The sequence below is a fragment of the Malus domestica genome, chromosome 05 (assembly GCF_042453785.1).
Source record: "Malus domestica chromosome 05, GDT2T_hap1".
Classification (NCBI taxonomy): Eukaryota; Viridiplantae; Streptophyta; class Magnoliopsida; order Rosales; family Rosaceae; genus Malus; species Malus domestica.
In genome coordinates this window covers 30,457,641-30,529,729 of record NC_091665.1, presented here as the reverse complement: position 1 = coordinate 30,529,729, position 72,089 = coordinate 30,457,641, and the positions used below count along the sequence as shown (strand labels likewise).

General features: G+C 38.2%; 4 protein-coding genes across 5 annotated transcripts; 3 read left to right on the top strand and 1 right to left on the bottom strand.

The window, feature by feature from the left end:
* The first annotated feature begins 28,419 nt into the window (after positions 1–28,419).
* On the top strand, positions 28,420–32,375 carry LOC103428022 (GDSL esterase/lipase LTL1-like). The gene is made up of 5 exons (XM_008366113.4): positions 28,420–28,833; positions 28,932–29,059; positions 30,629–30,871; positions 31,432–31,684; positions 31,985–32,375. The coding sequence occupies exons 1-5, from the start codon at positions 28,584–28,586 to the stop codon at positions 32,215–32,217; spliced, it is 1,107 nt and encodes a 368-aa protein (XP_008364335.1). The 5' UTR covers positions 28,420–28,583; the 3' UTR covers positions 32,218–32,375.
* A 9,647-nt stretch (positions 32,376–42,022) lies between these two features.
* On the bottom strand, positions 42,023–42,733 carry LOC139196202 (uncharacterized). Its single transcript, XM_070821872.1, has one exon. It carries the CDS (start codon positions 42,731–42,733, stop codon positions 42,023–42,025), a length of 711 nt encoding a protein of 236 aa, XP_070677973.1.
* Positions 42,734–53,496: 10,763 nt separating this feature from the next.
* Positions 53,497–62,992, top strand: LOC103435789 (CLIP-associated protein-like). Of its 2 annotated transcripts, none has more exons than XM_070821098.1 (21): positions 53,497–54,202; positions 54,974–55,129; positions 55,244–55,306; positions 55,436–55,504; positions 55,667–55,820; positions 56,398–56,559; positions 56,893–56,990; positions 57,442–57,516; positions 57,618–57,686; positions 57,804–57,889; positions 57,989–58,106; positions 58,207–58,305; positions 58,389–58,737; positions 58,906–60,710; positions 60,960–61,061; positions 61,522–61,626; positions 61,717–61,791; positions 61,871–61,939; positions 62,093–62,161; positions 62,308–62,409; positions 62,535–62,992. In XM_070821098.1, exons 1-21 carry the CDS (start codon positions 53,870–53,872, stop codon positions 62,694–62,696), a joined length of 4,320 nt encoding a protein of 1,439 aa, XP_070677199.1. In that variant the 5' UTR covers positions 53,497–53,869; the 3' UTR covers positions 62,697–62,992. The 2 variants fall into 2 exon arrangements, with proteins under 2 accessions (XP_070677199.1, XP_070677200.1); XM_070821099.1 differs by having other exon boundaries at positions 53,506–54,202; positions 58,990–60,710.
* A 5,692-nt stretch (positions 62,993–68,684) lies between these two features.
* Positions 68,685–70,090, top strand: LOC103435790 (two-component response regulator 24). Its single transcript, XM_008374205.4, has 3 exons — positions 68,685–68,822; positions 69,348–69,618; positions 69,741–70,090. The coding sequence occupies exons 2-3, from the start codon at positions 69,403–69,405 to the stop codon at positions 69,918–69,920; spliced, it is 396 nt and encodes a 131-aa protein (XP_008372427.1). The 5' UTR covers positions 68,685–68,822; positions 69,348–69,402; the 3' UTR covers positions 69,921–70,090.
* Positions 70,091–72,089: the final 1,999 nt, after the last annotated feature.

The window sequence follows — 72,089 nt, the reverse complement described above, 5'->3', positions numbered from 1 at the left end:
TGCCAAGAAAATTGTCCAAGTTTGATTCAATAAATTTGTTAATCTAAAGGAGTAGAATGAGTTTGTGCATCGCTAAAAGGAAACAGCATATACTCCTCCATATGCATAACTTTATTTGATATTTTCATTTAATTTAGGAGTGATGCTAAAGAAATTATCTTTTTTATTACAATATATAAATAGTTGAATTCTTTTTTTAAATTAATAAAAAAATGTCTAATTATCAATTGCTAATAGTTTAGAGATTGGAACCCAAATTTTGAAAAAACTTTTGGATCCGGATTTCGAGTAAATGCTTGAAGAATACAAATTTGATACGAGTAATATGGAGTAGGGAGATAAGAGAGAGAGAGAGTTGTAGATGAGAAGTCTGCAATTGCAAAAATGGAGACGGCCGCAGTTGGAGAAGAGGTCTGCAATTGCCGAGATGGATGCGGCGAAATGGTTTAGCAATTGCAGCTTTAGGCTTTAATTAGAATTAGATGCCTCATTTTAGATTTTTTTTAAATTAAACATCTGTTGCTTTTCAATTTTTGATTAAAGTGCTTTTACTTTTAATTAAATTTTATATTCCAGATATATTCTTAATTTAAGTATTTTATAAATTCTTTTAAATCCATTTTTATGTAAAAAAAATGTACTCAATAATATTCATTAATTTATTGCTATTTTTATGGAATCTCATCCCTTCTTCAATTTAAGGATTCAATTATATCTACTGAGGTTCAAGATTAATTGGATGAAATATAGTTTTTCCAATTTCCAACTCAACATTTTATATAGATTATAAAAAAACAAGAGTTCGTTTATAATTAAAATTGAGATGTAGACTAGGCTGCCTAATTTCATACAACTGAAAATAAATTTGAATTTTTTAACAACTACTTATAGTAGAAACGTGAACTAAGAGTTTTCATATTTTTATTTTTATTTAAAATGAGTCCTTATTCCAATAATTAATTATTAAGAGTTGACAAAAAATATTTTTTAGTGCAATGTTTTAATGTGAAAAGTTATCTTTTTTTTGGGTTACACAACTTACACATAACGTACCATAAGTTTTGTACGTACCAAAATAAGGATAATACAACGTACGAATAACTTGGTACGTACTAAATAAAGAATTGCATAACGTACCAAAAGCAATATTTATAACGTACCAAAATACTAATATGTACCCAGATTAAATTTATATAACGTACCAATAACGTACCAAATGATTGGTACGTTATATTTAATATATATGTTTGGTACGTTATATTTAATATATGTGTAACATCCCACATCGTCCAGGGGAGTGATCCTTAAATGTATATTCTCATCTCTACCTAGCACGAGGCCTTTAGGGAGCTCACTGGCTTCAAGTTTTATAGGAACTCCGAAGTTAAGTGAAAAGGAGGCCAGAGCACTCCCAAGATGGGTGACCCACTGGGAAGTTGCTTGTGAGTTCCCAAAAACAAAATCGTGAGGGAATGGAAAGCCCAAAGCGGACAATATCGTGCTACGGTGGTGGAGCAGGCTCGAAAAGTGATCCGCCTCGAGCCAGGATGTGACAAATGGTATTCGAGCCAATCCCTGGTCGGAAGTATGTCGATGAGGACGTCGGGCCCCTAAGGGGGGTGGATTGTAACATCCTATATCGTCCAGGGGAGTGATCCTTAAATGTATATTCCCATCTCTACCTAGCACGAGGCCTTTTGGGAGCTCACTGGCTTCAGGTTCCGTAGGAACTCCGAAGTTAAGCGAGAAGGAGGTCAGAGCACTTCCAGGATGGGTAACCCACTGGGAAGTTGCTCGTGAGTTCCCAAAAGCAAAATCGTGAGGGAATGATAAGCCCAAAGTGGACAATATCGTGCTACGGTGGTGGACAGGCCCGGGAAGTGATCTGCCCCGGGCCGTGATGTGACAAATGGTATTAGAGCCAATCCTTGATCGGAAGTGTGTCGACGAGGACGTCGAGCCCCTAAAGGGGTGGATTGTAACATCCCACATTGCCTAGGGGAGTGATCCTTAAATGTATATTCACATCCCTACATAGCACAAGGTCTTTTGGGAGATCACTAGCACGAGGCCTTTTGGGAGCTCACTGGCTTCAAGTTCCGTAGAAACTCCGAAGTTAAGCGAGAAGGAGGTCAGAGTACTCCTAGGTTGGGTAACCCACTGGGAAGTTGCTCGTGAGTTCCCAAAAATAAAACCGTGAGGGAATGGTAAGCCCAAAGCGGACAATATCGTGCTACGGTGGTAGACATGCCCAGGAAGTGATTTGCCCCGGGCCGGGATGTGACAAATCGTATTAGAGCCAATCCCAGATCGGAAATGTGTCGATGAGGACGTCGGGCCCCTAAGGAGGTGGATTGTAACATCCCACATCGTCCAGGGGAGTGATCCTTAAATGTATATTCCCATCCCTACCTAGCACAAGGCCTTTTGAGAGCTCACTGACTTCGGGTTCCGTAGGAACTTCGAAGTTAAGCGAGAAGGAGGCCAGAGCACTCCCAAAATGGGTGACCCACTGGAAAGTTGCTCATGAGTTCCCAAAAACAAAACCGTGAGGGAATGCTAAGCCCAAAGCGGACAATATCGTGCTACGGTGGTAAAACGGGCCCCGGATATGGTGGACCCAGGCTGGGATGTGACATATGTGCATGTTATATTTCATAATTGTATGTTAATAGGATGTTTATGTGTTTTTAGAATTTAAAACAACAAATTATTTGAATAAGAAAAATTCATTTTGAACGAATTATGATAAGATAAGATAGGAAGTTTGTGGTGATTTTAGAATATTTGTGATATTATTTTCTGAACTAGTTGGTTAATTAAATACAATAAAAATCATAATTTTTAATTAAAAATCAGTAGAAGAATGTTTGATCAAAAGTTTAAAAGTTATAGATGTTTGATTAAAAAAATTCAAATTTGAGGCATCTATATCAAAATGCCCCTTCTTTTTTTTTAAATCTTTTATTTTGAGTGTAACGATATATTATATACTAAGAATATCGAATATCTCCAACTCATGAGATAAAATTTAAAATATAAACTTCAAAACTTCCCAAACTATCTCAACCATTAGATAGGATTTCAGCGGCTTAAATTATTCTGGATTCACTAAATTATAATATTTCAAAACTTTTTTTGTTTTTTATTTATAATTTAACGGTTATGATCAAATAAGATTAAATTTAATAGTAAAAAAAGATTTGACGACCCAAATCTGTTGATGCACAAAATCAGTGAGGACTTTGGTACAACAAAAAGTGTCAAGTTTGTGACCTGTCCTAGATTGCTCCGATGACTAGTGTGGATAAGTATGTAAATGGATAGAGACAGGGAAGCAAACACAAAATGTACGTGGTTCACCCAGATTGACTACGTCCACGGAGTAGAGAAGTTCTTATTAATTGTGAAGGGTTTACACAAGTACATAGGTTCAAGCTCTTCTTTAATGAGTACTAGTGAATAATTTAGTACAAATGACATTAGGAAATATTGTGGGAGAATGATCTCCTTTTATAGAAGAGAGTTTCTAGCTTTGTTCTGACATTGACACGTGTCATGTTGTGAATGGCTTCCGATGTTGACATGTGTCGCGTTGTGATTGGCCTCCTGATTGGAGAGAAACTCTTCTGGGTCCTTGATGGTATAACGTTGACCGGTACTCTGTAGTTTCGGGATTGGTCAAGTATGGTACAAACAATGTTCCCCTAAGTTCCTGAGTGAGGGAAGCTCCTCGGTTGGGGACTTGCAAGATCCAAGCCGCTGAGTAATCACGAAACTTCCAAATACCGAAGTGTGGTCTTGTCTTCACTTACCTTATCTGTCTCATAGGTAGATGTGACATCTTCTTTGGAAGTACTTTTCCTACATCCAAGGATGGTATCTTTAATCGGTGGAGATGCATAAGGTAATGTATCAATTTGACTTGAAGCTTACTTGTAGTTTCAGGCTTGGTCAAGCGCGATACAAACCATGTAGTAGGAGTCCTCCAAGTCGCCGAGCTGGGAGATTTGCCAAAAAAAGTGACAGACAAGGTAAGCAATCAGAGTTCCAAGCAATCAGTCCCAGATCATAAGTTTTATTTTGAGTTCCGGCTGACTGTTCTCATTCCCCCTATCTTGCAGGCAGCAAGGAGGATAAAGAGAAGAAAAATGAGAAGAGATGATATGAGATACTTTTGCTTTTGAAGAAGTAAATTTTCACAGGCTTATTCTTGAATTGGGCTGGAGGGTTTTCTGGTTTCCTCCAGAGTATAAGGCCGATTCAAGAATTTGAGGGTCAAAACAAGTCCATCAAATCTAGAGTACGTTCGACCCTGATGATATGAGATATTTTTGCTATTGACAAAATCTAGAGTATGTATCGGCATGTGTTCTGTTACGCTTGTCTCCACATTCTTCCTTGTATCCTTCTTACTTGCCCTATCTGTTCCTCAAACATATGTGGTATCTTCTTTGGAAGCATAAGATGTTGAAGATAAGTACTCGAGAGCAATGCCAGGTAAGTAATCAGGCAAGGGGTTCCAGGTAGTCAATTCCTGATTGGAAGCTTGATTCCAAATGCTGACTGATTGCTCTCTTTCTCTTTGTCTTACAGGTAAGAACAAGGGCAAAGGAAAAGACAAGGAAAAAGCATGATATGGGGTACTCTTGCTTTTGACCCTGATGATATGAAATACTCTTGCTTTGGTGTGGCTGGTTTACATAGGTATTATTGGGGGGGGAAAGAAAGTTGAGTATTTCGAGAGGCTTCATTGGGAGTGCCCTTTCAGATATGAGGAAAGGTTGAGCATTTTTGCAGGTCTGCCTGTCCGTGGAAGATGGAGGTTGACATTTATAGGAGTCTCCTTAACAACAACTAGTAATGTTATTCATTTACCCTTCTTGGTCATAGCAATGTAGTGGGAACTGCAAGCTTCACGTGTTTTAACTTTGTCAAAGCACTTTGAAAAAATGGTATGTGGTATCTGGAAAGCTAATGTTACGTGTGAAGATTACAGACAAATTTTATCTAAGGAATTTGGCTCTCGAAGTTCAAAGAGCGGTGCCTCTTCGATTTTTGAACAAGCAATCCTGTTGGGGATCTGGCTCTCAAGATTCGGAGAGCGTTGCCTCTTCGATTTTTGAACAAGCAATCCTATTGGGGATCTGGCTCTCGAGATTTAGAAAGTGGTGCCTCTTTAATTTTTGAGAAAGCAATTCTGGTAGGAGTCTGGCTCTCGAGATTCGGATAGTGATGCCTCTTCGATTTTTGAGAAAGTAATCCTAGTGGGAGTCTGGCTCTCGAGATTCAAATAGCAGTGCCTCTTCGATTTTTGAGAAAACAATCCTGGTAAGAGTCTAGCTCTCGAGATTCGGATAGCAGTGCCTGTTTGATTTTTTAGAAAGCAATCCTGGTGAGAGTCTGGCTCTCGAAATTTGGGGAGCGGTGCCTCTTCGATTTTTGAGAAAGTAATCATGTTGGGAGGGTTTTCTCGATGTGAGTAACGGTTGGGCATTTTTGTCAGTCTGTCTTGTCACGGAGCACAGAGGTTGACACACATATGGACTTTCCAGTTATCAAGCAGTGGTGTTGTTCCTTTACCTTTGTGGGTAATGGTAAAGTAGCTGGACCTTCAAAATTTATGTGTTTAAACTTTGTCAGAGATCTTTGGCAAAGTTATCTGTGGTACCCGATGAGCTGATGTTGCGTGTGGGGATTGTCGACATATTTTACTCAGGAAAATCTGCTTCTCGAAATCCGGATAGTGGTGCCTCTTCAATTTTTGAACAAACGGCCCTGTTGCCTTTCTTTTATAGGGGCACCAATTGTGTGCAAGAAATACGTTCAAAGAGTTATTGTTTGTAGGAATTTTCCCCTTATTTTCGTACTTCAGAGATTTATTGGACCTCATTTCTCTTACTACATGGTTTGTATCGCGCTTGACCAAGCTTGAAACTACAAGTAAGCTTCAAGTGAAATTGATACATTACCTTGTGTATCTCCACCGGTTAAAGATACCACCCATGGATGGAGAAAAAGTACTTTCAGATAAGATGCCACATCTACCTATGAGACAAATAAGGCAAGTGAAAACGATACCACACTTTAGTACTTAGAAGTTTCGTGATTACTCAGCGGCTTGGATCTTGCAAGTCCCCAACCGAGGAGCTTCCCTCACTTGGAAACTTAGGGAAGCACTATTTATACCATACTTGACCAATCCCAAAACTACTGAGCACTGGTCAACGTTATACCATCAAGGACCCAAAAGAGTTTCCTTCCAACTAGGAGGCCAATCACAGTACGACACGTGTCGACATCAGAAGCCAATCATAACGCGATACGTGTCAACATCAGAAGCCAATCACAACATGACACGTGTCAATGTCAGAACAAAGCTAGAAACTCTTATATAAAAGGAGATCATTCTCCCACAATATTTCCTAATGTCATTTGTACTAAATCATTCACTAGTACTCACTAAATGAGAGCTTGAACCTATGTACTTGTGTAAACCCTTCACAATTAATGAGAACTCATCTACTCCGTGGACGTAGCCAATCTAGGTGAACCACGTACATCTTGTGTTTGCTTCCATGTCTCTATCCATTTGCATACTTATCCACACTAGTAACCAGAGCAATCTAGCGAAGGTCACAAACTTAACACTTTCTATTGTATCAAAGTCCTCACTGATTTTGTGCATCAACAGAAGCATTCATGTTAAAGCTTTAAACCCCGAGTGTTTCATTGCTAGGAATGTAAAAGGATTAGGACCGAGTTGCCCAAATCACCTTTTTATTGAATTCATGCCAAATAGTCTTCGTTGCATAAGATGCCGAACGGCTGAAGCTTAACACTTGTACAATGTGAATTTACTTGTAATAGTACTTCAAGTGATCAGCATTCCATGGATGGCCAAGGGTCTTGCCATAAGAGCTTCTAAGCTTATAGGAGCCAGGGCGACTGATGTCAATAACTTCAAACGGTCCATCCCAGTTTGGACTAAGTGTTCTTTCACTCGGAACTCTGTCGCAGAGTAATCTTTTCTTCAATACCCAGTCCCCCACTTTGAAAGAACGAGGTTTGACCCTTGAGTCATAGTAGTTGGAGATGCGCTGCTTGTAGGTGGCATTCCTCAAGTGAGCCTGGTTTCTGTGTTCCTCGACTAGATCTCAGTTGAGGGTAAGTTGTTTGTCATTTTCACTTTGCACGTAGTTCTGGACTCGAAACATTGCTTGCTCAAACTCAACTAGGACAACTGCCTCTGTACCAAAGGCAAGTGAGAATGGGGTTTCTCCTGTTGATGTCCGATACGAAGTGCGGTATGACCAAAGAACTTGGGGTACAAATTCTTGCCAACAACCTTTAGCCTTGTTCAAGCCGGTTTTCAAAGTTCGCTTGATTATTTTGTTGATGGCTTCGACTTGTCCATTAGACTGAGGATGAGCTAGGGAGGCAAAACATAAGTTGATGTTGAACTTAGAGCAGAACATCCTGAACTTATTATTGTCGAATTGTCACCCGTTGTCAGTGACTATTGCATTGGGAATGCCGAATCTACAAAAGATGTTCTTCCATACGAAATCTTCTATTTTTACCTCAGTAATGGTTGCCAAGGGTTCTACTTCAGCCCACTTTGTGAAGTAGTCAATTGTAGGGGTGGGTTTGAAAAACCGAAAACCAAAAAAAACCGAACCGAATACTGAACCGAGACCTAAAAAAATCGAACCCAAAAAAAAAATCGAACCAAAAGTGTAAAACCAGACCGAACAGAAACTGGTTCAATTTAGTTCGGTTTCTAGGGTTCGGAAACCAGACCGAACCAAACCGAACCGAGGTAAGGCAAAACGACGTCGTTTTTTCTCTTGAACGGTGTCGTTCGTTCATTTAGTCCAATTTGTAGCGCGCCACGTCTACCTTCCTTCAATCCTTCTTCAGTCTCTGAACTCTGAAACCCTAAACACTAAACAGAACCGAACCCATTCCCATTCCCTTTCTCTTAAACGGTGTCGTACGTACTCTCTCACCATCTTAGCGACCTCTCTCTCACTCGCTGTCGCCGTCTCTCAACGACCTTTCTCTTATCCCTCTCACTCGCCGTCACTGTCTCACTCTCAATCTGTCACCCACCCCTATGACCCACGACTTCCTCTCGCCGTTTCAAGGCTCAAGTCTCGACCCACAAATTCCCTCTTTTGCAAGGTTAGTCTCTCACCCCATGATGCGTTTTACAGATTTTTTTTTTTTCAATTTCGTTGGTTCTGATGAATTTGATCTGTAGCTTTTCAATTTCATGGTTTTGCAATTTGTTTTGGGTATGCTGGATTTGGTTAGGTAACTTCATTTATGAACATTATTAGACTATTAGTTGAGGTTTGATTAATTTGTGAGAGTACATACGGTTTGATTAATTTGTTTTGGGTATGCTGCTGAAGCCTGGATTTGGTTCTGCAAGTGTAGCTTTATGACTATTAGACTATGAGTTACTGCAGATTACTTGTTGTTTGTTGTGTCTGAGATTGTAAATAACTAGTTTAATCCATCTTGTAGTAAATTTAAAATGGAAGCGGAGAGGAAGATTTTGGAGGTGAGGGAGGGACAAAATAATGAAATGGCTTGTGAAAATTTAAGTGGGAAAATTGATGTGAATAAACAAACTAAAGGGTCAGAAACATGGTTAATATATAACAAACATGGTTGTTTGATATGCTTCTGAAGAAGCAGCAGAAATATGGTTACTTATTTTACTCAATAGCACAAATTCTTTGTGACGTGTTTAGCACAGATTCTTCAATTGGTTTTAAGTTTTAACCTGAATATGGTTACTTATTTTACCATTTCCAAAGCAATCTAGATGGCTGATAACTACATTTGTGCATAGGGGGAAAGAACAAGAAAAACAGCGAGCTAAACAAAATGAAATAAGGCGTTTCTAGTTCTAGTTTCGGATGAGCTTCTCTCAGTTATGTATGGTAGTGTTTCATCCATTTTAGGTTCTATTGATTTTCTAGGAGTCAAGAGAGGTTGAGAGTACCAAGCCTTCTAAAAGTAATATGGCGTGTTGAGGTGCAAGGTATAAACTGTTTCTTAAAATTTAGTTAAGTTGTTTTCCTTACTTTTTTGGTTTTCACACTTTAATGCAAAACTGTTTTGTATCATATTGATAGGTTGTAAATAGGATAATTATGCTCATTTGCTGGATTAACTGTTCTCGTGCATAGGTCAAATGATAACTACATTTGTGCATAAGTCAAATGATACACTTGTTTTGTCTCATCTTTGTGTGTGTAGCACAGATTCTACTCAATAGCACAGTAAGCCTTAGCCTATGATATTTCTCCCAACAAATTAATACAGGATATGTTTTGTTTTCTTTTTCTTCTTAATCAATGATGTATCTAGATGGCTGATAACTACATTTGTGCATATAGTTTGTGTTTTGTATCTTACCTTTGCTTCTTAGTCAATGATGTATCCGTAAGGACCGTAACTTTTCCAAAGCAATCCGTATCTTACCTTTGCTTATTAATTAGATGAAGTCAAGTGCATCAAAGGCCTCGAGCTCAAGCTTAAACTCAATGAGATTATCAAATAGCTCCCGTGAAAAAATAAACTCATCTACGTCTTCTCCATCGCAAGTAAGTTGTCATCTCTATACTTTCTCTATGGTTCTTATGTCTCTAGTTTATTTAATAATTAATTGTAATGATTCTTTCTATTATTTTTTAAGGACATTGTTGGTGAATCAACTCCACCTCAACTCCCCATGGTGGCAACTCAACACACTTCTTTTACTCATGGTGGATCCAAAAAATCCTCCGATGCAACTCCAAAAGAGGGCTGCTCAAGTGATTAAGTAAGTAAAGAAGATACTCTCTTGGATTCACTAAAAAGTCATGAAAGGTCTACAATTTGGGAGCACTTTGATAGGACAATTGAGGGACGTAGAGTTAAAGGGGTGTGCAAGTATTGCAACAAATCGTATATGGCCGACACGGATAAAAATAGTACAACTAGTATAAGAAATCACTTAGCTAGATGTAGAAGCTACGGTCCTAATAAGGAAATATTTGCTGCAAATACGCAAAAGATCTTAACCTTTGCCGGCATAAAAGATAAGTTGGAAGTTATAGGTTTTTCTCAAGTGGAAGTTACTAAGGCTTGCATTGAGATGATAATTATAGACGAGTTACCTTTTTCTTTCGTCGAGGGAGAGGGTTTTCGTCATTTTTGCATGCATGCATGTCTTTTATGGAGAGTACCTAGTCGTAAGACAATAGCTAAAGATGTACTTGGCTTGTTTTACTCCGAAAATGAGAAATTGAAAAGTCAGTTGAAGACATTTAGGGTGTGTCTAACAACGGATACATGGATTTCTATTCAACAAACAAATTACATGGTTCTCACTACTCATTTTATTGAAGATGATTGGATGTTGCATAAAAAGATTTTGAACTTTTGTGTCATTCCAAATCATAAAGGAGAATCTATTGCTCAACTTTTGGAGGAGTGTTTGGTGGAGTGGGGCATAGAGAAGGTGTTAACTATTACGGTTGACAATGCTTCGGCAAATGATTCCGGCTTAAGGGATTTGGTGCACCGAATAAGTGGGTGGGGGATTCCTAATGCATTTTTGCATGATGGAAAATATTTGCGCATGAGGTGTGTTGCTCATATTCTTAATTTGGTGGTGAATGATGGGATAAAAATGTTGAATACCGTCATACAAAGCATTCGTAATGCGGTTAGGTATGTAAGATATTCCCCTCAAAGGTTGGAAAGCTTTAAAAGGTGTGTTGAGAAAATGAGAATAGAAAGCAAAGGGCTTGTGATTTTAGATGTCCCTACTAGGTGGAATTCCACATTTTTAATGTTGGAATCGGCTTTGATGTCACATCCCGGCCCGGGGCGGATCACTTCCCGGGCCATCTTCACCACCGTAGCATGATATTGTCCGCTTTGGGCTTACCATTCCCTCACGGTTTTGTTTTTGGGAACTCACGAGCAACTTCCCAGTGGGTCACCCATCCTGGGAGTGCTCTGGCTTTCTTCTCGCTTAACTTCGGAGTTCCGACGGAACCCGAAGCCAGTGAGCTCCCAAAAAGCCTCGTGCTAGGTAGGGATGGGAATATAAATTTAAGGATCACTCCCCTGGGCGATGTGGGATGTTACAATCCACCCCCTTAGGGGCCCGACGTCCTCGTCGGCACACGTCCGGCCAGGGATTGGCTCTGATACCATTTGTCACATCCAGACCCGGGGCAGATCACTTCCCGGGCCATCTTCACCACCGTAGCACGATATTGTCCGCTTTAGGTTTACCATTCCCTCACGGTTTTGTTTTTGGGAACTTACGAGCAACTTCCTAGTGGGTCACCCATCCTGGGAGTGCTCTGGCCTTCTTCTTGCTTAACTTCGGAGTTCCGACGGAACCCGAAGCCAGTGAGCTCCCAAAAGGCCTCGTGCTAGGTAGGGATGGGAATATACATTTAAGGATCACTCCCCTGGGCGATGTGGGATGTTACATTTGAAGTTCAAGATGACTTTTGATAGGTTAAAAGTAGATGATGGTCATTACCTTCCTTACTTTACTAAAGAAAATCATGATAATATAAGGGAGGGGCCACCTTCGACTTATGATTGGAGTGAGGCAGAAATATTTGCATCCTTTTTTAGACCTTTCTATGAAGTCACTTTAAAAGTGTGTTGTTCTAATACTCCAACAATTCATACTACTTTTGGTGATTTGTTTAAGATCAAAAGTCTCATCCTTGAAAACAAAGATAATGAATTCTTGTCTATGATTTCCATGTTGATGCAAGAAAAATATGACAAATATTGGGGTTCAATTGAGGATATGAATCAATATGTTTTTGTGGCACTTGTGCTTGATCCTTGCCATAAATTGGAGAAAGTGGTTGATTATTATGAGATACTATATGGCGAGGACGAGGAAAAAGTTGAAATTGCAACCAATGCGGTGAAAGATTTATTGTTTGATCTTTACAAGATTCATGAAGAGTTATCTTTTTATACACAACAAAGCACAAGTAGTTGTGGTAGTTCTCAATCGGCAACTACAAGTGGAGATCATTTATCAAGCATGACAGAGATTGAAAGAAAGTTGAAAGAGAAAAGTGAAATGAGAAAAGCAAAGAGAGCTCGTATTGTGCATAATGATTTGGATATGTATCTTTTGGATCCTAATGAAGGGGAAGAAGAGGCAAACTTTGATATCTTGAATTGGTGGAGGGTGAATGGGTTTTCTAAGTATCCTATTTTGGCACGAGTTGCAAAAGAGATTTTAGCTATTCCCGTATCAACCATTGCTTCAGAATCCTCCTTTAGCACAAGTGGACGAATAATTGATCCATATCGTAGTTCTTTGAGTCCAAAAATGGTGGAGGCTTTGATATGTACGCAAAATTGGCTTAGGTCAATTCATGTAGCATTACATCATGAGCCAACCATTGAGGAGACTTGAGTTTTGTGAAGAAGTTGAGAAAGGTAATTTTACTTATTGCATTTGGTTTTGTTAGACTATTTTAATTATATGCTATGTTGCACGCTTGCTTTACATCATGTTCTCTTTTTTTTATTTGTATGTAGAAATGGCAAGTGGAAGCTTAAAGAAAGGTGCTATGTTGCCTCCTAAGCCGCCTATGCGTTGAGCTTGAGCTTGAAGACTTGGAAGATTTATTTATGCAAGACATGAAGTGATGAAACTTTGAAGGTTTATTTGACTTGTGTGATGTTTAAATTTGGACTTTTTGAAGACTTAAACTTTGATGTTAAAATTTGAACTTTTTTAGGACTTAAACTTTGATGTTTAAATTTGGACTTTTTGAAGACTTAAACTTGATTGATGATTCTATTTCTAGTTGGACTTTAAATGTTTATTGTCATTGTCTTTGATTCTATTCTAGTTGGAATTCTTATGTTATGATTGTTGGAACTTGGAAATGTTAAAATTTCATATTTCAAAATTTTTCATTTTTTGAGACTTTTAGTTTTATGAGGCTTTATGTTTTTAGATTAATTAGTAACTTCTTCCCTCATGAATATTGAAAAACCGTCCTGGAGAGATGGAAACATATCATATTTTCTATCTTATGTTATGGTTGTTTTGCATTTTTTGGAGGAAAAAAAAAACGGAAAAAAAACCGAAACCGAACCGAAAAAACCGAATCGAAAAAAAAATCGAACCGAGAAAAAACCGAAAAAATTTGAACCGAACCAAAATTTCGGTTCGGTTTCGATTTTGGCAAAAAATCGAACCAATAAGAACCGAACCCAGCCCTAGTCAATTGCAACGATTGCATAGCGGACCTTACCCTTCCCTGCAGGCATTGGGTTGATCAAATCAAGTCCACATTAGGCGAAAGGCCAAGGGCTGATCATAAGAGTGAGCAGCTCGGAAGGGGAATGAGGAATAGTTGCCTAGCGTTGACACTTATCACATGAGCGAGATATTCTGATGGCATCTTGGTGGAGTGTTACCCAGTAATATCCTTGGTGAAAAGCCTTGTGTGCTAGGAATCGAGATCCAGCATGATCTCCACAGACTTCTTCATGTATTTCCCGAAGGACAATTTTCGCCTCCGCGGGCGTAAGGCATCTTAGGTATGGTAGGTTAAAACCCCGTTTGTAGAGTTGGTCATTAATGATCAAGTAACAGGTAGCCTTGTATCCAATCTGTTTAGCTTGGACTTTATTGTTTGGGAGGGTACCATGCGCAAGGAATTTATAAATCGAGGTAATCCAACTATCCCCTGTTGTAAGTTGCACATTTCTGCGACTATGGTGCTTGGTGCTGCCAACAATTCGACCTGAATTTTTTTCCCAATTTTGTCTTCCACTGCTGAGGCGAGGCGAGCCAAAGCGTCTGCATGAATGTTTGCCGCTCGAGGAATTTGAGTGATCTGGTAGTTGAAGTGCTTGAGCAACAATTGTGTTTGTGCCAGATATGCTGCCATGGAGCTATCCTTAACGTCAAAGTTGTTGGTGACCTAGTTAACCACCAATTGGGAGTCACTGAAAATATCAATTCGTTTAACCCCAAAGTGTTTGGCCAAACGTAAGCCTGCTAGAAGGGCTTCATATTCGGCCTCATTGTTCGGCACCTTGAATTTGAAACGAAGAGCATACTTCATCGCCACTTTGTCAGGGGTTGTAAGGACTAGTTCTGTGATAGGAGCATATTTATGCGCCTTAGTTAGCTAATTCTTATGCATTTTCGTTATGTTTTATTAGTTTAAAGTAGTCTTTTAAGCTAGTTTCATGTGTTTTCAGGTTTTAAAGGCATATTACATAAAAAGATGCAATTTGGAGCTTTTTGGAGCAAAAGTGAGCTTGGATTGGATAGCATATGCTTGGAACAAAAGGAATGGACGAGATTGAAGATTTGAAGTTTTGAGGGATTCCTAGTCCAAGAAGGATTCCTAGTCCAAGAAGGAGTCCTAATTCAAGAAGGATTCCTAATCAACGAGGGATTCCTAGTTGAAGATGGATTCCTAGAAGAATGAAGATTCCTACTCAAACAAGGTTTCCTACTTGAAGTAGGAAAGTTAAGCCTAAAAGTTTCTACTTTGGGTTGATCTTTTCTAAACCTAGATGGCCTTGAGTTTCAGCAACATTAGAAGGTTCCTAAGCGTTGGAAGACACAAAGAAGGGTTTTAGAACATTTCTTCATCCTTGCCGTGGGTTAGGGCCTATTTCCTCTTGGTTTTGGGCTTTCTAGAAGCCCTATCCTTATTTCCCAAAACCTGCCGCACCTAGCCCTTGTTAGAATCTGTTTTCCTTGCCTTGCAAGGTTTTCTAGAAGCCCTATCCTTATTTCCCAAAACCTGCCGCACCTTGTGGACTTTCTCCCCTTTTAATTCTGATTTCTAGGCCATTTTCCTTGTGGACTTGGGTTATTCAAGTCCATATCTGATTTACCTAGGGTTTTAAGTGCCTATATATACTCATAAACCCTCTTGGCCGAATTTACCACCTCTCATACACAACAATTCAAGCCAGAAATCTGCCCTCTCCTTTGCTGCAGCCTTCTATCACCATTCTCCCAAATTTCTGCCAAAAACAACCCCTTGATGCACCACCCATCCATCCTAAACACTCTCATACCATTCCATATCCATTCCCCCATACAAATACTACCCAAAACATGTCCAAAGTCTCTATGCCGCAGCAAGGAAGAAGGAGGAATCGTGGATGCACTTGCTGCGAAGTTGGAGTGTCTAGGTGTTCTCTTTCTTTGGATTTCAATGTTTAAACTTATTTATCTTTGCTTTGTGCGTATGAGGAACTAAACCCCCCATTGGCTAGGGGGGATTCGAAACCATGTTTATGCTTGCTATATGATTTGATTACTTCTAATTGCGTTTCATAAGTTGTGAATTCAATTTACTTATCTATATGAATTAAAACTAATTTGTGTGTGTTGGTTGAGAGTGCACGCTTAATTTTCATGCATAAGTTTGATGCTAGGATATAAGGGAATTTCACCTAATCGTTATGAACTTATATTCGCAAGTAGTAAAGGTTGTTGATCACAATCGTGTTAAGTAAATTATTGGCATAAGTTTCATGCAATTCATAGTAACAAGTGCCTTGCCAATGCTTATGATTTTCATAGAACTTAATGATCTTTGCTTGTATCTTTGTTATGCAATTCATGCAGGGAACTTGTGAGGAATGCTTTGGGTTGTTGTATGCAATTCATCCAATTCGATAACTTTAGGAAAATCTGAGGGTTAATTAGTGCAATTCACGGTTAATTTGGGGCGTTGCGAATTCATGATTTATTGAGAAGCAATTGGAAATCGTTTTGTATGCAAGTGTGACATGTGTGGAGAAGAACCCCTTAGCTAGCTTTCCATCCATTAACTTTAGCCAAATTCGTTTTAAAATCTGTTCAAGTTACAAAGTTTCTATTTTGTTTTTAAATTTGTCTAAAATCAATCCCCTTTTATTTTGTTGAGTCATCTTAGTTAGAATTCAATTTAGTTTGTGTTTTTAAGTGTCTTGAGTCAAGTTACAACCTATTTTCGTCCAAATTGTGTTTTGTGTTCAAAACTGCCCAGAAAGTGTTTTTAAGGCAGTTTTGAGTGTTTCAGGGCTGTTTTGAGTCTTTTGGTTTGTTTTAGTGTTTTAGAGTATAGTTTTGCCTTCTTTGAGTCTATTTTAGTGTTTTAAACTTTGTTTTTACGTTTTGAGTCAGTTTTCAAGTGATTTAGCAATCTCTCCTAATCCCTGGCCTAGAACGATCCCTACTTACATACTTTGCTACAATTGATAAAAAAAGGGTTTAATTTGTGTGCTTATATATTTCGCATCATCCTGCTCCACAACCATGTTGGTTGGACGAGCCATCGACATATAAACTCCATATTGAGGTTATTGGTTTTATTTTCTCAGCTTTTGAGAGTAATAAAACCATTTCTTTAGGCGTAGAAACAATGTCAACAGGATATATGAAGTCAGCGATAGAGTCTGCCACTACGTGGCCCTTCTCAGCTGGCTTTGGTTGGTAGGTGATGTCAAACTCACCCAATGCGATCGCCTATTTGATTATTCACCCTGAAGTGTCATGACTTTGGACTATCTGTTGAAGATGATGATTGGTAAGCACGATGATGGAGTGTGCTTGGAAGTAAGGGCGAAGTTTTCGAGCAGACATGACCAATGCTAGAGCCAATTTCTCAATGTTAGAGTATCGTGTCTCCACATCTTGTAAGGCCTTGCTAGCGTAGTAGACAGGTCGTTCGACATTACCATCATTTCGAATGAGAACAAAACTTACTGCTGAAACCAATACCGACAGATAGATAATGAGAGTGTCACCAACCTTAGGTTTGGAGAGCATAAAGGCTTTACTCATGTAGTCTTTGAGGTTCTTCAATGCCTCGACACATTCATCAGTCCATGTAGTGTACTTCTTACTTCCCTTAAGCGCTTTGAAGAAATGAGCACATCTGTGTGTGGCCTTAGAGATGAACCTAGTTAAGGATGCCACCTTGCCAGTAAGGCTCTGGATGTCTTTTGAAGTTACTGTTTCCTTCATGTCGAGGATTGCTTTGATCTTCTCGAGATTAGCCTTAATGCCCGTTAGCTTATCATAAAGCCTAAGAATTTACCAGAGCATACGCTGAAGGCACATTTGTTGGGGTTCAACCTCATTCGATACCTCTTTAGAATGGTGAAAGTTTCATATAGGTTGGTGATGTGTTGGTCAGCATGTTTGCTCTTGACTAGCATATCATCAACGTAAACTTCTATGCTCTTCCCAATCTGTTCGATGAACATCGAATTGACTAGTCTCTGATAAGTCGCTCCTGCATTCTTTAGGCCGAAGAGCATGACTTTATAGCAATATAGTCCCCTGTCAATAGTGAAGGCTGTGTGTTCTTGGTCCGGAGGGTTCATGAGGATTTTGTTGTATCCTGAGTAAGCATCCATGAAGCTCAGAAGTTCACACCCTACCGTAGAGTCTATAAGTCTGTCAATGAGAGGAAGAGGAAAGCTATCATTCGAGCATCCTTTGTTTAGGTCGGTGTAGTCAACACACATTCTCCACAAGACCTTTTGAAGCAGGAGACTTTCTTTGGTCAAATTTTCTTAACAAAGACCATATTTGCTACCCATGTTAGGTAATTGACTTCGCAGACGAAGCCTATGCCTTTAAGTTTTTCAACTTCTGCCTTCATTGCTTCGTATCGTTCAACGTTATAAGATCTTCGCTTCTGTCTCACCGGCTTGGTCTTGGGGTCAATACTCAAGTGATAACATATGATATCGGGAGAGATACCTGGCATGTCCTCGTATGACTAGGCAAAAACCTCAGTGTTCTCTTGCAAAAAAGAGATCAATGCCAACGAAATGGGTGGTGACAAGATGGTGACAATCTTCACCATGCGATCTAGATAATCTTTTGATATAGAAACCTTCTCCAGCTCTACAACGGGTTGTGCTTGCTGAGTGAAAGAGTCATCTCGAGGATCGTCAGGTTGACTGTTGCCACCGTGAAGATCGAAGTTGGCTTCGTTCGGGCTGGTCTTTATGACTTGGTCATGTATAGAAAAGGTTTCCTTGGGAACAGGCAGGTGTTGTTGCTTAACCGAAGTGTTATAACATGACTGTGCACTAAGTTGATCTCCTATGATGTAACCATTGCTATAGGGGGTTGGAAATTTCATCAACAACATATGTGTAGATACCATGGCCTTGAGATCATTGATGCCTATGCGTCTAAAGATGATATTGTATGCCGTTGGGCAATCAACCACCAGGAAGTTAGTGGTAATGGTAGCTGTGTAAGGGCCTGTACCAATGGTGAAAGGTAAGTGTATGCTCCCTAAAGGTTGCACGATATCATCGGAGAAGCTTATCAGAGCAGAAATCGAGCGATCGAGCAAGTGTTTAGCTACATTAAGTGTCCTGAAAGCTTCAGCAAACATGATATTGACCGAAACCCCCGTGTCTACCAGGATTCGTCGTACTTCAAAGTTAGCTATGTGAGCTTCCATGATCAGTGAGTCGTTGTTAGGGTAGATGATACATCTTTCTTCCTCAGGGTAAAAACATATTGGATCCTAATTAGGCTTTTGATGCTTGCCTCCCCTGATGTCTTCCACGTGAAACACTTAGTGGCCAGGCCTTAAAGCTCGTTCGTTGTTTTTCATAGCCCTATTGGAAGATTTAGATATGGGTGTGCCGCCACTTATGGAATATATTACATTCACCTGGCGTTAGTTACGGTTACCCCTTGAAGGGTGAAGGAGGAATCGATCAACTTTTCCTTCACGTGCCAAAGCTTCAATATGATCACGAATGGTGATACACTTCTCGCCGTCATGGCCGTTATGCTCGTGGTAGCAGCAAAACGTGCCCGTGTTCTTTGTGGGCTTGTAATCCTGGTGCCTCGATTTTGGCTTCGATATCAGGTGTTCTATGCTGGGGTAAATGGCCACGCATGTGGCGTTTAAAAGTGTGTATGTCTTATACCTCGGGGTAGGGCTTGTCCTGACACATGCTTGACCCACTATGTTAACTCTCTGGGGTCGGGGATTATCGTGGCGATACCCTTGGTTATCGCAGTAATGTCCCTTACTCCTTTTACTAAAATGAGACTGGTGAGGATGGAAATCTTTCCTTTTGCCTTGAGATTGATATATCTGTTGACTTGGCAAAGTATTAAGTAAGGCAGGGGAAGGCACTACTGCTATTTGGAAAGTTAAGGTCTTCTCATTTGGGTGGATCTGGCTTCCACTTTCCACTTGCTGATATGGGATGGTTGTTGGGGGTTTCTCTTAGTATGTCCTTGCCTCGGCGGAGGCATGATTATAAACATGCGCCATCACCTCAGAGTAAGTCTTCCAAGTGTTGGCATTGATCATGTACTTAAAGAAACAGTCACGTAGGCCTACCGTGAAGGCTTTGAGGGCAGTCTTGTCGTCTGCCTCGGCACAACGGGAATACTATGGTTGAAGCAGCCAACATACATACGTAATGACTCATCTGGCTTCTGGCGAATAGTGTACAAGTCATCCGCAAAGTGCAAGCGATCGGTCTGGAAAATGTGTTGAGAAACAAACAGTTTCCTCAATTCCTCAAACGAGTCTACCGTCTCAGGTGGAAGACGGCAATACCAATTTAGAGCTACGCCAGAGAGGGTGGAGGGGAAGAGAAGACATCGTTCTTCGTTGGTATGCATCCGGTATGCCATAGTAGACTCAAAGAGGTTAAGGTGTTCACTTGGGTCCTTCTTTCTGGTATAGAGTTGCAAGACAAGCTTCTGCTTTGTCTTTTCTTGGAGGGGGTGTCGATGATCCTTCTTGTAAAAGGGCTAGGCCTAGGTTGGTTCCAATCAGGTATCTCAGTTTGTCGTTCGGCCTTCAACTTGTTTACTTCCTTAAGGAGCTGTAGAACAAGAGGGTTCAGAGTGGAGTCATGTACCACTGGAGCTTTCTTTTGTAAATCTCCATCTCTTCTTGGAAGTAAGAAGGTTTGATTAAGAGCATGTGATTTTTCCTGGACTCGCCGCACTGACTTCCAAGGTATGTCTGTCGAAACATCTCTGAGTCCCCTATACCTTCGTGTTTCTCTATGACTTGTTGCCCCTTCCCCAAATTGGTAGTCGGCCTCGAACATGGGAGGGGATCGAGTCTTTCAGAGACCCTTGGGTCATTGATCTTCGAGCTTACATGGATGAGATTGTCTCGACGTTGCTTTAGGAAGTCTCGACAGTCATGAAATATGGTTTTCGATCCTTCCACTCCTTCTGTAAGGAGGTGCCTTCCTCCACTCCTTCTGCTTCGGGTCGAAGTAGCTGGGTTGAGAGAAGTCTCATGTTGGTCGCCATTTCGATGAGTAGCTCGCTCCTCAACAGGAATACCCATGTCGAAGGCAAATGACCCTCCGTGTTGAGGGGCACCCAGTTGATGGTTGACTTCCACATAGGTGATGAGCTTGTGTGCTTTAGTATATCTAGCCTCGTTGAGCATCTCGAAGACCTTCTCATACTGCTCTTGGAAGATCTCATTCTTCATCGCTATCTTGTTGTTCTAAGCCTCCAACTCATCAACTTTAGCCTGAAGAGCAAACTTCTTTTGTTCATTCTTTCGTTGCTTAGCACCAGGTGCAAGAGAGGTGTCATTCTGTGTGTTGTGGCTTCCCTCGCTCCCCATGTTGGAAAGGGATGCCTGGTCAAAAGAGAGTGTACGAATGGTGGAAACCAGCTTAACAAAGCTGAAAAGAGTGAGAATAAGTGTCGTTCCCACAGACGGCGCCAAATTTTGATGCACAAAATCAGTGGGGACTTTGGTACAACAGAAAGTGTCAAGTTTGTGACTTTCGCTAGATTACTCCGGTTACTAGTGTGGATAAGTATGTAAATTGATAGAGACAGGGAAGCAAACAAAAGATGTACGTGGTTCACCGAGATTGGCTACGTCCATAGAGTATATGAGTTCTCATTAATTGTGAAGGGTTTACACAAGTACATAGGTTCAAGCTCTCCTTTAGTGAGTACTAGTGAATGATTTAGTACAAATGACATTAGGAAATATTGTGGGAGAATGATCTCCTTTTATATAAGAGAGTTTCTAGCTTTGTTCTTATATTGACACATGTCGTGTTGTGATTGGCTTCCGATGTTGACACGTGTCGCGCTGTGATTGGCCTCCTGGTTTGAAGGAAACTCTTCTGGGTCTTTGACAGTATAACGTTGATTGGTGCTCGATGGTTTCGCGATTGGTCAAGTTTGGTACAAACAAAATCAAATCCAACGTCTAAAATAATTAAAAAAATATATTTAAATCAAATTTAACTTAAAACTTTATAAGTACCTATATATTTGTATGTATTAATTACTTATTGGAATTTAAATATTTTTTTATTTAAATGTTTATAAAAATAAATTAGGATAATCTCCATAAATTTTATTTTTAAAGAGGTTACCAAAAAAAATGATAAAATCATTATTTAATAATCTCAGACTAGCCACTCAGTACTACAGTCTAGTGGTATTTCCCTTCACTTGGAAGTGAAAAATCTTAGGTTTGAATATTGTGGATGGTGAATTCGATACCAAATTAGGCTGCCTATTGTGTGAATAATAATAATCTCAGACTAAAATTTTAAGTCATAAGGGATGGAGGAGAAAAACAATTTTTGGGTTATGGCTTAAAATTTTATGGCTTAAATTTTTAAGTTTTATCCCTAAGGCTGTAGATGGTCTAAAGGGAGTGAAGAGATTGGCTAAACCACACAATGCGGAATCTAATTTGGCATCAAATTCATCATTCACGAGATTCAAACGTAAGACCTTTCATTTACAAGCGAATAGGAAGATCACTAAATCGTAGTATTGAGTGACAATTTTAGGCATAACTAGCTTTTAGTTAAAGGTTTTTTTAAGCAAATGAGTCGGAGCAATTTTATAAAATAAGGAATGCAAGCCCAACCTTATATATTACCATTGAGAATAAAGGCCTAGCAATATGAGCTTAGAAAATGACAAAACTAATATAAAGAGTCCAAAATTTAAGAGATGTACTTACATATATATATTTTTTATTTTGAAAACAACACACTATTGAATGTTCATTCATGAATTATATAGTAAATTTATAATTAATATGATTTATAATAAATTTACTTAAATTTGTCCAGTCTGCCCAATGTGTGAAGGCTAGCGTCCCCTCCTTAATGCATCATTCTCTCTCCATTGTTTTCTTGTTGTTCTCTTTGTCCATCATCATTTTCTTGCTTCTTCCTCTATCTCCGAATCGGATTTGGGTGAGCATTCAAATTTATTTTTCAAAGAGAAATAATAATTACCATCGTTTCTGACAACTGTGGTTCCACTATTTGCAAAGACGAATTCTACTCAAATAAACATTACAAATTTAATTATAACCACAAAAAAAAATCAAGTCCAAAGTCATGTCCATTCCAATCCATGCCAAGCCACCAAACAAAGAGAGATTTTTCAATGTAACCGGTACACAAGGTGGTACATCATGTGTCACTATATAAATGATGGGATATGTGTGCTAAAAAGTTAATAACTTAATAAATAAAATTTCTCACCACTCCTATTAAAACATGCGGTATACCATTTGTGTTCCCGTCATAACTAAAAATTTCTCACCTAACAAACAAATTGGATTGGTTAAGAAGCAATGGAACCATATTATTGCTAGCACATTGTGAGACTATGCCCACCCCTCCCCTTAGTGTAAATACTATCGTTTGTTCAAAAAAAAATCTCTAAAAGCGTTTTAATTATTTTAAAAGTGCTTTAAATGGAAAGTAGCCCTCTACCACAATAGTGGAAATGTATTGTGTCATTGCATGACGGCATGGGTTCGAACCCCGTCGGTGGCTAATCTAACATCTAACTTACTAATGCAATTGCTTGACTAAAAAAAAAGTACTTTCAAATGCTAATCCAAGACAGCCACTTCCGAGCTGTTTTCTGGCCAAAACACGACTATTTAGCCATCAAGAAAGGTTTACCCAGTTTCTGGTGAGTTTTCCAGTTTTTCCGCAAACCAATCAATTTTCAGGCTATTTTTCGACTACATCCGGCAACTATTGGGCTTCCAAATAGGTATAATCTTGTTCTATACTTTTCTATCTTCATTTTAATATATTATGGGTTTTGATTAAGAAACGATTGAGTTACAAAACTTTGAAAATTGCCCAAACTTTTGGTCAAGAGCTTCAGGACACTTGACGGAGTTTTTAACGGAATGACCAAAATAATGGATGGTAGAAAATCTCAGTGACCATTTTTATTGATTTTCAATCTCATGAACAAAGTAATGTGTTATACAAATCTCAGAAACCATTTTAGCTAAAAAGCCTTCAATTAATTTACAAAACTTATTATGCACTTATGGCTCGTTTACTAATCCGTAATCAAAACGGGTGGAATTGAATTGAGGAGGAATTGAACTGGGGAGGAATTGGATTGACGAGGAATCAGAAACAGATTCCTATGAAATGTGTTTACTAAACTGTCGGGAAACGGAGTAGGAATGATGTCAGTTCCATATAAATTGTTTACCAATTCACTTCTGAATCGGAATCGAAACCATTTGATTACTAAACTGCCCTTGGTCTAAATGAGTGATTTTATGTGATAATTAATAAAATTTAATTTTCATAACAACATTAACCCATAAATAATTGAATTTTCTCTTTGATCTTTATAAACTAAATTGTTAACCCTTTTTAAACCTAATTTTTATACCCACCCCCCATAACTTCCCAAGCAGCCCAACTTTTCGACCTTTTCAAACTCTTCTCCCAGTATCATTTGTCAGTCCTCCCCAACCGGCACCGCCATCGCCACCACCCTCTCCCTCCATCCCCTATTTTATTTTCTGTGCATCCTTCATTATCATTTCCTACGGCTCCGTCTGTCTCCCGCTCCTCCATCCCCACACGACCACGACGCCACAACTATAGAAGAACCAGCTTTACGATATCTGAAGACGGTTCGGATTGGTTGATTGGGGTGTAAATGTAGAGGGAGGTGAAAGGGAGGCAGGCGGAGAGGTCTAGGCTTGTTGGTTTCACTGGCAGATTGGAGTTTTAGGAATTAGTTAGGGTTATAATAGGTAGAAAAGTTGTATTCCAGATTCCGCTTGTCTCCCGAAATTCAAATGACACCTCCCACCTCCAGAATACAATTCTTCCAAAAACAGGAATCCTATCCATTTTTCGTGTGGGCCCCACTCATTTTGATTCCTCCAAATTTTAGTAAACACAAGAATAACCTGTAATCGGAATCACACTCCGACTTTTGATTCCGATTACGAACACGTAAACATGCCATTAAGGTGGCACAATAAAACTACACTGTTGAAAGACAGGCGGATATCGATCACATCACAAAACACAAATGCTAATCAATTAATTTCCAAAACTAATAATTTTTTTCCCTTCATAAAGAAGAAAAGGAGTACATGTGGTCCAACGATTGGGCCTTGATTAGATTGGTCTGGATCTCTTTTGTCTTAAAAATCTAAAGCTGGACTCAGCCTTGACTCAAACTAGAATACCACTCAAAACACTTTTTCTTCTTCCTCTACGCACTCTATTTAATTTTGTTCCTTTTTTCGTTTAATTTATTAAGTTTGGATGGCGAAAATTTTGAAGGAATGTTTAAGAACAATAAATGGTGAATAGTAATTAAAATTTTTCTTGTGAAAAAATATCTTTCCAAAACACACTAATTTGGACCGGTTGGTTCAATCAGATCTTGCTATCATCTTATTCTGGTGGCACAAAACAAGACAATGTAATAATACAACACATATCGACAGAGGAATTTAATAGCCTAAAAATGAGTTGGGATTAATGTGAGCTAAGCTAACTGTTTAATTAGTGGCCTTTGTTTGACTATAGATAAATCAAGAGAACTTATTTTTGTTGTAAACCAAAATATTAAAATAAAATTAACATAAATATTAAAAAAATGAAGGCACTTCATATATGGGGTGGATCATGAATAATTTTTGTCATAATTTGTCGAAGTTTGATTTAATCTGTTTACTTAATATGATTTAGGAGAAGCCAGGGTTTTGTACTTTTGTTGCTTAAGAGGTAAACAACATATGTGGATGCAAATTTCTTCCTCCTTGATCTTGGACAAGATTGCACCTACAAAACAATTTACACCTTAGGTCAAGGCCAAGGGCCTCACACGCCCACGATGAATGGAGGGCTTTGGTCGAAGAACCTCCGATGCCAAAGTTAGAATTTAGAGAGAACGTGTTTGAGAATTTTGGAGAATTTTAGCAAGAGAATGACCACCCTCTTTTGGAGAAGATAATAGGGCTTTTATAGGGGAGTGTGGCCGGTCCCTTTTGGAGAAAAGGTGGCCGGCCTTTAAGTGTTTTTTTGGGTGTTATTTGGTGATTCAATTACCAATTAATATATTAATTAGTTATAAATATATTAATTGGCTAATTATCATAATAAAAGAAATGTTTTGGGAGGTTTTGGAAGGTTTTGGGAGGTTATGTAATGATAACTTAATTAATTAGATAAAATAAAAAAGAGGTAAATATATATGGAATGAGGTAGGTTTTGGGAATTACCTTATAAGAGGGATTTGATGAGATGGTTTTTGAATTGTTACCATTTTTGGGCACTTTTGACTTGGCTGAGAGATGATTGCCCGCTGCTCACGCGTAGGAATCCCGTTGCACCTCAAGGGTATTTTTGTCCTCTTTTGTCCAAAAATCCACGTGTCGCCTTGTGATTATTTTTGGCTCCACAACATCCACACCTGCATCGAATTTAGAAGTATGTTCAATTTCCTTAGGGCCGTCTCTGAGATTTTGGAATCCTTGTGCGAAATTCATAACATGGCTCCTCCTTAAGGTATTTTTTAAAAAATAGGACAATATATTGATGCTAGCTAGAAAATTATTACTTAAATCAAAAAAAACTTTAGCACTCACTAATTACAAGTTTATAAGTCTATTCTATTAAGAGAACCCTCCTTGTCAACTTTTTACCCCTTTTTTTTCAATTTTGCCCTCACTTTTGAATACATAATGTTGACATGAGGGCAAAATAGTAATTTTGTACCTTTTGACAAAATAACAATCATATCCCCATTTTTTTTCTATTTTGCCCTCACTTTTGATACACAACATTTATGTAAGGAGGGCAAAATGGTAATTTTGTATCAAAATATTAACATAAGATAAAAATATGCACTTATTAAGAGAAATTGTCCCACCATCATTTTTTTATACAGGTAAGTGAAATCATAATGGTTTTTTTAGATAGTTTGAATGAATTGAAGTGGTTGCGCTTGAGGAGAACGTGGGAAGAGGTGGGCGGTTGTTCACACACACAAAGTGTGTGCCTTCTGCTATGTCATTAATAATAAGTAAAAAGAGCTACAAACATAACTTTTACTCAATAATCAAAAGCATACAATGAGCTAGCAATAATGTGGTTTAAAGAATTGAACCTAAGTCTCACTTACACTTACAAGTGAAGAGGAATATCACTAGACCATAAGTAGCATGAAACAAAGATTTTTGGATGATTTTAATCAGTTGAGTTATGATATAGGCGCCTCATTTTTTTATTTCTTAGATAAAACATATGTTCTTTTTAAGAATTTAATTAAATATTTGTCCTACACTTTTCTAGATATAGGACATTAATTAGTAATATTAGATGATAAAATTTTGGGGGCCCCTTCAAATTTGAGGTCTTGTGCGACTGCACCTTTCACTCCCCAACGCCCACTATGGTTTCCCTTGTTCCTAATACCATTTGAACATTCAACTTCATGTTCATGTTGGAGGGCGGGGGCGAAGCCGAACAAGAAAAACTAAGCACCATATTGAATTGGCAAGAACAAGTGGCTAAACCACAATATTTTACTCTAAACATGTATAATCTGTGGTACCATATTGAATTGGCAAGAACAAGTAGCTAAACCACAATATTGTACTCTAAACATGTAGAATTTGTTTTACCACGATAATATATGTACGACTTTTGGAGGCAAGCAAAACGCATTAAGGCCATTTGGTAGGACTGCATGCATGCAACAATATTGATCGACCTAGGAAGCTAGACTTCCATATATATGGATGTCCATACACCTAAATTAAGGAGAGCAGAGCTATATGTTAATTAATTATTACAATTCTCTCCTTATACGTCAACAGTGTAGAGCCACTGACTTAGTATAAGATTCTATTGTAAGTTGTAACATCAGTTGTGCTAACAAAATACACTCGCGTGTATAAATGTATAAATGACTGTCTGCAACTGACGCTAATAGATCTCAAGAAGCGTCAGCGGTTGACACTTTGCTGCAAATGAATTTTTAACTGACTATCCTAGCATTTATGTCATCAATGCATGCACAAAGCAATTAATGTACGTGGATACTAGAAACTCCACAGATCGTTTACAATTCTCATTAAAATTTAGGTACGTATATACCAAAAAAGACAAGGACATATGAGACGTACAGATATTTTTGGGGAAACCCTAGCTATTGAAATAAATAAAACCCTAGCTGCGCCGCACTTCTACTCCACGGGGTTGGAGAGGTTTCATCTACTCCAAGCCTGCCCATTTATGTTTCTCACATGGAGCCTTAAACTGGCACACTGTATCGACCGAAAATTCCAAGTATCCAGGTTCCAGAACACAAAAAAGTGTGAAACTACGTTGTCATTTGAAAAGGACTTCTTCCTACCATGTCAGCTATATCCTCTTAACAAAAGTTAAAGTGAAAAAATCCCCTCAGATATTTCCTCTGCATGGATTTGTTTTCTGAGAAATTACAAGCTCAATAATGTTTGGACATATTTCGGCCTAGAGTAGCGGCCGCAACAATCGGCCAAGGGGTCGTGAACTTCTAATATATTTTGAAAAAGCAATCTCGTGAACTTCTAATAGTGTACTAAGGAAGCCATGGTTACAATCTGCCCAACGGCCAGCCTTTTTTTCTCCATTATTTTGTGTATAAAATAGCAGTTGTTGCACATTTATAAGCAGCTAGCGTTCTTGTTTCTCTGGACTCTCCAAGGAAAGAGTAATCACCCACCATTCGAAGAAAACACAAGTGAACGGTTAATCAGAACATGCAACCCTAAAAATTAAGGGAGAAAAGTTTGCATGACCCGTATGTTCCGATTCACATGATGTGAGATAAAAATACAGCTGAAATACATACTTGATACAGCTCGGTTTTCATCACAGACTACAATTGTATTTTTTGGTGATTAATTTCACAAAGAAAAGTATTATAGTGTATCCATAATTTGTCATATCCATATTGGGATTAGCTAGCCTAATGATGAGAGTGTGCAGTGTGATGGGTAGGAGTGAGCTGAGGTTGGAAAATTTCCAATCTAACTAAAAAAAGTAGCTCATTTATTTCCATGGGCTTAACAACAAAACAACTAATATTCACATATCATGAACCTCCAAAATCTAGCCCTCACAACTCTATAAGTACAACTCGTGCAACGGATCAGAAGCCATAACATTTCATACCAACCTAGTCTCAACGAAGAGAATTTAACCTAGAGAGCAATATGTTAGGTAGAACTCCCATCTGCAGGGTCTTTACTGCTGTCGCTCTGATAGTGGCAATGGCTGCAATTGCACCCGACGCCGAAGCAGCACCTGCTTTCTTTGTGTTTGGGGACTCACTCGTCGACAGTGGCAACAACAACTACTTAGCAACCCCCTCAAGCGCCGACTCTCCTCCCTACGGCATTGATTTTCCGACCCACCGACCCACCGGCAGCTTCTCCAATGGCTTAAACTTCCCCGACATTATCAGTACTATGATCACCATCGATCTAACTAGCTTAATTTAATTACAGTTCCCCCATTTCTCTTTCATATGGTAACACATAAATTATATGTGTAATACTTAGGTGAGCAAATAGGATCTGAACGCGTATTGCCATATTTGAGTAGCGAGCTCACAGGACAAAAGCTGCTTATTGGAGCCAACTTTGCTTCTGCAGGAATCGGAATCCTCAATGAAACTGGGGTTCAATTTGTAAGTCCCTTAAGACCATCTCCAATGGTGGCCTAATACTTAAAATTTCCTTTCCTCCTCCCAAATCCACTCCAACCCATGACTTAAAATAAACCTAAAACCTAAAATTCAAATGGGGGTCAAATTCCGGCCCAATTTTAGGCCACAAAGCACAATGGGCTCCACCAAGTGAGACTGAAACCAGGGTTGTGAAGCCCACTTCCCAAACTCCAATCGCCTACGCGCACACGCGCTAGGCCCGGCTGCAAAGAAGAACAAGCCCACGTGGGAGTGTTCCCCCGTGTGTCAGACGGCAAGTAGCCCAACGGCTACTTTTTATCATCCAACGACCACGTTTAAATGGCCGTTGGTTAATCCAACGGCCCAGGTTCAAATGATTTTTTTTTAGTTTTATATTTATATATTTATTCAATCAAATGGCTCAGATCAAATATAATCAAATCTAACGGTCCAAATTTAAATCCAACAAGTAAAATAATTTAAAAAAATTATTTAACTTAACATTCAACCAAAAACTCTATAAATACCTATGTAATTGTTCAAACATCCACACAAAACTCACCTTTCTCCTACAATTCTTCCAAATTTTCTTTCTACCATTTCTTCTCATTTCCACACAAAACTCTATAAATACCTATGTATTAAGTTTATGTGGTTTATCATGATTTTCATGTATTGATTAGTGATTTTTCAAAATTTATCGGAACTTAAATATTTTTAGGTTAAAATATTCATAAAATTAATTTAGGATAGTCTAGATAATTTTTTTTTAATTTTAAAAATAGCCTTAATTTATTTTTTTGATAATCTGGGGCTAAAATTTTAGGCCAGAAGGGTTGGAGTAGAAAAGCTGTTTCTGGGCTAAAACCTAAATTTTCTGGGCTAAATATTTTTAGGTTTTAGGTCACCATTGGAGATGGTCTAACTACCCATAAAGCCACTACTACACAAGATTTTCATTTTTTTAGTAATCTAATTTTTGGTATCATAGATTTTCTTTTCTTTCCTAAGAAGAGGAAATTATTAGTTATACTTTATCTTCTAGCTAGCTAACTCTACTTTATTAGTATTTTTTTCTTCTAAATTTATTATTAATAAGGAAAGAGTTCGAAACTATCACAATAATTAATTATACTTTATCTTCTAGCTAGCTAGCTCTACTTTATCAGTTCACTAAGTGAGAAATTATGTGAAATAAAAAAGATAAACAGGTGAAAATCAACCAAATTAACTTTTTTGGACATTTCTGTCATAGCCATTAAATATGACGGTTACTTTTTTTCTTAAATCATAGAATCATAATCACCACTAAATCTATAATGTATGTCACACATTATTATATGCATTGTCATTGTGTCATTGTGTCATTGTGTGTCATTCATTGTTGTAGTATGAGGACAACAAGTGTGTCTTCCTACAAAAAGTTGAAACTTTTCATACTTTTCTTATCCCTACCATTGTTGTTGCCTATATACGTTTCACTTCTGCTATGAAGAATTCGAACATGATTATCAAATAATTAAGCTGCAAAGTTAATTGTGTTTGAGTTCTTTTTAATTACCACTGCAGGTTACTAGTATAAGGATCTTCAGGCAGTTTGAATTGTTCCAACAATACCAGCAACGACTGACTGCACTTGTTGGAGCAGAACAGGCAACACGGCTAGTGAACAGTGCACTTGTGCTCATAACTCTCGGAGGCAATGACTGGGTCAACAACTATTTCGTCCAACCTGTCTCTCCAAGACAACGCCAGTACTCCGTCCCTGCTTTCTCCACTTACCTCATCTCAGAGTACCGCAAAATTTTATTGGTAATGTATTTCCGGCTAGAACGCATTTTCAGTCCCTGTAATTTTCACAAAGTTCCACTTTCGTTGATATATTTTTCAATTGCAACGAATTTGGTTCTTGTAGTTTGTAAGGGAAGTGATTTGAATACTCTATTTTCTCCACATTCACTCTTTCCTTTTTCTTTTAGCGTTTGGTTGAACAATCAAAGAAGTATTAATGAACAGGTGAAGTGCACTAAGAGAAACGAGAGCGTGAAAATCACTAACCTTTGTAATTTGTTTGGATCTGAGTACATTCATCAAATTATGTTGCCTTTTTGTATGAAATTCGTCAAATTACGGAAGTTGGCGGAATTGTTATAGGTTATGGTATACACCACATCAACAATCCAATATGCCGCTCAAAATATGTCACATTATTTCGTGAGCTTGAAGAAATGATAATGTGGTATTATAATACAACCATCTAGTGTCATTACTTACTTATCATATGCTATAACATGAACGAACTAATTACACCACATGTAGTTTCTATAGTGGTATCAAAAAATCTTTGTTACAATGCTGTGAATTGTATGTAGAAACTATATGAATTAGGAGCCCGAAGAGTGTTGGTGACTAGTACAGGCTCATTGGGCTGTGTTCCATCTGAGCTAGCCCAAAGGAGTAGAAATGGTGAGTGCGTCGCGGAACTACAAAATGCAGCAGCAATCTTCAACCCACAACTCGTCCAGATGATTCAAGGACTCAACAGGCAACTCGGTTCAAATGTATTTATCACTGCTAATGCATTTGATATGAACATGGACTTCATCTCCAACCCCGAAAAATCTGGTTTGTCCCCAAAACCCTTAGAAACCCTTTGTTCGATGTCTTAGTTTGAACTCGACTATGCAATTATGTTCGGACTAATGTCTTGATTGTTGTTCATTAAATTTATAATGTCGATACCAAACTTGTTAAATCATAGAACATATTGTGTCTTTCAAGTTAGTTCATGTAAAAATATAACTTACAAAAAACTGCTTGGCCTCAATTCCAATCTTGTTCAGTCTCGGCAGCCAAACGAGTGGAGTCTTTTAATCAATATTTGGTTAGGCTTTGAAAGTAATGTATTTGCTTCAACTTTGACAGGTTTTGTGACATCAAAAGTGGCATGTTGTGGGCAAGGACGCTTTAATGGGTTGGGACAGTGCAATCCAACGTCAAACCTGTGCCCAAACAGGGATCTCTATGCTTTCTGGGATGCTTTCCATCCAACTGAGAAAGCAAACAGGCTAATTGTGAAGCAGATTATGTCCGGGTCTAGCAAGTACATGAACCCAATGAACCTAAGCACCATGATGGCTTTGGACTCAATGAGCTAATTATTATTTGTTAGCCTCTTATAGTGGTTAATTACCTGCTTGGATTATGCTATTGTGTAATGATTATGTAATGCTTATGTGTTCTGGCTTTGTCAAATCAATCGACATGGAGCCTTAATTATAAAAGATTAATTAATTAAGTACACAATGTTTATGCATATTGCCATATTGTCTCATAGCTTGGCAAACAATTCGATTGCGAAGCAAATTGTTACCAATAGCTTTTTCGTCGAGTGTTAATTCTTTTTTCAATGCTATTAGAAGACATCCCAAATTTTAATGTTTTCTCGTCTATTGATCGACAAAACGGACATTTGACAAACATATTCATCAATCATAGAGATTATAACAAATTAACTCGTATATGAATAATACAAAACACAATATAAAGGTTCTTGGACTCCTCTTGCAAATAGAAACATGAAGATGCATGCATGTTACGTAGACTAGATTTGTGCCAATGTCCAAAACAGGGGTTTTTCCTTCAATGTTCTTCATCTCCGTTAGTCCCATGGATGGCCTCTTCACGCTTCCGAGCACCAGCCGATCCAGCCACGAAAACTTCTGGAGGAACTTGTCAGTCAGCCAAACTGGAAGCCATTTTAGCAAGAAAACTGCCAATTCGAATGCGGATATTCTGAAGATTTCTCTAGGCATAACATGAACCTGTAAAGAAACAGAGCAAAACTTATTAGAATCCCATTAAAGGTTAAACCTCAAAATAAAAAAAATTAGGGTTTCGTTTGATAATCATTTCGTTTTTAGTTTTTAGTTTTTAGGCAGCCAAAAAGTACTTTTATCAAACACTTACCAAGCTTCAAACCACCATCGATGGCAGGCCAAGAGAGACTTCCATGCCAGAATTTCCAGTATGGTCTACCACCAACATTTCGATATTGTCTCAACATTTATTGCTAGGTGTTGGGTTTTATCATAAAAGATTTAGGTGATATTAGGCATAAAAACTCCCGTGTATTAGTTGTATATTATCTTGTTATATATCTGGTGTGAAATCCTATTCTCCAACAATCTCATCGTACTTTGGGGATTGAACGCAAGAGTTGAACTTTTGGGTTGATCTCAAAGTGTTTGCGTATGACTCAAGGTAGTCGATGAACTATCGTTTTGTTTGGTACTCATGGAAGTCTTATGGGAATGGAAGCTATGGGAGTTGGCGAAATGCCTTCTGAAGGCGAAGCTTGAGGATCTAGAAATGAAATATTTTTGCTCACCATTCTAAGTGATTTTATTCGATGTCATTATGTGATGGTGATGCACACCAACATCACCACTTTGTTTATTATTGTTGGATGAGTTTGAATTAATCTATTTACTGCATATATCTCAAAATTTAAACTAGTTCAACTAATCAATAAGGTGGTGTGCACCATTATTACCACTTTAGAATTGTGGTATATAATTAGCTGTAGAATGATCTAGTCGCCACCGAAGCCACAAAGGGCCATCTAAATTGATTATTTTCTTCCCGATAAGCTCTAATTGCATCATAGGAATTACAATATATAATTAAGTTGTAGAAATTTGACCAAATGTCTTACAATATCTCTAGAAAAGTTGTTGCTTTTGTATGTGATCAGTCAAATGTTCAATTTATTTTTTTTATATATAAAACATATCCGGATTATTGCATGTATTACAAGAGGATGTTACCAAATACATAGTTGCATAATATTTAGCAACGGGATATTTGAAAATATGGAATAATACCTAGTAGGTAAACCATCATGCTACATAAGTGCAAGGAGGTGCGGCTGCATCTCCGATCGTCGGAAATCTTCACTAAGATTGAGGAACCACCCCTCTAGTTCTCTGAATTTGCCGGAAAATGTTGGTGCTGCAACTTGCGCCTTCTTTAAAGAAAAATAATAAAATAAGAAAAAAAACTTAGGCGCGACGTCGTTTTAGACCTGAGGTAAAAAATTATATCGAAATGGGTGTCATTTTGGTTTAGGAAAAAAAAAAACCAAGCACTAACACCAAAAAGTAGGGGTGCGTTCGGTACGGTTACATATCAAAATCCCAATACCAATTACCTTACCAAACTTTCGATTTGGCAAAAATTCATTATCATTACCGTACCAAATTTTCGGTATACTGAATTTCGATATGTCAAATAGTCAGTTAGCAAGATATGGTAATGGTAATTGCCATTTTGTTTTGGACCACTTTTTTGGGCCAAATTTTGATTTTTTTTCCTAACCCATTTTAAAGGCAAGACCTTATTTTGGTACATTTATCTAATATATTGTAGCTTAAATTATGTATCATTCATCACACATTATAAATCAAATGATGAATTCAAGATTCATGAAGGAAATTAAGGTTACAATGCAAATAGAAGTTACATACCATATTCAATCAAGAATATTACAAGATAATATCATCAAGCGAAGAATATTACAAGATAATCCCAAGATATTATTTAAATAATATCTTCGAGAAAATTGTTTCTCCATCCATTATACAGATGACTCACCTTATCCAATCGAATGCTAACACATGTCAAGTAAACCCTACACATACCGTTGGCATAGCTCCTATAAAAACATCATTCTCCACTAAATTCTGATAAGTTTTTGCTACAAAGTTAAGCCCTAAGCTCTCTAGAAACTTAGACATCATGGGGCGCATCACTTTGGTCGTTGATCCAAGGTGTTTATTTGTTTTTCAAGTACAATTTCATCAAGACTGAAGACGGCAGAATTTTGCTACTACAAATCGGTGTTTTTCTTAAAGCGATTGCGAGTGCCTTTTTTGAGATGTTAAATCGGCCTCTCAATGAGAACACCAATTTGTGGTAGCAAAAGTCAGTCATCTTCAGTTTTAACGAAATTGTACTTGCAACAAATAGACATCTTTGATCAATGGCAAAAGTCAAGCAAGCCCACGAGGTGTGGGGTTGGCCAATGGATCAAAGGTGTTTACTTGTTTCGTAGGTACAAATGCATCACTTGAAGACGAATGCTTTTTGCTACCACAATGTTGATGGCCATAGGTACGCTCTTGTTCACATGCCTAAGTTGGAGGTCTTGGATATGAGTGAAAATCCTATTGAGGATGATGAAATCAGGTTGGTTGTATTTTCAGTCTACACATATGCATTGAGCATTATAACCACAAGGTTTATTATTCTAAATCATCGATATATCTAATTCCGTACTTTGTCGAAGCATCCGAAAAGTGCATTCCTTTTGCTGATTTAATGTTGAAGAGTTGTGAACTTTGCTGTGATAGGGTGACTCTTCTCATAGATACCCTTTCAACCCTAAAAAGACCATTGAAGCCTCTATCTGTTGCTGATAACGACCCGACCTCGGCAGGGTTGTCTGGTTGACAATGCCATAGACATTACATGTCATTACTTATGTTTCTTTCTCAATACCTACTGTGTCGATACTCACTCTTTTACAGCCAAGTAGCTCCAGCTTCGGGAAAAATCTTGTCTGCATCAATTCAAGTATTCTATGTTCAAGGCATTGGATTGGGTTCATCTGGTTTTCAGGAACTACAAGATGACATAACGAAGGTTCAAATTGATAGATACTTTTTATTTATATATAAGATTATTGTGGCTGATTCCAGGAGATTGATCTTATTTTTAAATTATGTGTAGCAAAAACCATGAAGGATTGAAGCTGCAAAGTTTTTGGCAAACCTCATATCAAGGGCTCCATAACTTGTTACAGTCAATGTTGCAGACAATCTTATGCGTTTAAACTCCTCGACCATCATATTCTCTGTCATTAAAGCTTCTAAGTATTTATTTACTGTATCAATTTTTTTTCAAGTAGCTGATGCCATTTGGATCATTAACTTTTCTGCTGCCGCCAGTCGCTTCGTCATCTATATTAGCATTACCAAATAATTTAAGCTGTCAAATATTAGGTTATCATGGTTCCATTTTGAGTTAAATCGTTGACCTTGGACCTTCTCTGCTTGTCTCTCTTTTGGTTCAATACTGTTAGTGAATAAATCAAAGTGAAGTGTTCATGCAAAATCTTAGTTAGTAGGAAGTAAAATAATTTATATGCCTGTGTTGAGCCTGTTGCTGACTAACTTTGTCAATCTTGAGTGTCTGGACTTGAGGGGAAATATTTGGGATCGATGATCAATCAGGTTATGCCTCTATGCTTGCTGACGCCCACTGTAATGGAAGGCCTGTTTTCATTCTTTCTTCTTCACGAACTGCAGATGCACCCTATGACGATGATCCTTAGATGGGATATGGCTATCATACTGTAGTTTTATGCAACACTTGTTAAGCATGCAAATGATCCCATTGGATGTACGTACCAAAAATTCTCAGCTGTGCAGCAAAATATGCAGGTATTATGCTTTTTAGATGTGATTGTGTACATTACTTGCGTTTAAGGCTGTGATAGCTATTAGCTAGCACGTATATGCTTCAGTTGTCAGTTCTTTCTCATTTACGGGTTCGATGTGTTGTAAAATTTCTCACTGATATATGGATTATCCTATTAAGTGATGTGGTATTGTTCGGAAACTTTAGCTTGTTACATGCACTTCTTGAGTTGGAGAATGCCACGGTCAATCACCCTCGCCTGTGAAATCAGCATACCAGCGCATGGCTAACCTTAGCACGCTCTTCTCGTCTTTGGAGCTTCCACGTAAAGTTAAAGACACGGTTTTGGCTTGTGTAGCAACTAGCAAGTCACATAAAGAAGTGGTTGCCACTGCTTACCACCACTATAAGATACAAGGGTATATGGGCTATACCTATTGTGTTTTGTTATGTATCCATCAAATCCATTGCTCAAAACGGAACCATCACAAAAACTAGCAAATTGTTGCTGCTGGGACTAAAGGGCATGGAAACTTGCACAGCACATTTTCGACCGAAAGGTGCCATTTATGGTACAAGCATCTGTCCTTTGCATCATTCTTGTTTTTTGTTTCTAGAAGGTAAGGTTTATGCCCCCCATTTTTTCTAGTGTATTCCTTTTTGTTGTCTCTATTTTTTGAGGGGTAAGGTTTATGCCCCCTGACTAGGTGTAACTTGATTTTTCGTTATCAATAAAATTACCCTCGTACCATCGAGGTTTCCCAAAAAAAAAAATGGTACAAGCATCTGGATATCTTTTGACAATCATGGTTCATTTATAAGTCGGGGAGAGAATTTGAACTTAAGATCTAGAAAATTCCAACTTTAACCAGTGATTAGCGCGATACAGTTTGGTATAGACTAGATCTCAAACCGAAAACACAACCAATGAAGCGCAATGGTTTGAATCAGTTCATTTGATGCCTTTTAGTACACAGACCGCAGTAGCGCTCGTTTCCTGCTTCGTTGCACATCTACAAGCTCATCCAATTGATCAAGAACATAATTTAGTTCCCAAATCTCACCCAGCAAAACCTAAAAGGCTGAATCAGCCAACCTGTGAAGGTCAAAACTATTTTTACAAAAACAATATTGGCATCATCCATCCCCACTTTCATTGGGGTATTTTAATATTATGTTACTATTAACCTAGCAAAATGGAGCAAGCAAAGCTAAAATAGACCACTTTTGCCACTTAGTACTACGGCTAGTTGTATTCATTTTTACTTGTAAGTGAGAGGTGTTAAGTTCAATTCTCGCCAAAGGTGAATTTGAACCATATTATTGCTAGTCTATTGTGAAGTTAAACTCACTTCTCTTTTAGTGTAAATAATAACATTTGTTAAAAAAAAAAAAAAACACTTTTTATCCTTTTTTTTCAGTTTTGTGCTGTCCAATGGTTGAAAATGGGGTTGTTGGCTAGGCTTCGTCATCAAGTTGGGCTTTTTTTGTTCTCTTCTAATAAAATTGTCATCTCCTTCCTAATCCTCTCAATTAACAACAAGATTATCATCATATTGTGATAAATGACCCGTGAACTAACAATTAGTTACTCATTATCTGGTTCAAGCTTCTTATCTGTTTTGGCTGCATCGTCTCTAATCATCATGGGGCAGGACTTTCTGGCAGATAAAACATGGGGTCCCAAATGAATTGTCCTTTAACCTATTTTCCTAATTTAGAGTCGGTCGGAAAATTTCCAAGTAAATGGTTGGTCAGGATCGGAATTTTCAATCCAACTTGCAGTTCTACTCAAATTTAAGTTTGGCCATGTGACGTATGTGTGGATTAAGTTAATTGGTCGTGACAGTTGAATCTCTCTACGTGTAGATTATGTAACTTAGAATTTTGTCTGGTAAAAAAGGTTGGGTTATGTAGCATTTTTCATACGAGATGCATAAATGGCTTTGTTTGGTTTCAAAAACTGAACTTGATCTGATAACTTGTAAAATTCAACGAATGTTGAAGGTAGAGGTGAATAGCTTTATTCATTTTGAGGGTATTACCACGAAATTAGAATACCAAAAAAAAAAAAAAAAACTTACATATTCTAATCATACTATTTACGTGTGAATTGAAATGAATAAGTTTTATCGATGAATAATCTATCTTTTATATTCAAGTTGAACAAAGAATACTTCATTTTTTCCTTAAACATACTTCGAGACTTGAATATAGCTAGCTATCCAGTCTGATACAAACTAAAAACTAAAGATTATTGTTCGTCGCAGGAATCTCCTGGCGGACGAGCACACAGCTCCCCTGGGAGAATGGCGTCGGTTGAGGGTATCTGTCGTACTTCTGCTTTCTTCTTGGGCTCGCTCGGGCAAGCCTTTGTCGGGCAGATCTTGGTCGGGCAAGACACACTTTGGGCAAGGCTCGTCGGACAGTTCTGAAAGAGAAGGACCGAGTTAATTTGAAAGGGTGCCTTTGTGGGGCCTTAGATGTAGGCCTTAAGGCTCACAATCAAGATTAACTTTGTCGTGCTCAGGCGTGCCACTGCCATCTTCAGTATGGCAGATGTTGAATGGGTGTTAAGGTTTGATTGAATATGTATACGCCCGAGAAACCAAGTTAGATATAACAGGTGCCTTTGTGAGGCCTTAGGTATAGGCCTTGAGGCTTCCTGTCAAACTAAACCAGCGCTTTGATGTATCATATTTGGTCTTTTATGGTTGCTAGAGTCTTATCACTATTATACTTTTGATTATCTGAATCCAAGAGGTAGGACGAACCCAAATGAGTGCCTTTGTAGGGCCTTAGGTATAGGCCTTGAGGCTTCCCATCAGAGTTAATCCTTATACTCGGACCAACTAGACCACAACATGAAATGAAGCTAAATAGATGCCTTCGTGGGGCCTTAGGTGTAGGCCTTGAGGCTTTCTATCAGAATTCACTCCATGCTTAAGCCTTTTCTACGAATCAAGATATAATAGCAACAAAACGGAGAAATAGATTGATTACTTGCGCCCCAAGTAACTTCGGACTTCTCGCTTATCAAGAATTGTCGTGGATGGGTTGAGTCCACATAGAGTTCTTTTTTATGCCTTGAGGCCAAGGACTTTTAAACTGATCTTTAAATTACATGCCCGCCGGGCTTAAGACTCAGATCTGATTTGAACTCTGACGCGATTCAGATCGGATCCAAGTGCTGAAGACTCATTTTCATTATGACTTTGCTAGAAATAACTTGTATATAACTGGGAATATATAACATGTTATTGTGCTTTTAAAAGAAAGAAAAGACAAAGACAGAGCAAAGATAGTCGGGTAAGTTTGAACCTTATCGGCCAAGGCTGAACTTCTTACAAAATCTATCTTTATGGTTCTGTCAGAGGTCTAAAAGCTTTTAGAGGGGTTGACGGGGGAGAAGAGGATACAAAATGAATCGATACCACCATGAACAAGGTAGCAGAGCTATTACAGGGGTTTGGGAAGGTTTATCCCGAATGGGATGAAGGCTTGTGCTGACTACAGCTTCGTTGAAGGCAAATCTGGCTTGAGCAGAGTTTTGGCTTTTGTTTGTTTGTTTGAGTGTCCTTAATTCTGTCTTCTCTTCCTCCTTTTATAGACGACTTCAGCTTGGGTTCCTGTAGCAAATAGCGGTGCCCGAATGCGGTTTGGTGATGACTCACTAGCTTTTTTACAAGAATGCCACCAATAAAGTACTTTATTGGGCTGTGCAGTGACTGAATGACCTACCCCCTGTGGTCTTTGAGCAGGTAAGCAGGTGGCCTTTGTAACTTGTGCCCAGCCGAAAGCCTCTTTCCTGCCTCCTAAGTTTTCCTCTGGGCCTTGGGTTTGGGCCGGCTTTCTCTCTGGCCCAAAGTTCAGATTTTATTCCAAACAGTGCCCCCTTCAATTGATGTTAAGGTTGGGATCCCAAGCGCCAACATTAAATGAATAACAGCATGCGTGCCCTTTGAGCTTCTTGCGACCTTTAAACTGCCTTCTGGTTCTCTATAAATTCTGGCTTTGGAAACCCTTTTCAAATCATCACCTCCTCTTCATTTTGGTCTTCACCCTTCATCCACCTTGAATCCTTCCGTCTCCCCACTGAGAAATGGGTTCCTCAGGTTTTGAGTGGAGTTTCCTGAAACTCCCCTTTCGTGAGAAAAAAGAAAGTTTTCACCTGATGATTGCTACCTCCAACACCTTTGGTCGATCACCCCTCTACCTCCAACACCCTTGGTCAGGAGGTCTCCCCTTGATGACTGATCTTCCCACAACTTGTGGTGATAAGTCGGGCTTCATCATCATACATGGTGAAGATCTTGTGGGAGGGTCCTCTACCAAGCTCATGTTGGCCGCACAACCCGATCACCTGATTGGGTTCAACCAAGAAGATAGCGGGAAACCAGTTGAAGACACCAACACTTTCAGAGAGGATCAAATGTAATACATAAGATTTGGTATCTTGTAATCTCATCAATTTGTCGACATGAAATAAGTATTTTTATCTATTTCTGCATCTCTGTCTTCTTTAAATGTTTGGATGAACAAAATACCGTATGTGAATTTCTAAGGTCCGTCCCACTCTGCTCCCTCTTCGATATAACAATCCCTAACATCCCATAATGTAGGACAATATTTCTTCAAGAATTTTGCATTAATAGGGTGTTTCTGCTCATTGCCTTCGAGGTCTGCTAGATAATATCCTCCTTTGTTCAAAACCCTACTAATAATAAAAGGACCTTCCCATGTCGGGCTCCATTTCCCGAAGCCACGCAGCTGAGCGCCTAGCGGGAGGACCGTTTTCCACGCTAAATCTCCTTCCTTGAAAGACTTTAACTTCACCCTTTTGTTATAAGCTCGGGCAACAGCAATCTTTCCTTCTTGAATCTGGTTCAAGGCTTCAATTCGGGCTGCATCCAGATCTTCAATACCTTGACACATGGCTTCGATATATTCTGCACTATGCAACCCAAATTGGTTTTGAATTCTTACGGAACTGACGTTGATTTCCATAGGAAGCACCGCATCTTGCCCGAAAGTTAAGGCATAAGGAGTCGTGCCTGTCCCCGCTCTTTTAGAAGTCCGGTATGCCCACAACGTGTTCCCTAGCATCTCATGCCACCTTTCTGGACTATCAATCACCATCCTTTTAATAATGTTGACCAAGATCTTGTTGCTAGCCTCTGCTTGCCCATTTGACTGAGGGTAGTATGGACTGGATTGGATCATCTTTATTTTGTACTTGCTTGCAAACTCTTCAACCTCCTTTGAAATAAAAGATGGCCCACGATCCGTTACTATAGTTTCAGGCACCCCATACCTGTGCAGGATCTTGGTCTCAATAAAATTCTTGACCACGGCTGAAGTTATGGATTTTACTGCCGATGCTTCTACCCATTTGGTGAAGTAATCCGTTGCCACAATTATGAAAGTATGTCCCTTACTAGAGGCCGGATAAATCTGCCCGATGAAGTCCATTGCCCATCCTCAGAACGGCCAAGGCTTGACCACTGGATTGAGAGGTACTGATGGTACGTGCTGGAGAGGTCCATGTCTCTGACATTCTTCACATCCGCGGGCATAGGACTTACAATCTTTTTCCATGTCGGGCCAGAAATAACCATACCTTCTGAGTAGCCATCTCATCTTTGTTCCCGCTTGATGTGCTCCACATATTCCCTCATGTACTTCGGCCATTACTCTCATGGATTCCTCTAGGCCTAAGCATTTTAATAGCAACCCATCTGGGGTATTTCTCAACAGATTTTTTGTCCACAAGACATACTTGGTTGCTTGCTGCCTATTCTTCTTACTTGTGGGTGAAGAAGGATCTTTCAGATACTGAGTAATAGGTGTCCTCCAATCTTCCACCTCGGTCTCTAGAACCATTACATCCAGACTGAACCTCCGATCTAAGATAGAGGGAAGGTTTCTTGTTTGGATCTCAACATCAACACCATACCTCCTTTCTTGCATTGGCACTCCTGAAGCTAGTTGCGCCATTTCATTGGCTGCCAAGTTAGATCCCCTAGGAATGTGATTGACTGATATCTCAGACTCCCACAAACTTAGCAGTTGTGTTGCTGCCATATAGTACCCTGCCATAGTGATATGTCTGCATTTGAACTCGCCATTTAGTTGATTTATCACTAACTCTGAATCACCAAAGATCTCTACCTCAGTTGCCCCCAAGTCCATTAGGATTTCTAGGCCGATAATCAATGCCTCATACTCCGCCCGATTATTGGTATTTTCTTGATAATCAAGTAGGAATGAATAGTAATGATAAACCCCTTGAGGGTTTATAATCACAATTCCAGCTCATGCTGCCCTCTGAGTGTAGGATCCATCGAAATATAGCTTCCAAGGTGTAATCCAAAGACCTGCTACTCTCCTTATCTCTTGCTGGATCCAATCTTCTTTGCCCGAAACATCACTTCTTGGTGGGATCCATATATTAGCAACTTCTAAACTTCCCGGGATATTGATTTCCTCGCTTTGAGACTCCTGATGTTCGGTCAGGAAGTCAGCAATTGCCTGGCCTTTGACTGCCCTCTGGGGTATGTACTGAAAACTGAATTCTGATAATGCTAGAATCCACTTTCCAATCCTCCCTGCTAGCATAGGTCTTGACAACATATACTTTATCACATCTGTTTTGGCGATAATGTGCACATGACAAGGTAGCATGTAATGCCTTAGCTTGCTGGCAGTAAAATATAGAGCCAAACACAGTTTTTCCACCGGAGAATATCTTGTTTCTACCTCGGTCAGAATTCTGCTGAGGTAATACACAGCCTGCTCTTTTCCTCCTTCATTATTCTGGGCTAGTAGACTCCCAATTGATCTTTCCGATGCAGAAATATATAGTTTCAATGGCTTTCCCCTTTGAGGTGGCACCAGCACTGGTGGGGAAGTTAAGTAAGCCTTGATGCTATCAAATGCCTGCTGGTGGGTTGGCCCCCACTCAAAATTCTCCCTATCCTTCAATCTCAGTAGCGGAGTTAGTGGCTGGATTTTGCCCGCCAAATTGGCAATGAATCTCCTTAAGAAGTTGATTTTTCCTAGCAATCTCTGAAGCTGTACTTTGTTGGTAGGTGGAAGTGACTCTAATATTGCCCGAGACTTATTTTTGTCCACCTCCACACCTCTCTGATGCACCAAGAATCCCAAAAAATTGCCCGCTCTTACTCCAAAAGCGCATTTCTTTGGATTCATCTTCAACTTGTGGATCCGCATCCTCATCAATGCTTGCTTGAGGTCCACGAGATGCTGCTCTTCTGTCTTAGATTTCACCACAATGTCATCGATATACACCTCCATGCTTTGGCCAATTAAATCATGAAAAATGGCATTCATTGCCCTTTGATACGTGGCGCCTGCATTTTTTAGCCCGAATGGCATGACCAGATATTCATATGCCCCCACATGACCAGGACATCTAAAAGCTGTCTTATGAATATCCTCTGGCGCCATCTTTATTTGATTGTAACCGGCATTTCCATCCATAAACGATAAAACTTTATGCTTTGCTACAGCATCTATGGATAAGTCAGCCATGGGCATGGGATATTCATCATTTGGTGTGGCGCTATTAATATTCCTATAATCAACACAACACCGTACTGCTTTTGTTATAGCTTTTAAAACGGGTACAATGTTGGCTAGCCACTCTACATATTTGGCTGGTCTAATAAAGCCAGCTTTCACCAGCCTTTCAATTTCTTCTTTGACTTTTTCTTCTATCTCCTTTGACATCCTTCGTGGTGCCTGCTTGACAGGTTTATATCCTTCCTTGATGGGCATTCTATGTTCCACCAAGGCTGGGTCTAATCCTGGCATCTCGGTGTAATGCCAAGCAAAACAATCTTTGAATTATTGCAAAAGAGAGATAATCTTGGCCCGATCTTCAATCCTTAATAAACCGCTGATTTGAATTGGTCTCGGATCCTCTTCTGTGCCTAGATCAATAACTTCCAATGGATCCTGGACTTCTGGAGGTGGCTTATCAGGTTCTGCACACAAAAATTCAACTAACTCCGGGTTCTCGGGCAGACCGTCTGGCTCGTCTATATCGTAGACGCATTCGGCCATTTGAATGGCCTTATCTAACTCCTCTGTGCAAGATTCTTCCTCATTTTCCTGCTGGCTGGTAGAAACTTTCCCCTGCCACTCCTGCTCTTCTTTATCCAAGAGTTTTTCTTCCTGTCTTCTTCCCTTTCCATACACCAACAGTCTTTTAATCAGGGATCTGACTGCCATGACCTGATCTTTCTTCTTTTGTTTGATCATTGATGGTATAGAGAGTTTGGTATAAGACAGGGTCTCTCCCACTCCTCCTTGGTAAGGAGCATCCCTTGTTCTAGAAGCTTTCGGGCCGTCACCTTGGTAGGGCGGCCGTTCTCATCAGCTCCTAAACATTTCAAGATTCCCACGTTGGGATTGTAGAAACTTGCTTCTGCAACATTAGCTGAGGGGAGGAACGGCCGTGATTCGGCCTCTACCAACTCCCAAAAGCTTGATCCTTCAGTACTTGCCTCGTGGTATACAGCCACTTGTTGATGAAGAGTAGAAGGTATGGCTAAACTTTGATGAATCCAATCTCTTCCAAGTAGGGCCCCGTAAGTGGAAGTGCAGTCTACTACAAAGAACGCCAACATTATTTTCTTGGACCCCAGATCTACCTCCAAAGGTAATATCCCATGAATCCTGGTGATGGCACCCGAAAAGCTCGAGACTGTAAGGTTTGTGGGAATAAGATCTTCAGTGCTTCTCCCCATCCTCTTCATCTGCTTGGCTGGCAATATGTTAACAGCCGCTCCTCCATCAATCAAAATTCTTTTGAAAGGTACACCTTCCAGATGAGCTGAAACGTATATAGGCTTCAGGTGGTTGGCCAACGAAATACTTGGGCGGCTGAACACCATTTTATCTGTGTAAATCCGTTGGGGACCACCTTTAGGTACTTTTGAGGATTCAACCTTGCCTGAGTCCTCCTCTGTAACTACCTCCACATTGACGTGAGCCATCATCGGCTCAGTTGTTAAATAATCACCTTCCATGGTAGCGGGCTGGTCAGGCCTGGCGCCAAACATGGCGGATAATACATACGTCATGTTGATGTGGAAGTTGCTAGGTTCGAGCAAGTCCTCCTTCTTGCTCCCAATGTGATCCATGAACTCGTCTAACCAGGCCATTGCATCGGCTGGTAGTAAGGGCTCTAGTATCCATTCCTGTTGTGGTTGATTCATGTCTCCGTACAACGCTTGCTTTGGAACTTCACCAAACGGATCCAAAGGCAGAAAGGTTGGTCTCCTCTCAGATGCAACAGTTTCCTCATGGGTGGGCCCTGGCCTCCAACCAGGTGTTGGCATCATAGTCAGATCTTCCTGAGCCCTTCTTAAGATCCTATACTTGCCAGGATGTTGGCTTTGTGGCACATGATTCCCCATACCCTCCGTCTTGCCGTTGGCCCTTTCTACTTCCTTCTTACTTCGCCAACGAAGCTGACTACTACTTCCAGATGTTGCCCTCTCTGGCTTTTGATTTTTTGTGGCTTCAGAGGTGATGGGGGTCATCAGGGAATTCATGTAGGCTTTGTGCTGCCTTTGAACCCTTCTGACCATGGATGCTCCCATTGGTCTGGTGGGCTGCCCATCTTTTCCAACTACATACCATTTCCGCCCACGATATGCAGGAGTTGCTTTCTTAACAGGATTAGCTATCCCATCAGTTCTTCTGACTTCCTTCCCCTTTTGGCCATTTTGAAGCTGCTCTGTACTTCTTTGGAGTTTGGCTTCCATGTCCTCTGCCTTGTCAGAAACTTCATAGTTTCGAAACTCGTCAGAAACTTCATAGTTTCGAAATACTTCTGACAACGCCTTGGGTTGGGAATCACCTCCTAAACGTTGAAAAACGATTCGGGAAGTATTTTTTCTTGTTGCCTGCTTGAGCCTTTCGCGAGTTTCTCTTTTAATTAACTCGTGATCAATAAGGACTCCAGCTGGGGGAATCTCGAGTTCACATTCACACTGGCATTTACTACACATAACCAGCCCTTTGATTATGGCAGCCTTTGGGTACTCGGATGGTTTGCCTATCCCTTCCGTAGGTCGTTTGGCTAGTTTCCCTTCTTCTTCTTCCCTTATAATTTTCCCTTTTCCTTTCTCTGCCCAGGTCATGTTGAGCATGTTTACCGGGGCTTCAGAAAAGGGCAACACAGGGTTGACTATGACTATCTCATCTGGTTGGGTAGTCCTGTGTCTTTCTCCTTTGGGAGGAGCCAAACCTGTCTCATTTCTAGAGCCTAGGGAGGCTTCATTCAGTCTCTGTAGCATTTGAAACAATGTATTCTGTAAATCTTCTGGCGTGTTTATCTTTATCTTCAGATCAGAGGATCCCACCGGGCGTGCCAAAACTATGTTCGTCGCAGGAATCTCCTGGCGGACGAGCACACAGCTCCCCTGGGAGAATGGCGTCGGTTGAGGGTATCTGTCGTACTTCTGCTTTCTTCTTGGGCTCGCTCGGGCAAGCCTTTGTCGGGTAGATCTTGGTCGGGCAAGACACACTTCGGGCAAGGCTCGTCGGACAGTTCTGAAAGAGAATGACCGAGTTAATTTGAAAGGGTGCCTTTGTGGGGCCTTAGATGTAGGCCTTAAGGCTCACAATCAAGATTAACTTTGTCGTGCTCAGGCGTGCCACTGCCATCTTCAGTATGGCAGATGTTGAATGGGTGTTAAGGTTTGATTGAATATGTATACGCCCGAGAAACCAAGTTAGATATAACAGGTGCCTTTGTGAGGCCTTAGGTATAGGCCTTGAGGCTTCCTGTCAAACTAAACCAGCGCTTTGATGTATCATATTTGGTCTTTTATGGTTGCCAGAGTCTTATCACTATTATACTTTTGATTATCTGAATCCAAGAGGTAGGACGAACCCAAATGAGTGCCTTTGTAGGGCCTTAGGTATAGGCCTTGAGGCTTCCCATCAGAGTTAATCCTTATACTCGGACCAACTAGACCACAACATGAAATGAAGCTAAATAGATGCCTTCGTGGGGCCTTAGGTGTAGGCCTTGAGGCTTTCTATCAGAATTCACTCCATGCTTAAGCCTTTTCTACGAATCAAGATATAATAGCAACAAAACGGAGAAATAGATTGATTACTTGCGCCCCAAGTAACTTCGGACTTCTCGCTTATCAAGGATTGCCGTGGATGGGTTGAGTCCACATAGAGTTCTTTTTTATGCCTTGAGGCCAAGGACTTTTAAACTGATCTTTAAATTACATGCCCGCCGGGCTTAAGACTCAGATCTGATTTGAACTCTGACGCGATTCAGATCGGATCCAAGTGCTGAAGACTCATTTTCATTATGACTTTGCTAGAAATAACTTGTATATAACTGGGAATATATAACATGTTATTGTGCTTTTAAAAGAAAGAAAAGACAAAGACAGAGCAAAGATAGTCGGGTAAGTTTGAACCTTATCGGCCAAGGCTGAACTTCTTACAAAATCTATCTTTATGGTTCTGTCAGAGGTCTAAAAGCTTTTAGAGGGGTTGACGGGGGAGAAGAGGATACAAAATGAATCGATACCACCATGAACAAGGTAGCAGAGCTATTACAGGGGTTTGGGAAGGTTTATCCCGAATGGGATGAAGGCTTGTGCTGACTACAGCTTCGTTGAAGGCAAATCTGGCTTGAGCAGAGTTTTGGCTTTTGTTTGTTTGTTTGAGTGTCCTTAATTCTGTCTTCTCTTCCTCCTTTTATAGACGACTTCAGCTTGGGTTCCTGTAGCAAATAGCGGTGCCCGAATGCGGTTTGGTGATGACTCACTAGCTTTTTTACAAGAATGCCACCAATAAAGTACTTTATTGGGCTGTGCAGTGACTGAATGACCTACCCCCTGTGGTCTTTGAGCAGGTAAGCAGGTGGCCTTTGTAACTTGTGCCCAGTCGAAAGCCTCTTTCCTGCCTCCTAAGTTTTCCTCTGGGCCTTGGGTTTGGGCCGGCTTTCTCTCTGGCCCAAAGTTCAGATTTTATTCCAAACAATTATCACCGATTATAATTATATTAAAGAAAAAACCAATTTTGTGAAGAATTTTTGTTGAAACAATGAAGGGCAATCAAACCGTTCAATTTCATATAAAATTCACAAAAAATTACTTTCATAATAACATCATTTCAGAAGCAGGACACGTAAGGTGGTGACCGCGGAACAAAAATTTCCCAGCCTGGATTCTGCAATTTAAAACAAAGAATATTCCTCATTTGATTATTTATTTCCACATTTAAAAAAAAACAAAGGATATTTTATTTTCTAAGACACCAACGGTAGAGCAAATCTTTAAGAAATCAAATTACTTAATAAAATAAACTTTTTCATGGAATTGCAGCTTCATACGATCAGTGAGGATTGAATCAACACAAGAGTATATAGACATAATTGATTTCCATCATTACGGTAAAATGCTATATACAAATAAAACTAATATTTCGGTGAAAATTTTGTGTTCATACCAAACCAAATAAACACGTTTTGAATCATGAAATCGTAAATGCATGGATGGAGGGAGGTAAGGCTCAGTGAGGGCACATTCCTCCTCTCATCCTTTTTTTCCCATTATAAATTATTTAATTAATCATTCCCATTTTTTATACTTTGCATATTATTCAATTAATCATATTAAAATTGTAAAAAACCCTCTTTTAGTTTTTAAATGCCCATCCGTCTTGTATATTTTTCTCATGCACTAATGTCTAAACCTTGTTGAGTTGCATGTATTTGGTTAATTAGTACAAATGATCATTTGATTGTCAACAATTAAAGACAAAATTAGACAATAGAGTAATAAAATTAGGCATTTTGTAATTTTTTTTTCAGCATTTGTAAAAGAACTAGCTTTATTTGTCTAAAAAAAGAGCTCAAAATTTTTAAGGTGCCCCCTCTTAGTTAAATTTCTGGCTTTGTCCCTGCGTAAATGACTAAAATAAACATGAATGTTGAAAGGGGTTTCAATCATATTTCACATGAGCCACTGTCTGATTAGTTCGGTTTTCATCTCCTCTGCCTACCAATTTGGTGATGCAGGACAACAACCACAAGTAATTGTCTCTCCTTTTTTGATTTAATATTTTAATTGTGTTGTCTATTTTCATGTATTTTTGTAGTTGATATATGGGACCATGGTCCTTGTGAGAGCCAGGTAGGAACAAGTGATGCTCTTGTAACTTGTAAGAGGAAAAATACCTATTTTGTGGGTTAGCCATTCTAATGTTAAACATCTTATGAATTTTCATCCCTCGTGAATGTTACTTTCCAATTCTTAATGTGTTATCGTACCAACGAAAATACTAGGTCAAGTCGAAGATTTGATTTGATTTGCTTCGTTGTAACGAAAGAAAATGAGGAAACAAAACATTAACTCGTTTACATGTAATGCCCTTAAGGAAAATAGTTGTGAGACCCACACTACATCAAACTTAAATAATTTGGATTGTTTATTTTTCACGTTGCACCTCATAGATCATTTTTGCAAAATATTAGTCAAATTAGAAATGTTTAAGGCATCTAATTCAGTTCAAAGAAATCAACAAACATTATATTCTAATAAACATTGAAATTTCATCATGATCTACCCCACAACGAACTTCAGTAACATGAATTGTCTATTTTTCAAGTCGTACATCATAGATCATTCTTGCAAAATATTGAGAAATTCATAGATTAGCCGTAATTTTTACCATGAATAGATTTTTAGCCAACCATTATAACTTTTCATCATTCTAATCAAAACTTGACGTGAAAATACTTAAACACCCTCATTGACTGAAAATTGTTGAAGCTGTATTCTATAACTTCTGTTCTTTATTCCCAATCGGGATCGAAATTGTATGAAGAAACGTTTGGGAAATCAACCGAAACCGTCCGATTGATTCCACGATCGTATGGCTAGCCTTTTAATGCTTTTGGGACAGATGTTCCAACGACCATCAAGCTCAATGTAGCTTCGAAGCTCGAAAACCTCCAAATTGGAGCAACTCAGTATCAAATCCTCCACCATTCGGTTGAGTCCTAATTTCTCATCATACCCATTCCTCACAATGGAGGACTGAAAATCGTAGTACTGACTACCTCATCAAGAGGATCAAATAAGAACTTGATTGCTAAAAAATCAGCAGCAGTTCCTACTGATCACCAATCACAGATGGACACGTGTTTAAGTAATTGATTTTTTAATCACATATTGAACACATGTCCATTTGTGATTGGTGATCCGCATGAATTGTTGTTGATTTTTTTCAGCAACCAAGTTCTTTCCATCAAATAATTCCAATTTGATTTCTAGAGCGCGGAGGTGAATTACGGTGAATTGAATAATACATGTAAGCCAAAATTGACAGTAGTTTCAAAAAAAGTTTTAATTGATTATTAAATGTATTTTATTAATTTTATTATTGTTTTTGTTTTAAATATGTATTATAACAGTTTAATGTAATAAAATAATAGTTTAATTTGACATATCGAGTGGAGATAAAAACTTTAAAAGATGTCAAAGTGCCATATAATTTGTCTTTAAATTTTATATTTAAAATTTAACATCTCCAAATGCAATGAAATAGAACCTTTGAGTATTAACGAGAAGATTATAACTTACATTATATTTGGTGTCTAGTTTTCACTTACCAACCCGTTAATTATTATCGTTGAATGGTTTAATCGATGTGTTTAAACATAGGTACTACGGTAGTTTGATCATTTAAGATGGTCTTTGTTAATGAGTTTTTCTTACTCATTTGAAACTTGTTATTTTTTTTGACAAACAATAATTTACATTAAATTTATATAAATAAAGGATTTTTTTTTGAAATGTCATATGAACTTATACACCTTTTTCAATTTGTCATATGAACTAAAATTTTAAGTAATTTGTCATATCAATTTTCTGAAATTATTAATTTGGCATCTCACTCTAACTCCGTTAAGTTTTCTATCCAAAATAAGTCATGTGGCTTCCACATGAGTTATTTTAAAGGTTATTTTTTACTTTTCAATTCCTCACTCCCCTTCAAGATTATTTCGGAAACTTCAAAGTTATTTCGAACATTTCAACTTCATTTTTTATGGACATGAATGACTGCGTTGAATTCTCAACGCTTTTAATTAGTTAAAATTCATGTTAGTGAGATTAATGTCTTTTTAGTAGTTGATAATAATTTTTCGAAATGAACCCGACGTGTTCTTTTTACTAGCTAAAAGTTTTGGGCACAAGAAGTAGAGAACTTGTGAAAAAGAGGTCAAAAGACTTAAACCAATTTATTCCCCCACCGCATTTGTAAATATATCTATGTATGTATAAGAATAAAAAATAAATAAAAAACTTGTGAAAAGGTCTCAAAAGTTCGAAATAATCTTGAAAGTCCGAAATAAAAAACTTGTTTTGGATGACAAACTTAACATAGTTAGGTGAGATGACAAATTAATTATTTTAGAAAATTAATATGACAAATCATTTAAAATTTTAGTTCGTATGACAAATTAAAAAAAAAATGTATAAGTTTGTATAACATTTAAAAAAAATTCTATATAAAATTAAAGAATAATTTGAACCCATGACGTAGTCCACAATCCACAACTACCATTTAATTACTTAAAGACTTAATACATAATAATACATTAATAATTAATAATGTCATCACCTCAGTCTCAACCTAACTTTTTCCTTTATATTTTCAACATTTTTTATCTTTTACAGTATCTTTGGTGCAATGGTACTAAAATATTTTTTTTTTCTATGTTTAATGGTATTAAAATATTGCACAATTCTCATCAGGATTTTATTAAATTCATGATAATTGTTAAATCATTAATATTTTGTTTAATGACCAAAATAATACTACAATTTAATGAAATGATATATTAAATTCTTGTCAGCATGATATTTGAAAAGCTCATAAATTTTCCAAGTGCGAGATATTTATATGGTTGAAGGAGGTGAGCGTGCTGGCCGAAGCGTTGAGTCGATCAACTGCTCAGTCAACCATCTCGCAACCATGCAGCTAGATTTGGACAAAACAAGGTTCATATCATTTCAACGTGCCAAAATTAATACTTTGTAAATGATTTAACAATAAAACTAGACAAAGTTCATATCATTTCAACATGCCAAAATTAACACTTTGTAAATGATTTAACAAAAAATTTAGACAACCCATTTTAACACTAATTTCGTTATCTATCCCCAACAAACCCTAGCCGCAAGGGAAGAAAAAAAAATTAAGAAGAAAAGAAAAACCAGTCGTCGTGGACTCTTGGTCTTTGAGGCAGGCAACAATATTTCTCCTTCTTTTGTTGTTTTTGGTAGTGGTCACTCTCTTGCTTTGTCCATGAAAGCTTTTATGGTTGTGGTTGTGGTCGCTCTCTTTTTATGAAGAGTTTATTTTGTGTTGTGTCATTTTTGTTGTGGTTTTGTTTTCGTTTGTTCCCTGACGAAAGACTAAGAGACATCTTCGTGATGTCTTATAAGATGACTTCTTTGCCGAAGTAGTGTTAGTTTTTGCAATTTCATCAAAAAATTTAGTTAGACGTTGTCACATCCCAGCCTGGGCGGACCACTTCCCAGGCCTGCTCCACTACCGTAGCACGATATTGTCCACTTTGGGCCCCGACCATGCTCTCAAGGTTTTGTTTCTGGGAACTCACGAGCAACACGCCTTGATTCTAGAATCGGAGTGTGTCAGACATGGTTACGTGAGTAAATGATGTTTTTCAATTTATTTGATTAATAAAATATTTATGTTAAAAAAAAACAATAAATTAAGATAAAAAATATTAAATAAACAGAGACCGTGACAGGTCACTGTAGTAAGTTAGTAACTACTAACTACACAGACTAGTAAGAGCACAGTGGTAGAAACAGTAAATTAAATAGAAACCAGGGGTAAAGTCTCGAACCAGCCTCAACCATATTGTCGTTTCTTCATCTTCTCCTTCAAATTCAATCAAGCAAAAAAGCCAAACTACCCTCTCCCTCTCTCTCTCTAGAACTTTCTCTCTCTAAAATCCGAACCAAACATCGTCTTCAACCTTTGGACTCGGGAGAGAGAGGGAAGACCCTGTAAATTCAGCCACAATCATCCTCCTCCGCATCTCTCTCCTCACTTTCTCTCTCTACATTTCGCTTTCAGTCACTCGCTCTCTCACTCCACCAACTCCAAACGCCACCTCTCTCTCTCTCTCTCTCTCTATCTTATGCCCTCATTGGGCACCTAATTCACCAGATCTGAGCCCGACCGCACCAGATCACGCCCCCAGATAACCCTAAAGTTGCTCCGATGGAGGAAGCGCTGGAGCTCGCGCGTGCCAAGGACACCAAGGAGCGCATGGCGGGAGTGGAGCGCCTGCATCAGCTTCTGGAAGCGTCCAGAAAGAGCCTGAGTTCGTCGGAGGTGACGTCGCTCGTCGACTGCTGCTTGGATCTTCTCAAGGACAACAACTTCAGAGTCTCCCAGGGCGCTCTGCAGGCACTGGCCTCCGCCGCCGTGCTCTCCGGCGACCACCTCAAGCTCCATTTCAATGCGCTTGTTCCCGCCGTCGTCGAGCGTTTGGGCGATGGCAAACAGCCCGTTCGCGATGCCGCTCGGAGGCTCCTGCTTACTCTCATGGAGGTGTGCCTTTTACTCTTTTCCTCCTTTGCACTCTGCATTTTGTCTTATTTTCTCAAATGCAATGCAATAATAAACTCAAAATCGTCGAGGCTTCTAATTTGTAGATTCATTCTGAAAAGATGATAACATGGTAATGGCACTTGAAAATTTGAATGAAATTGTTGGCCAGCAGGGTTTGTGGATTTTAGCATATGGTTAGAGACCAATTGAGAACTATTAGAGGTGTTTTGCTGTGCGGGTATGGCTTACCATAGCATAGATACCTCAATTTTGCACTTTGATGTTTTCAGGTTGCTGCTAATGCATATAGACATGATCCAATTTTCAATTATTGTGGCGCAAATGGATAACAGACTTAGTGACCCGTATCGTACAAATACTTGAACCACTTTGAAGTTGAAGTTTCTGTGAATAGCATGAAGAAATGATAAGATGGGTTTTCATTAGTACAAAAGTATTTGCCTGATTCAGTAGGTGTGCGTCCTAGATTTGAACCGTTTATGTTAGATAATGGATGTCATTTTCATCATTTTACAACACGATACCGCAACACATATTTAGTATGGCTCACTATTTCAGTCTTTGTCTTAATGCAATTAGTACTTTTGTGAGCCCCTTCTTTGTGTGCGTACAGACGCTGGAGATCTTAATAGGGCCTTTGTAGTTTTATCTGATTTCTTTGAAATATCAGTATGTATCCTGGTTTGATCACAAATCGTTGTACCATTTTAGGATTAAAAAGTATCAAATCTTGTTTTCTTTCTGCTGCAGGTTTCTTCTCCGACAATCATTGTTGAAAGAGCAGGATCTTATGCCTGGGCGCACAAAAGCTGGAGAGTTCGAGAAGAGTTTGCGCGGACGGTCACCTCAGCAATTGGGCTTTTTGCATCAACTGAACTTCCACTTCAGCGTACTATACTTCCTCCGGTATGTTTGTTGAATTTTATGAATAAAACAATCAATTTTTTTTCTGTTTTTTTCTAACCAGTTCATATACTTGTGAGAAACAAACTAAAGTTTGCTATGTTTTTGTATAATTAGATTCTACAGATGTTAAGTGATCCAAATCCTGGTGTAAGGGATGCAGCTATAGCATGCATTGAGGTTAGTAACTTAGCAGTCTTGGATTTATACTTTGAGTTTGACTTATTCTGTTTATACTTTCTCAAGTAAGACTACAACCTCGTCTCATCTGACTATTGTTCTTATTTATGCTTTCTTTTGTATTTCCAGGAGATGTATACGCAGGCAGGGCCTCAATTCCGTGATGAACTTCAGAGGCACCACCTTCCTATGTCTATGGTGAATGTCTAATAATATGCAGTTTACCTTCATATATTTCCTTGCCCCTTTTTTTTTCAAGTACAATGATCATTTTTCGTAATTTTGTCAAACTAATTTGAATGTCATATGATGCGGGTTGCTCTTTGGGTTTCATTCTTGCTATACAATGTGTAACTGCAGCTGAAGGATATTAATGCGAGGTTAGAGAGGATTGAACCTAAGATTCGCTCGTCAGATGGACTTAGTGCTGTAGAAGCGAAGCCTGTGAACCTTAACCACAAGAAAAGTAGTCCAAAGGCGAAAAGTTCCTCAAGGGAGGCGTCTCTTTTTGGAGGTTAGGATGCTTTGCCCATCAATTCTGGGAAGTTCAAGAGATTACGTACCTACTAATTTATTCAGTGATAAATTAACTGTAGTTTAGTTCCCTAGGAAGGGGGACACCTGAGGCCCATCAAACCAAAAAAAAAAACAAACTGTAGTTGACATATGTGCATTTATATAAACATTATGCTGACAAATTTTGAAGCTTTTATTATAAGTTTTCATGACCCAGACAATACTTCCTTGCCTTAATTTATAGTTGTGAAAGCCAGTTCAATTATTCCTTATACCATATGATGAAAGACCATCGTAATTTTGGTTTCTAGATTTAGATGGGATGTGGAGAATTAAAGATTTTTGACATTGCAATTTCATATCTAGGACATGTTGGTACTGGATACTATTGAAACATATTGTCACCGTAAAAAATGGCCTATACGGTAAAATTCTCATATTGTAAAAGAATTTCTGCATATAGTTGTGTAATTGGATTTAGTTTTGCTTGAAATATTCTTGCATTATGTGTGGAACTGTTAAGATGTTGAAATAATTGATAACCGTTGAATTGTTATTCTCTTCTGTCCATGCAGCCGAAACTGATGCTGCTGAAAAAGCCGCAGACCCTATTAAAGTTTATTCAGAAAAGGAACTAATAAGGGAAATTGAGAAAATTGCTTCCACCCTTGTACCAGAGAAAGACTGGTCAATTCGCATTGCTGCAATGCAGAGAATTGAAGGACTTGTATATGGAGGTTTGTTTCTCCCACTCTCTTGCATTTCTTACCATTCCCATCTCAGCCCCTCTGCCCTGGGCAGACATGCATGTTCAATAAACGTTTTATTGTGTGTCATAACTGATGTTGATTAGATAAAACCATTGTATTGTTGCCTCCGTATGTTCATTAATTTTCTTTTGTATTGTATCATTTGCTCCCAGCTCCCTCTTTTCTCACATTTCTTAACTGCCTTCACATTTTGATGAATTGAAATTTAATCTATTTGTTACAAGTAATATAACTGTGAAATGGCTGTAGCTTCAAAAAGATTATTGTCTTGTAATAGTTCGAGTTAATAAATACATGTAGGTGCTGCTGACTACCAATGTTTCCGGGGACTCCTGAAGCAACTTGTTGGGCCTCTGAGCACACAATTATCTGATCGAAGGTCCAGCATAGTGAAACAGGTGTGCTAACATATTCTTGTATTTTTCATGTGCCTGGTTATGGAATTATTCTTGCTCCCCAGAAACTACTTTTAGGAGATTAGTTCACAGTCAAATTTTTAGTAACCTGCAGCTTTCTGTTGTGAACAGTTTGCTGTTATTTTATAGATGTACCATTTTTCAATTTGTATTTTAGCTCATCTCTTGTTGGAAATGTTCGCTAGTTAGTTCAAGAATATTTATAATAAAATGCTACCCAAAACAGTTAAACAAAGTATTAAATTAGAGGCAGAGACTGGTTAGTTCTTGCTATTCTTTGCAGTTGTCAGTGAGATATTTGGATTAGACATTTAACTCTTGCAAACTTTGCATAGATTGTGGTACAAATGTCAAAGGCAGCTGTTCATACCTTCTTAATATTTTGTGCTTGTTCATGTGCCTTGGGGTGCTGATTAGTTTTTCTTCTTCTTAGGCTTGCCATCTGTTATGCTTTTTGTCAAAGGAGTTACTAGGAGATTTTGAGACATGTGCGGAGGTGTTCATTCCAGTAAGTTCATTTTTTTCCAAAATCAATCCTCAAGTGTTGACCGAAAAGAAAATCCTCAAGTGATAAATTTCTTTAACTATTTTTATCATATTGTTAACCAGGTTCTTTTCAAGCTGGTTGTGATTACTGTACTTGTAATTGCAGAGTCTGCAGATAACTGCATAAAAACGGTAATTCTAACTCTAATGGTCTTTTACTTTACTTTTTATTTTTTTGGTTTGTTTCCGAGTAAAAGAAAACAACTTTTTAAAGCAGGATTTTGGCACTTTATCTTTTTTGCTTTTCAGATGTTGCGTAATTGTAAAGTTGCTCGCGTGCTCCCTCGTATTGCTGATTGTGCAAAGAATGACCGTAATGCAATACTTCGTGCAAGGTATAACACCCAAGACCAATTCATACGCAGGCAGATGCAGAGTTATGCGTTTTTTATTTATTTTTTGTTTCATGTATTAATATATATTTTGAATTGTAGGTGCTGTGATTATGCACTGTTGATACTAGAGTATTGGGCTGATGCACCTGAAATACAGCGATCAGCGGATTTGTATGAGGATCTAATAAGGTGTTGTGTGGCAGATGCAATGAGTGAGGTATTCAAATTAAGGATTCCTATATTGTTTTGTTCTGACTTGTTTGAGTTTTCAGATGTATTAGGATTCACATGTGGAACTTTCCTGTGTATATTTATAGGTCCGATCAACTGCAAGAATGTGCTATAGAATGTTCTCGAAAACATGGCCAGAGCGTTCCCGACGGTTATTTTCTCTATTTGATCCTGTTATTCAAAGGGTATGACATTTTCTTTATCACAAGGATGATTGTATTGTATTTTTATGGAGAAGTCATTGTTTAATCTTTACAATTTTGCACAGTTAATCAATGAAGAGGATGGGGGAGTACATAGGCGTCATGCTTCTCCTTCTGTTCGTGATAGGGGTGTGTCACATACTCCCCAGCTTTCTGCTACTTCAAATTTGCCTGGGTATGGAACTTCAGCTATTGTTGCAATGGATAGAAGTTCAAGTTTATCAACTGGCAATTCTATCTCTTCGGGACTACTTCTGTCGCAAGCAAAGTCACTTGGTAAAGGTACTGAACGTAGTCTGGAAAGTGTGTTGCATGCAAGCAAACAGAAGGTCAGTGCAATTGAAAGCATGCTTAGAGGTTTGGATTTGTCTGAGAAACATAATTCAACTCTCCGGTCATCAAGCCTGGATCTAGGTACCTAATGACTTTGCCTATTTATTATTTTTCTTTTATTACAATACAACTTGTAAAATTCAGTGTACGGAGTCATTAGATAGTTCTGGGAATGAACTAGCTGCTCAATTTAGCAAATTTGATTCAGTTGTGAGCGGCTAAATTGTTCTCTTTTTGCCCCTAGTGCAGGAGTTGACCCTCCATCATCTCGTGATCCACCATTCCCTGCTGCTGCCCCAGCTTCTAATCATCTCTCAAACTCTTTAATGGCAGATTCAACTACCTCAAGTATCCATAAAAGTAGTAGCCGCAATGGTGGCTTGGTTTTGTCTGATATCATTACACAAATTCAAGCTTCCAAAGATTCGGGTAAATCGTCATATCGCAGTAATCAATCGGCAGAAGCTATGCCAACTGTTTCGTCATACGCAATGAGGAGACCTTCCGAGAGAACCCATGAAAGGGGTTCCATTGAAGAGAACAATGACACTAGGGAGGCTAGACGATTCATGAACTCTCAAATCGATAGGCACTATGACACGTCTCACAGAGATGGGAACTTTAGGGATTCAAATAGCAATCACGTGCCCAATTTCCAAAGGCCACTCTTAAGGAAGAATGTGACTGGAAGGATGTCCGCAGGCAGGAGGAGAAGTTTTGATGATAGTCAACTCTCACTTGGGGAAATGTCCAATTATGTAGAAGGTCCCACATCTCTAAATGATGCTTTGAGTGAGGGACTGAATCCATCGTCTGACTGGAATGCTAGGGTTGCTGCATTTAATTATCTACGATCTTTGCTGCAGCAAGGCCCAAGGGGAATTCAAGAAGTGATTCAGAATTTTGAGAAAGTAATGAAGTTGTTTTTCCAACACTTGGATGATCCCCACCATAAAGTTGCTCAGGCAGCTCTTTCAACACTAGCAGATATTATTCCATCTTGCCGTAAGCCCTTTGAAAGTTACATGGAAAGGATCCTACCCCACGTTTTCTCACGGTTAATTGACCCAAAGGAGTTAGTTAGGCAGCCGTGCTCGACAACGTTGGATATTGTTAGCAAAACTTACAGCGTAGATTCCCTCTTGCCTGCTTTGCTCCGTTCACTAGATGAGCAGCGATCACCAAAGGCCAAACTAGCTGTTATTGAGTTTTCCATTAGTTCTTTTAACAAGCATTCACTGAATCCTGAAGGTTCTGGTAATACTGGCATCCTTAAATTATGGCTTTCTAAGTTGGCGCCATTGGTCCATGATAAAAATACTAAACTAAAGGAGGCAGCCATTACGTGCATAATATCTGTTTACTCCCACTTTGATTCTGTAGCTGTCTTGAATTTTATTCTTAGTTTGTCAGTTGAAGAACAAAATTCTTTGAGAAGGGCCCTGAAACAGTACACTCCTCGTATTGAAGTGGACCTTATGAACTTTTTGCAAAACAAGAAAGAGCGACAGCGCCCTAAATCTTCTTATGATCCATCTGATGTAGTTGGAACATCTTCTGAAGAAGGATATGTTAGTGCCTCAAAGAAGAGTCACTTTGTTGGGAGGTATTCTGCTGGTTCAGTTGATATTGATGGTGGCAGGAAGTGGAGTTCAACCCAAGAATCGGCCATGGTCACCAGTACTATTGGTCAAGCAGCTTCTGATGAAACACGGGAGAACTTGTATCAGAATTTTGAGACTGGTTCCAACACTGATATTCTCAATTCAAAATTCAAGGATATGTCTTACACTATGAATTCTGTGAGTCAGAACTTGGGCTCCTGGAGTAGCCCAGTGGATAAAGTTGATGGTAGAACAAATTTAGAAGGCTTGTCTACTACTTGCCTAGATGTTAATGGTCTTATGAGCTTGGACCATATAGGGGTTGCTGAGAGTACTGGGCATGATAGTGAAGCTTCCACCGACTTGGACTCTAATCATTATAATCTTACAGCTTTGAAGGTTAATTCTACACCAGAATCAGGTCCCAGCATTCCTCAAATACTTCATCTGGTGAGTTCTTTGGCTTAATAAGCTCTCAAAATTTTCCTTAGAGAAATTTTACTATCATTGTTTTGGTACCGAACATTTTACCCTTTTAAGCTTTTATTATCATGATGACTTTTTTTTGGATAATTGCACCAGTAATCTACTTCTTTATACGGTCAACTGTTGTGAGAAGAAATATATAGATGTAGTTTTACCATTTATGGGGCATTAACGTTGTATTATTTCTTTTCTGTTGATTGAATGTCTGTATAGATCGGCAATGGAACTGAGGAAAGCCCTACAGCAAGCAAACGTGGTGCACTTCAGCAATTAATTGATGCTTCCATAGCTAATGACCACTCTGTTTGGACCAAGGTTTGTTAGTCCTGAGACGTGAAACGTTTTCTGTCTTATTTAATGTATGTAAGTTTTAAAATTTTTTTTAACATTTCTGTGAAGATAAGAAAACAGCGAGAGAATGCTTGAATAAGTTAGAAACTGAGAAGTTGAGCATTGTTACAACATATCCTTATTTTTATTGTATTAACTCTCTCATTTGTAGAATGCTTGTCTGATGTCATAGATTTTGTAGCTTTGAAATGGTGTTAGCTTTCAGGATCACACTAGCATTGAGAATTGACTTAATAGTTGATAAATGTGTCATGTAGACATGGATTTCAATGTTGAGTCTGTTGACTGCACAGTGAAGTCAATGGGATGAGGAAACAAATTTTATTACCACATACATATACACATTCTTTTGGGTATAAAACTAGAATTCTGTGATGTGTTTACTTGATCTTATATTAATGAATGTTCTGTGGTGCATGTGCAGTACTTCAATCAGATTTTGACTGTTGTACTTGAGGTGTTGGATGATTTGAATTCCTCGATTCGGGAACTCTCTCTTTCCTTGATTGTCGAAATGCTTAAAAACCAGGTTTGTACTTATTTTTTCGGATATGCAATGCCTGGAAATTGTTTAGCTCTTACAAATTGTATTCCTGATGGTGCTTTCATTTGTTTCCAGAAAGATGCAATGGAAGATTCTGTTGAGATCGTAATTGAGAAACTGCTTCATGTTACGAAGGATGTAGTTCCCAAGGTAAATTTTGTTGCTTTAATTATTTTATTCCGGGCTTGCACTGTTTTCCATGGCTCAAACTATTCTATATTCCTGTCAGGTTTCAAATGAATCTGAGCACTGCTTGAGCATCGTTTTGGCCCAGTATGATCCATTCAGATGCCTAAGTGTACGTATTTATGATCCAGCTCCCTACTAATCCAGTTGTTTAGAAGTGAAAAATAAATGAAAATATCAGAAACTTTTGAGTTATGTTTGGCTTCTTTCCCCTGTACTTTGTTGTGATTACTGTTTAACATGCTGTCAATTGTCGATACTGCAGGTTATTGTCCCTCTGTTGGTAACTGAAGATGAGAAAATTCTTGTTACTTGCATCAACTGTTTGACAAAGGTATTATGCTTCCATGTATTGGAGCTGTGTTAGTTGATGTCTAATATCGATTCCGCACATTCAATTTCAGTTTAGGAGTTATACTATTTCATGCGTAATTTTTATCAACTATTATCTTGATAAGGCTCTTATGGTCGATTTGTTAGCTTGTGGGCCGGCTTTCACAAGAGGAACTGATGGCTCAGCTACCATCATTTTTGCCTGCACTTTTCGAAGCGTTTGGAAACCAGAGTGCTGACGTTCGCAAGGTAATGGTTATTTTTTGTCTGGTCCCTTAAACTACACATTGGCCCGTGGGAGTCATTTACGTTCAGCTTCAGCATATATTGTTCTGGCGCCGATGACTGAATTTTTTTCATTTTATGTTGTGCAGACTGTTGTCTTCTGTTTAGTCGATATATACATCATGCTTGGAAAAGCATTCTTGCCATACCTGGAGGGGCTCAACAGCACACAGTTACGGCTGGTGACTATTTATGCTAATCGAATTTCACAGGCCAGGACGGGCACTTCAATTGACGCCAACCATGATTAGCGGCAGGAATTTTGGGTTTTGGGTGGAGTTGTTCATCTTCTTGTGTATTTTGTATATTGTGTGAATGCCTTTTGACTTCATTTTATTTTTTATTTTTTATTTTTTATAATTTTGTTTTCATCACTTGTATTTTCTTATTCTTTCGTCAAATTCTCGTGTTCGTCTGGTTTGGAGGTGGAAGACCCGAAGAGTGCATTTTGTGGGAAGCCATTAGTGTTGCAGCGGACTTATTGTAATCAAAATTTCCCAAACAGCGTTTATATATAAAAAGCATAGGGTTTGGAATTAACATTCAATTACGTAATGAGTTCGTACATCTTGTTCTCTGTTTGGCCATAGTATATGTTGGTCGGTTGTTGTTACTGACACTCCAAAAAATGTAACATTGCATTCTCCATGATTTTGTTTACATTTCCTGTGTTTGGGTCTTGCATGTTCCGTTTGGTACGCAAACAGGATGGGACAAGATAGGACGGAAAAGTGGTTCCATGTTATGTTTGGTATGCGCAGGACAGAACGGGAGAGTTGTTTCGTTATGCGTTTGGTGCCCAGGATGAAGAATGGAACCAAAAGACAGAGAAATCGAAACAAGCTCAATAGGGGGAGTGGAAGCAGATAAACAGAGGCGGATCTTTGGTTGCAGATGTAATATTGGGTAGATCGAAGCACTACAAAATACAAAGAAATCGAAACAAGCAAATCAGAAAAGAATACAAAGACATTGAAGCACTACAAAATACAAAGAATTCAGCAGAATTAGGAACTGGGTGTGAATGAAATCGAAACAAGCAAATCAGAAAAGAATAATAATACCACTTCAAATTTACATCAAAATTAATTAAAGGACCTCTTGGAAGCAAATTTTTTTTCTTTCAGTTGCAGATGTAGTATTGGGCAGATCGAAGCACTACAGAATACAAAGAAAGAGAGACCGAGAGGCTACACAATCACAATCAGATCGAACTTGGAATGGAGATGCAGAGCTGAAGTTCACAGAAAGGCTACACAGAAGAGGATGAGGAGGAAGGTTGCGAAGGGGAGATGCAAAGCTGAAGAAGTTCACAGCGGCATAGAAGAGAAGATGATAGTTAGGGTTTATTGTATGATTTAGATGGTGTAAAAATTGAAAAAGACAAGGGGTATTTTTGTCTTAAAATGTTATAAATTTGTGTCCCACAGAGGTGGGACAAGTCGTTTCAGGGGGAAGACGAAACGAAAAATCACCCAAAACTTATCCTGTGGAATAGCGTATTCCACCCGTTTTAGGCGCACCAAACGTGGGATGGAACGCTTCGTCCCACTTCATTATGTCTCGTCCCACGTACCAAACGGTACCACATTTCACACATTTGGGATGCGGTGCATGATAATTTTTTAAAGTGCTAATAATTGTATGATGAATTTTTTCGAAATGCTAATAACAGCTCTAACTGGCAGCAACAGTTTAACTAATGAAGTGTGTTTGGAGTGGTTTGAAGGGAAGAGGATCCTCTCTTGAGCTCAGGATGGGGATCCTCCTGATCTCAAAATCCGGGCCGTTCAAATTTAATCCAACGGCTCCAAACAGGAAGCTCTCTAAAAGTTATAATAATTGTAACCGTTGAATTAAATTTGAACGGTCTGGATTTCGTGATCAGGAGGATTCTCATCCTGAGCTCAGAATCCTCTTCCGGTTTGAAGGTCGAGCGCCTAATATTATTCAGGACGCTCTTTTGGATGATTGTAATTGGGCAACGGTACTACGTCCTCCCCACGTCTCTTTTTCACATGAATAAAGCCCCCCTACTGGTTTTTTCTGCGCCGCTGCGATGGCTTGTGGGGAAAGAAAGGGAAAGCGATATATCTATTTGACATATTATACCATTTTGGTTTTCTTCTTTAATTGAAGCGATTCGATACTGAGACTCAAAAAATCTCACTTTGTACTTCAATTTTTTTATATTTAAAAAGAAAAATGCACTTATGAGGATACATAATGAGATTTTTAGAGTACTAATAATAATCTCCTAATTAAAAACATAATATAATATATTAAAAAATTTGTCCGAGGAAAAGAATCATTAAATCCTTATAAAGGGGAAGAGATTGCAAGGCGAGATAACTAGGGTTTGGTTTTGGATCTGAGGAAAGACAAGGTCCTTAATGCACAAGAAATCATTATAAATTTAGAAAATTAATAAAATGTTGTTCGTAAAACCCTTTTTTATTCAAAAATTCTTAGGCAATTTTTTTTTATCATTAAGAGCACATTTATTTATGAATAATGCTAGGGAAACCAAAATTTTAAACTAAAATTGCAAACCAAATGATATGTCACGAACAGAAAATAACCACATTAATCTTCATCCACATAATTTGATTTAAAAATTTGATCACCCTAACATTACCTTTTTTTTAATTACTAAGGACACTTTCTTTATTATTAAGGACATTTTTGTACTAAACAATGAAGGAAGTTGCATTTTCATGAGGGTATCATTAATAATAGAAAAGTTGCTTAAGGACATTTTTGAAGGACGTTTTATTAGTTCTCCCTTATAAATTAGGGTTTTGTGTGAGCCTATATATTTCATAGTTTTCTCATACCAAATCTACAATGTACTATTGAGTTTGAATTCTTGAAAAAAATTAAATGAAATCCTCGACCAAACTCATACTACTCATTTCGACAAATAAAATTAAAAAAAAAAAAAAAATCTCACACTACTCATTGAACATGTCGTTTCTCACAGAAATACTCAACAGGTTCCCACAGGAATAAATAAGCATGAAGTTTGTCACAGGACTATTCAAAACGATCTTCTTCTTCATCCCTACACCTTATTCATCTCGATCTTGAGCGCTTCACTCGTGGGGATATACGTCTGGTCACTGATCAAAGTGACGAAACCCGGCCACGGAGCAATCTCAGGACTACATTTAATCTACTGGTTTATCCCCACCTTCTTAGTCCTCTTCTCCTCGAGGATGTTGTTATCGGTAATGTACCTGTGACCTAATTTGCATTACACAACCACCATCCAAAACCGAACACCCCTACAAAGGAATCTCCATGAACGAACGCGTTTCTCTTTAATTTGGACTTGGAAGGGATATGTTTTCTTAACTAGATTTATGATTACTAAGTATGTGCAATTGAGTTCATGAGGAAAGATTAATCCTTTTTTCAACCTCCTTGGTTCTTATGTTATGATGTTTAACGTGCTATTATGATTTAACATGTTGTTGGACGTCTAAATTTTACTTGACCTTCCCTTTCGGGTTTTTAGTTCAATGAGCTTATTATTCTGGGTCATCAATGGCAGTCCTCCGCGAAATTTCTTAAAGTTAATCATATATATATATATATAGCAGTACTAATAATATGTTGAGAAGAAGTTCTCCAAACTATGTACAAGTATTTTTATTTTATTCTTCTATTCTCTGAACTCTTACGTTTGGTGTGAAATAATTTGTTGAATAAAGTAAAAAAATGCATGCGTCCAAAACTTGTTAATAGGAAATATGATATATAATGAATGGTTTCAATACTAATAACGCTGTATTTTTTTGTGATAGAACGCCATACATGTAACTAGCACGAGGTTAATAAATGTAATTTTACGACAATATCAGTGTTGATTAATAGGTGGCAAATCCATCTATAGTGGCAGATGTACATTGGGACCAAGGTGGTCCCAAGATCACTTGGAGTTTGAGAAAAGTATAAGTGAAGTCCTTTGAAGATTCTTTTTGTATGTTTGACACTATGCCTCTTGCAGGTTACATGGACAAAACACTTGTCAGATTGCTCCGACATATGTCAATATCGTTTGACACGTGTGCAACTTAGTTAAGGTGACGACAACAAGCCCATCAAGTGTTCGCGAAATGCCTCAGTCAATATGTTTTTTTTTTTGCGCCCTTCGTGCTTTGTTTCTATCTAAAAAACTTAGATCTCTAACACAGAGACCCCACAAGGCGAATCATAAATTCACCACTGTCCGTCTATGAAATATTGACAAAATTTGTCCATGAAAAATAACACCGAGGAAATCTTGACAAAACTTGACAACATGTATGTTGGCCTCTTTAAAATAACAAGGATAATCACAACATGAAAACTATTCTTTGGTCTCTAGATTCATAACAATCCACCGAATTATTTTTATATTATCTGATTGAGATTGCCCCTTGGATATAAAAACACAAAGAGTGCCAAAATTGTATGTTGGCCTCTTAAATGAAATACACAAGAAACTCACTCTACCAGTGTGCCTACAACCCCAAAACAAGATATGATCCAAGCATGTATATATTGGTGGTGAAAAGTTGAAAATGCTAAAGGCACAGCTGTGTATTGACATTTTAGAATCATATTTGGGACCATCATTAAAAAAATAACTTCATCTACTAGACTTTCACACAATCACGTCAAATTCTCCAAAAATATTTTTGTTCAGTGTATTTTGTGCCTATAGAATGAATAGTCTATTTCTTTCCTTTTTAAGCCCCCATGTGGTGCGGTTCTATTGCTGAATACACGAGATAATTTTGTCTATCATTGATTGTATAAGACTACGCATTTTGTTTTTTCTTATCGGTGATTGCATATAAGCTGGTGATGGAAAAAATTTCTCATAATTGATCAAGGGCATATCAGCTTTTTTTTTTATTTTTTTATTTTTTTTTTTACACATTTTCAGACGCCTAATGACCTGATGGAGTTGTGAGCGCCTTTTTTCTTTTAAATTTTGTCATGCCAAACAACAAATGGTTTATGGCATCAATATATATTTAGTCCAATTACAGTGACATATAACCATCACCATTTATGTCACATAATGATCAGGCAGAGTTGTGCATGTCTTTTCGCAAAGTTTGTCAACCAAAACAGCAAAGATGAGAAACTACTAGCACTGCTATTTTTACTAGGAATATAGAAAATGTAAGCCCCTACGAATTTCTTTTGTACTTGTAACGTTGCTATCTACATGACTTATTACGTGTTGCACTTGCACACGGAGCGTAAACACATCACGCATTTCACTCACACTCAGAGCGTTATTATGTAGTAAACACACTGGTCACGTGTTCTACTTACACTATGTGTCACGTGTTTCGCTTACATTCAAAGGGTAAACGCATCATGTTTCACTCACACTTAATTTGTATTTACCCTAAATATTTTGATGTGTAACGTAAAATGATACGTTATCTATCTCACGTAAAACAATTTGTTTAAAAATAGGTGAAGAAATACAATTAAAAACTAAAAGCTAGTTAGTGTACTAGGAAAAATAGGTAAAAAACGATAAGTCTTGAATTCGAATCTTGTTGTAAGAAAAGAAAATAGATCTCATAGTAAACCTGCAGCTTAAGAAACGATATTCTTGATTACGAATATATATTGACAATGGCTTTTCAGACTCATTTTCCAGTCGAGAAGCTGATATGATTCCTAAAGAAGTGAAAACCAAAAAAGGTAAAATTTCAAAGTATGAAAGTTGAATGCCGTGTTGGATCACATGGCAATGGTAATATCTTTGTACTTCCTGATTTGGTTTACTAAATTATACGAAAAGCAAATTTGGGGCTATTAAATGCTACAACGCAAGATATTCTAAAATCTAAATCACTATGATCTAATTTATGAAGATGAAGATTCGAACTTGAGTGTAAGAGAACGAACAATACTAACCTTTAAACTTATCAACCGACCTAACTCACATCTCCAATAAGTATACAACAATCTTCTGTCTTTTTACCTTGCTGTCATACACATAATTCAAATGATGCAAAGATGTCCTGAAAGAAGGTAGAAGCGTCTGATTTATGCATATCAACAATTAAGGAAAGAATCACCATTTTAGATTTTTGAGATTTTCAACTAAATCCAAGTGATACTCTGTGTATCCCCACATGGCCACTTTCATCCTTTTTCCCTTTTTTTTTTTTTTTTTTGGTTTTTAGTAGAGGATCCTTTTTCTCCAGTTTCCGCGGCTGTTTTTTTTATAAAAAGATTGAAATTGCACCATGGAACAACAGTAGAAAAAACCAGCTTTTTGCGTTATCTTCTGCCTCACAATCATAGCAGAAGTCTCACCATTCTTACATCTCTTGCAGAAATCTCAGCTTTATCTTAAGGTACCTACTAAATCCTTGTCTTAGACAATTTTTTCTGGCTTTTCTTTGGCTTAATTAGCACTTGACTTAGAAAACAATGTAAAGTCTTTTGGCGGATTGCCCTGGTTGATAGGGCGTTCTTTTTTAATTTACTGCGTCCGAGTTTAAATTTTCCTCCCTCCCCCCTTAGTGTGGTAATACTACTTGTAATAAACAAGAATGCAGTTTCAACCAATTTTTGCAAGTTGAAAAATAATTATTAATAGCATACAATTACTGAATTACACCTGTGAAAGAACTCATGATAGGAAATAATTTGAATATTTCAAGGCTCCAAATTGTATCTGACCTCCTAAGATTAACCACTCTTGTGCATATTAATGCTGAAAATATTGGTCTTTTGTTTTGGTTCCTTTTGCTAAGGAAATTTCGAAGGCAAGCCTGCTTTCCTTTCTATATATACACAATTTTTTTTTTTTTTGATTTCGTATATTAAGCTATTAATTAACGCATATTTTTAACATTATCTGCTGCTGTGTTATACAGGAAACCAAACAATTCACCACAAACTGTTGGAAAACACAAGTTTGAAAGAACAAAAATGTTGAAGAGCAAAAATGCAACCACGAAGATGATGGCGCTTGTTGTAGACGATAACATAGTCAACCAAAGAATTCACCACAAACTACTGGAAAACTTTGGCATAGAAAACCAGGTTGTAGGGAACGGGAAAGAAGCCATTGATGTCCACTGCTCTGGGAAACATTTTGACCTTATTCTCATGGACATGGACATGCCTGTCATGAATGGCATTGAGGTAAATTTCTTATCTTTTTTTTCATGTAAATAAAGACATAAAATCGTGGAAAGTTTATTCTAAATTTACCTGTTAATGCTACTGATTTTTTTGTTTGTTTTGTTTTTGCTTTTGAATTATAGGCAACGAGGATGCTGCGTGCGATGGGAATTCGAAGTACGATTGCAGGTGTTTCGTCGCATTCGTCTCTCAGTGAAGACACGCGAGAATTTATAGAGGCAGGCTTAGATGATTACCAAGAGAAACCATTAACTCCTGCTAAGCTAGTTTCCATCCTCCATAAGGTTAATCTCCATGTTTGAATTAATTATTATTTCAAGGATTCATTAGTATTAAGAAAGGAAAAAAGCTCATGTACTTAAATGTAACCCTCTCACCATCAAGTAGTTCTTGAAATCATTATTGTTTAAGTGTGATTAACAATTGAGAGCAGCTGATTAATCAATATATATATGACAAAGTTTTACTTTTACATACGCTTTGCTCTTTCTTAATTTTGTTCCTTTGGTGTGTTGCTGCGGCTGGTCATGAAATATGAACGAAAGGCCACTTGTTTTTTTTTATATTTCTTTTACAATGCGATATTCTAAAATTTAAACTGTTCTAACCTATGAAATTGAGTTTGAATCACATTCATGTATGTTAAGAAATACGGACTTCGATTCCTTCAAACCACTTGGACTAAAAACTTCAACTTGATGAATTTTGTTTTTTTGTTACATTGAAATGAGTCTAACCCTCGACATGATTACTTAATGATACGTTTGGTGAAGTATCAGATTAAAAACTTGATTTTTTCAGTAAAAGAAAATTATTGTCTATTTTTTAAGAGAATAAACAAATTAAAGAGAATTGATCATACTTGTTCTCAATTAAAAAAAAAAACTCAGTTCATCTATGGCTTGTTTTTGTTTGTACTTCTTCCTCCTATTAATGAAAGTTGCTGTTGCACAAAGAATCAAAGATTGTGATGTTCATCTACTTCATCAAAAAGAGATTGAAGAACATTTAATGGCACCAAGTTCCATTATTTAAAATCAAATTTGGTTTTAGAGCCCGTTGAATTGATAGGCAAAATACCAGAAACCACCACCTCTGATCCAGACACAGCCGCTGCGGCCATGGATGTTCGTCATAAGCATATGCAAATGTAGGTCGAGGGCCTCTTCATCTATTAGCCCTAAGTCCAACTTATTCCACCACCCAATCCCCATTCCCAACAACCATACACAATCGCAAAACCCCAATTCCTTTTTCATCGAGAGAGAGAGAGAGAGAGAGAGAGAGAGAGAGAGAGAGAGAGAGAGAGAGAGAGGAATACTAAAAAAAAAAGGAATACTGGTGAGAGGATGGCTAGGGAAGGTTCTAGAGTAATCCACGAGAGAGGGATGGAGAAAGAGCCAGCGTGGTTTTATTCCAGCAACCCGACTAATAATACCAAGAGTTTGGAGTGTATAAGCCATCTGGCGTGAGTTATATAAATTAAGTGGAGTGACATAAATAATTTGATGCTAGTTTAATAGAAATGGCATAAAAGAGTATAATGAGAATTAATGAGAAATATAACGAATTGTGGGAGGTCCCGGATTTGATGCTCCGCATAGTGAAATTCACCTTAGCCTTCCTGGGCCTGGAAGAGGTGGATAACTGTGATTTGCTATTGTCTCCATTTTTTTTTCTTTCAAATTGCTAAAAAAAGGGGAGATAATGAATGATAAATAAAACGAATTTTGATTTGATTTGCTAACAAAATGATAAAATTAAAATAAATAAAATAATTAGAGAATCAACGGGTCGTTTTGGGAATAGAGGGGCTTAAACCCTCACGATTTGTAAAGTTGACGAATTTTCAAGTTGGTGTTTAATATGACATGTCAAATCAAGCTTTAAAGAATGTGTACTTCTTTTCTTTAAAGAAAATTAACGAAAAATTCAAAAAAACTTTAGTTTTAAAGAAAATGGACAAATAAAAGTATAGTAAATAATAGCAGGAAAAGGTAAAAATGTGGTTTTTCGTTAAAAATGAACAGTACCGGAAATGTTTCGTTAAAACTCTCATTCTTTATTGCTTATATAACTGCACTGAAGTACTAATTTTGCAACTCTAACTTACACCGAGTCAATTTAATTGGCAGTTGAAAATTGATAAATTAAGATATTATGCCATACAAAAAGTCTTACAATTTGAAAAGAGAAGTGTGATATTTTGTACCAGAACTCAGAAGAAATAAAGAAGAATAAGAACTTACATCAAAACTGAATGAATAGTACGTGGTGAACAAACTTCACGCAAGCGTAAAATTACTCTAATAAATTAATAATTATGCAATTAAGAAATATAAAGACAAGTTAATTTTTGTTACATTGGTATGGTGTGAGTTCCGAAGCCTACGTTAGACTTAGTGGATGAAATAAATTTGAAAGCTCTAAGTTTATTGGTAGATGAACAATTATCTTTCCTTGGTTGATGG

Bases quoted from the DNA above. Each gene is read 5' to 3' on its own strand.
- LOC103428022 (XM_008366113.4), top strand. From the start codon at position 28,584: ATGTTAGGTAGAACTCCCATCTGCAGGGTCTTTACTGCTGTCGCTCTG. The intron at 28,834-28,931 runs GTACTATGATCA...TGTAATACTTAG, and splicing joins AAACTTCCCCGACATTATCA to GTGAGCAAATAGGATCTGAA. The intron at 31,685-31,984 runs GTTTGTCCCCAA...CAACTTTGACAG, and splicing joins CTCCAACCCCGAAAAATCTG to GTTTTGTGACATCAAAAGTG.
- LOC139196202 (XM_070821872.1), bottom strand. From the start codon at position 42,733: ATGGACTTGGGGGCAACTGAGGTAGAGATCTTTGGTGATTCAGAGTTA.
- LOC103435789 (XM_070821098.1), top strand. From the start codon at position 53,870: ATGGAGGAAGCGCTGGAGCTCGCGCGTGCCAAGGACACCAAGGAGCGC. The intron at 57,890-57,988 runs GTATAACACCCA...TTTGAATTGTAG, and splicing joins AATGCAATACTTCGTGCAAG to GTGCTGTGATTATGCACTGT. The intron at 62,162-62,307 runs GTATTATGCTTC...TCGATTTGTTAG, and splicing joins GCATCAACTGTTTGACAAAG to CTTGTGGGCCGGCTTTCACA.
- LOC103435790 (XM_008374205.4), top strand. From the start codon at position 69,403: ATGTTGAAGAGCAAAAATGCAACCACGAAGATGATGGCGCTTGTTGTA. The intron at 69,619-69,740 runs GTAAATTTCTTA...TTTGAATTATAG, and splicing joins CTGTCATGAATGGCATTGAG to GCAACGAGGATGCTGCGTGC.